The following is a 72089-nucleotide window of genomic DNA, read 5'->3' as shown; positions in this document are numbered from 1 at the left end:
TAATATTGGTAACAAATTTTTTCAAGCATTCAATTGCAGTGGACGTACCAATGCACACATAATCATCAACTGCATCCGTTCCAATTCCATATGCCAACATGCGTATGGCCGCCGTGAATTTTGTAAAGGTGATAGGCCCTTTCTTTCCAATGCATCAACCTTCTGCTGAAAATATGGATCAAAATTTGAAAGAGCATCCACAATTCGAAGGACCACGTGTCTTCCCATTCGAAACCGTCGTCGGAATGTATCTAGAGGGTATACTGGATTTTGAGCAAAATAATCTCTCTCCAATCGTTCATGACCCGCTTCACGGTCTTTGCATATCACTGGTTTAGTCGTGGTTGACGAGCCTTCTTCAATAAATTCTTTAGACAAATCAGAGTTCTCATCCGTAGTATATATTTTGATTGCACTGTGAATGAAAAAAATGAGTTGCAGACTATCACAAAGAACATACATGTTTTATAGGAGATACAAATAATAAAAGAAAACGGCTAGTTTGAACTAAAAATAAACAAGAACTAAATTACAACGGCTAGTTCCAAATAGAAACAAACAAAAACTAACTTCCAAGAACTTATTCCAAACAGAATCAAACGAACAACTAGTTTCCAACAACTAATTCCAAATAAAAATAAACAAGCAACTAGATTCCAATGGCTAGTTCCACCTGCGTCTTGATTTGACTTCCTCAATAATTTTGGCATAAATCTCTCGTTGAGCCTCTTTCATTATACTAGTATCAAGCGTAAGAAGTTGCATATCTGATTCATTCTCTTTCCTAGCCTCCTCTTTTTCTTAAGTTCATTGAACTCTGCCATTAGATCTAATCTCCTGCATAAACTAGCTTTTATTTCTTCATAATCTTTTTTTTAAGATCATTAAACTCTGCCTTTTTTTCCCCTCCCTCTTAGCTGCTTTTGTACCTTTAGGACGAACCGGTGATTCAACAACATTCTCATCTGTTGGTGTTTCATTCATCAATGATGAGTAGTTCCCAAAATCACTAAATTTAGTTCTCTTTGCACTTCCATTATTTGTCTCTTTAGGCTGTCTCCATTTAGGATGTCTCTTTAGATCATTCCAATGCTTGTCAAAATTAAACTTCTTATTGTATTTAGTTTTATGGAAACCATGAGCTACCGCAATTATGTTGTCCAAATTTGTACCACTCCCCATTTTTGAGACAGCTTCCTTATAACATGTTCTATATTGCTAAGCCCCTTCATTTATTCGTTGCCACCTTTTTTTGATAGATATTACCCCTCTTTTGATAATACCGTGATTACTTTATTCACAATAGTTACAAATTTGATCCCAAAATTCACCCTTTTTATTCGCCCCGATCAAGGGATCAATCGACACATTCAACCATGCGCTAATTAAGAGTTTATCTTCAGGAGGTCATTTCACTTGTTAGGGGAATGACAAGGGTTTGGAAGGTGGTATTGGGTTAACGATATATGAAACTAATATCATATGACGTATGTTTAGTTGATTGCTATAATTGATATTGATAGTATATTAATATCATGTTTGGTTGATTGTTGCAATTTATATGAGTAATTTTAAATATTTTTAAGGTTATAATTTTAAATAATTTAAATAATAAAACATTTAATATTTTTTTTTATATTTTTTAATTGCTAACTTAATTTTGTATTATAAAATTACACGTAGTATATAAATTATTATAATTATTATTTTAAATTTCTTATTGTGTGCTATTTTTCGGCTGTAAATATCATTTAATATTATTTTTTCAATAGTCATTTTTAAATTAATATTTATAAACTTAGGGGTGTATCCTTATTTAATAAATTTTTTAGGTTCAATAATTCACTTTGGATATTAGAAATATTTAAAAACTAGTTGCCCTCCTATCTCTCTCTTTCGCAAAATCTTAATTCTTATTTTTTCGATTGGTTAATGATAAACACTGTTTTGATAATTTTTCCTAATTTTTATTTACTTCAAATAAATCTATCTCTTCATTAAGAGTTTTAGTTCTATGTATAGGTTTTCTTAACTATATATTGTGTTTTGTTCTCTCTCATTGTGAGAGTTTAGTTTGTTTGTTTTGTTCTCTGGAATCGTACATCTACAAAATTTCGTATATTGGTTCATTGATAGGGGTCCTATCAGATTACGACTATTATTAATTGTTCGAATGCGTTTCGACACGTCAAATTTCTGTGTTCTCACAATTTCAACAGATTGTTGGATTGTCTTTATAAAATGATGTATATGTCAACAATGCGAGCGAGAAATATACAACAGTGAAAGATCCGATCAACGATCGTAGTTTTGTTCAAAAAGACTATGATTTGATTTATCTTGATACGTATTTATTCAGTTTTAATTATTATTATAATTTTTTTTGGATTTTAATTAATAAACTAATTGAATATCCAATTTTTTTTAATAAATGACAGCTAATTTAACAATCTTGAACAATTTTTTTTAACGTAGGTAACCGGCGGCCGCTACCCATCGGGTGCGCACTAGATAAACCTTACGGGCTCCTAAAGTTCAACAACTTCCATTTAGATTTTTGAAATATTAAAATAATAAATTAATAATTGGTACATTGATATTGAATTCAGGATTTTAGAAATCAAACTCCAATTAAAATTCTAATATCTAATTTAGCAGTTTTTAATTTTGTAGGGTTCAAAATGCCCCGTTAAAATTTTAAAAATATTAAAACTTAGTAAAATGCACAACAATCCAATTAGAAAAAATTGGGGAAAGCGTTACTTAAAGCGATCTAACTTAAGTAATGTTTAGCATAACAAAAAAAAATTAAAAACCTCAACCACAAGTTCATCTAGCGTCATGGACAAAAAAAGGAAAAAAATAGTATTAATAACAACCAACACGCTAAGCAATTTAGTGTTTTAGCTAAACATTACCATTTTCTGCGTTTCTACATACTATTTTGGGCTGTTTTTACATGCGTGCCATTTTAGACATTTTTCTACGCATGTACCATATAGGGCTAACAACAAATATACTTGGTGTTATTATTATCTTTACATTATGAGAAGCAATTTGTACTTTAGGAATGTGAAAGAAAACATTATACTTGAACAAGGTACATAATCTGACTGCAGGTTGGGTTTTTAAATCTTGTTAACTTTCTTGACTTTTAATTGTCAATAGGATTGTTGATTAGTGAGTTGAAGACTTTTACTTGGTCAGGTAAAACGCCGTTCATGTAAGAATAAATTCTACGAACTTCAGCAGAATTGGAATTTGACGTAGGTTCAGAAGGAATATCGTCTATGTCAAAATCTCTACGAATCCGCAAAATAATATTTAGTTCAATCTCTAAGAATTCTAGCAGAATTAGAATTGATGACTGCTTTGGAATAATACATAAACCGGTCCCAAAAGTCCCCCGCCTAGTATGTCGACATCATCGTCAATATTCACGTCTTCAACTACCTTTCCTTCGATTGCACTTCTAAGCTTTCCATGACAACGTCGAAACATTCCCCACAAAAAATAGGGATTATACCACTCTGTAGTAAAAAAGAAAAGATCATTATAATCAAGCACATGCTATAATCAGGTGGTGTATATATGATCCAATACTTCATCAAATGAGTTTTCACTTTATCTTCCCTCATCACAGAGACCAACTAAAACTAATATGGCAATACAAGTAATCCTATAACCAAGCGAAATGAAAGACGACCTTGCTCCCTTTTATTACGTTTAACATACTTGTGTTCATTTAATATGCATATACATATGCAGTTTGGACATATATCATGGATAAGCACTTTTTTCTTTAAGCCAGGCATTAATCCCTATTTAATTTATGGCGCTATTAGTTTAATTTCATATTAAACAAATACTCTCTAAGTCCATATTCGACAAGAAAGTTTACTCTGAAAATACTGTACGGCCATTATCAGGGGATAGAATAGCGTCTATATCTGCTATAAGAAGTTAAGAGAAAAAAGAAGTTAAGGCTTATGAGAATATGTGGTCACATGGAATAACATAAGTTTTGCTACAGAAACTTATGAGACCAGTTTTGTACCCAATGGGAACGTTAACCTTTTACAATGGAAGAAAGTGAGAACTAGGCCCAGTACACTGGAAAACTGCAATCTTACTATCTGTTGTTCAGATAAAATTAAATGAACTTTAGTCATGGTATCTGGACTAGGAAAATGAAGGAGCCTGTACACATTTAATATTTCTTTGGCTACAACAGAAGACCTCACATATCCAGTAAAGTAAATTCTTTCAACAGTTGTGAAAAAGTAAGACTTTATATATCTACAAATTCTATGCCAATTTGGAATCTGAACAATCTCCAAAGCGGTATTCAATTGGGAATACGAACAATTACCGCAGAGGAAAGGAAGGAATACCAAGTATTTATCAACTATATACGCAAAAAGATAATAAACGGGGACTTTGAAAAAAATGAAGAGACTAAAGTATTATCTGCACCTTTTACTTTCTGCACCCATGTTTCTGGGCATTACCGCATCTAGTAGGTTGCAGCTGCTCTAAATAATTGGATGGACATTGAAGAAGAATCCGCAGGAATAATATTTTGAGGCTTCATCTGAGCCAATCACGGTCAGATGCTATGGCTTTAGATGGCCTGCAACAGCTTCCTCAAGCAACGGCTGAAAACCAGGACACTGGTTCAGAAAATTATAAGAAACAAGTATATAACAAGATCAATAATATTAACCTTAAGGAACTTATTACTAGACCTTCTCATGTTACAGTCATGCACACCACTTCAATGAATAAGTAAAATATGTATGATTTAATATTGTCGGTAAAAGATCTAACAAACATTAACTATGTAAACCATTCAGAATGAGTTGTGACCGGTCTCCAATGGAGTAATTTGGAATACGTACCCAAAAAAATTGATACCTCAAAGGTACAAATGACAAAATGATAAATATGGTATTCAGAGTATCCATATGAGATTTATAACTCCAAATGTGAATACTTAAAAGGTAAAAATTAACTACTTTTGCATCAACCAAATGTGATTTATGTGTTTCTTAACCTCTCAATATGGTTGCACTGATCACATAGGTATTATGTTGGGTAGTATTTCAATTCTAGTGGGACTTATCTATTTTTTTTTGCAAAAAATCTATTGATTTTAGTTGCATGATATTCAATAATAAAAATAAAATAATAGCAAATAATAATATCTAAAAAAATAACAACAAATATTACAAATCTTGCATTAATTTAAAAAGAATGGATAATTACCTGGAAACTATATGTCAACGGGGGAGGGGATTCATGGAGCATTTTCTTCATTAGTATTTCAGAAATTTATGAAGTAGAAGTAGCAGTTCGATAATAAAATTAAAAAAAATCACAGAACAAACTTAAAGATAGTAAAATAATTCAGTCAAATGGTCTAACTGTGCCACAATCATATGTATACACACACAGTATACACACACACATAGATAATCAAGATTGTATAAGTGAATAGAGTCCGGAAATTTCATATTCCTCCCTTCTATATATCTAAAATTGATATACGTTTTATGAGGAGGTTTACTGCACATATTCTCCTCCACTAATCTTAGTTCATAATTAAGTTTTTACATCCCTTAATTCGAAGAAGAGTGTCGCTAAACGGGAGATGATGACAGCTATGCTCATTTATTGTGCACTATTGAAGTAAAAAACTAAGTACTAGGGAACCACACATAAGACTATACCTCAGATTCAAAAGTAATTGCATCTCCTTGTTCAGTGAAGCATTTTCGATCAGACAGGTTGTCTAGATAATCCAATGTTTCCAAACCTTCTATCCTCACTTCACTGTAAAACCATATGAATTTAGCAGAAACAAAAGAGGACGAGCTAAATACTGTAAATTTCACTTCGGCAAGCCTTCATATATCAAGAAATCTAATTAAGCAACAAGATCGCAAAGTCTACATTCCTTCTCCTTTATTATTATGTGGCAAATGATCAAAATAACATTGAGAAGGAGAAGTGTCTAAATGGCACATCTGAAAAGCCTTCAAGTGTCACTTATGTAAAACATAACGCACACATGTGTTTCAACTATAACTTAAATGTATTGTGCATGTACTAAAATGTGGCAGTAATTTACACGTGTCAGTATGATCATTTTTCTCTCATATTGTGTTGATAAAAGGTAAACGCACTTAACTTTATTTCACCTACTTAAAACAAATGAAATGCTTTCAAAGAATATTAAAGCAGCGTTTAGCATAAGCCTCTTCTACTTTTAAGTAAGTAATATATTCCCTTAGAAACTAACAGTGAGAGGGAGTTGAAAATGTAGCATTGTACTCAGTAGCACCATTTTGGTGATATGCAAAAGATTACTAAATGAAATACATACATAGCACGAAAACGTCAACCATTTACAAATAGCAGAGGTTTTAATAGGTACTTAAATGTCACTGCCAACTTAGCCCAGTCCTGTTTCTATGATCTTTGTTTTATTTCATGTCACAACACATTACAACCAGTGACAGAGTATTTAGGTTCAAAAATGTCAGTGCATACCAGATATCCGAAACAGACAAATATGTATGGTAGCCAAATGAGAAACTAAAGGCTGCTGTCAATGTTCCGGATGTGCGATATCATGTTGAGATTCCCACAAGATGAAAGAGAAACCCTAAGTCGAAACTCATAACTATGGAAGACAAAGAAAGAAAGCTGTCAACAAATTCATATTAATATATGTGGATTGATAATAATCACCAACATTCATGTACCCAAGAAACCATTTGCCTACAATTTTTACTGTCCTGCCATTTCTATACCTACAAATATGATCTTAGATGTGAAAACATATACACAGGCAAACTACAAAAGAGATAATACAACTTCACCAAGTACGAAATGTTTCTATAACCATAGGTTCGTATCATCTCAAAGTTATCAAACATGTGGAGGCGTCCATGGATCCAATCAGCATATAGCATTTGGAAACTTGCAACACAATCACTATCTTTTGCTGTCATATAATTTATTTATTTTTAAATACCGATTAAGGCCGTGTTGGTAAAGGGAAAAAAACAATATATCTGCAAAAAAGTACTTTTAAATAAACCGTGCGTAACTAGGATATACTTGTCATGTAAATTAATAGGAAAATACATCAAAAGTTAACCTGTAGGGCCACTGCTTTAAATCTTCCTCTGAAGTCTTTCGCGGTAATCCTTCTGTTTCTTGGGAGGAGGATTATGATCAACTCTCCATCCTTCGTTTCTTGCATGACCATTTGCTTCAACTGAAGCGGAGGAGCAAAACTAGAGAAAATTTTAAAACCTGCATCAAGTTATCGGTACTATGATTTCAAATAAAAAGACTGCAACGTGAATATAACGATAATTGGTATATACCTTGGGAAAACAAACAGAGATTCCTCCTCGCTTGCATTATAAGGCCTGGGAACCTTCAGAAAACATTTAGGAATATAATTAAGATTACGCCCGGTATTGTATATTAAGCAGCATAACTTGATTACTCAATCACTCACTCAACAAATACATTAACAAATACATAAGGCACATTTTAAACTTAAAACTATTCTCCGCCCTTTTGTTTATAGTTTTAAAGTACATTTTTTGGTCATTCTGTAATGCACCACAACCCAGAAATTATATTCTCAAGAAAATTCTATCATGGATCACTTACAGAGAGATATTTCAAAGAGCAAGTTGTCAATAGAAGCACTTAAACAGCAAGCCAAAAAAACAACTTAAGACTACAACCTAATTAACTACATAGATTGCAATTACCAGCAAGAAAGTCTGCACATAACCATTATACACTTCAATGCCAGAGGGCACAAGAGGCAGTAGTAGTGCAAGAAAGTCTACATGTTGTACACTTTAATTGTTGTACCACACAACAGGGAGAAGTGGTGTATGTTTTGAGAAACATAATTGTGGAAAAGTTTCAATATAATTTGTCATCCAAAGTTAGATGAGTCAAATTAGTTTGCCTAAACTCTTGATCGGAACATCGAATATTGGGTATTATTCTCTTAAAAGATTTTTATGTATGTTCTGCGTTTTACCGAAAGAAAATAGTGATTCATGTATTTGTGTAATGAGAAATATAAATCTTTTGCGATGCTGGTGTATTGTGTCAGAAATCGGATTACAGCTTATGAGTCGAATCCAAAAACATCTAATATAAGCAGAAGTGGAGCTCTGAGGTTGGTAAGAATAAGGTACTAAGATTTATAGAAGGGGAAGAAATAAAGGAGCCTGTACACATCTAATAATTCCTTGTTCTCTACAACAGAAGACTAGAAGGTCAAAATGAAGACCCTGATTAGAAGTTATCAAGACATTATATTTGAGACCTCATTCATCCACCAAGGTAAATTTCATCAACAGTCGTGGACAAATAACTAAATAAGACTATATATCTACAAATCATTACAAATCATACGGGCCAATAAGGAATTGAACAATTACTGAAGCGGAAAGTATTCAATTGGGAACATGAACAATTACCGAAGAGGAAAGAACTAAGTTCTCTACTATATATGCAAAAAGATTAATAGGGGCTTTAGAGAGATATTAAAGGGACTAGAGTAATTATCTTTATATTTGCTTTCTGCACTTATATATTATTCTGGGAATTACCGGATCCAGTAGGTGCAGCTGCTTTAAATAATTGGACTCGGGTACGGAGATTCAAACATATCCAAGTATCAGATTTGGCACTTTGAAAGATTTAGAACCTGGCGACACCATTTGGCAGTTGGCACAAATACGGGGACACGACATTTTTTTAATTTAAATTCATTGAATATAATAGGTAGAGTTTGGGGGCCAGAAACTGAGCTAAAATTTTTATTAGGTTATATATGCTCCTATCATGTTTCAATGTTCTATTTCCTGTAATATTTTCCTTATTGACATTTATTTCCAAGTATTACTTATAACCAAAAATGAATGTGGACGGTATCCACTGTAGATTTCTTCTTTATACACTACACGCATATTCATATTCATATTTAAAGCACCGGTAGATCTGCAATTATTACAGGAGGGATGCTTTTTACGGCAAACTTCGAATATTTTTTGGCGAGCTACAAATAATACTCATCTCAAATAATGCAGTACAAATAATGCAGTATAAATAATGCAGTTTCAAGACCATATATCAAGTAATGCAGTACTAATGATGGAGTACAAAGTTCAAACACTATACTCGCTCTCAACAAAAATCAAATTGTAAACTGAAATTATAAACTGTTAATTAAAAACTCCTTTTTTTGAATTTGATTTTCTACTCTCAATTTATTTATACTGTTTTATTTTGCAGTTGATTAGATTTAAGTTTCCATTTTAGGGCTTTCATTTTAGGACTTTCAGTTAGGTATACATCTCTAACTGGTCTAACAAATTACGGCTTCAATTTATCTTTCTTCCATTTAGTCATAGGTTTAGCATTAAAGGGCAAGTGTATCCTGCGATTCTACCTGTTGAAGATAAGAAAGTTACTGGTAAGGTTTGTTTAATAATGATAATCCATCTTGACTTTCAGCCTGTATAACATTAATGATATATAGCCCTCTATAGTATTAATAATTTCCATTCTTTATGTAGTTATGAACATTTAGATATAATCTTCAAATTACTTACTTCCATGTGTTGATTCTCTTACTATTATCATAGAACTTTTGAGCAATTTGCATCAGGTTACATAGGTTTCCATAGCTTATCCAATGTAAAAATTCACATAACCCGTTGTTCTAATAACTGAATCTTCAAAAGCAATAATATTTTTCATATGCATATCATCACTATGTACTAATCTGCAAGTTGTAATTATATTTAGGAATTTCAAGTTGCCTCACTTTCTGATGGGGATTATAAGAAAAAAAAATGAAAGAAATTATTTATGAACTTGATTCGGGAAAATTCCATTGTCTGCAAAATTACAGAGTATGTGCGTATTGCATTGATATATGAAATCATTAGTACGTGGTCAACATGCCTGCTGCTTTATCCTCTTTGTTGCTTCTTGTTTATGTATGCACTAGTCAAAAAGAGAACTAATACTAAACATACAGATTGGTTTTACAAAAACAAAGTTGTAGCCAGTGTCCTACTTACCAAAGCTTGTTGCAGACGTGCATTCTATTCTTGTAACACGTTCAGTTTCGCTTCCAAGTCATGAGTATAAGCCTAGCCAATCAGAATATATGAAAACAAACTTTAGAAACAGACTTGGTGTGGCCCTTTTAAAGACCATGATTCGTACTTATTTTTTGTGAATATTTCTTCTTAAATAGAAATTATAACAAAATATTTTTTTTCTGCAACCACTTAACAAAGCACTAAGTATCACCACTGTGCATCTTCCATATTAGGCTCAATCGATTATTAATCATCATCCCAGATGATCCAGTACAATTGAAAATATGATACATGAGAAAATTTATCATTTATAGAGGTGGATCGCCCCTGAAGAATATATGAGTTTCGGCCATAATCATATACAAAAATGGTAATATATCTTAATAAAACTAAGCGGACTTGATACTTATGGCTTATATAATGGTTAACTAGACACCTCAGAGTTCCCCTAATTCTATTCTCTTTTCGAATAAGGTTTCTCAAGCTCTAGGCTAAATATTCTACTTGACTCATTAATTTATTCAACTACAGATTCGACTCATTAATATTCAATTGAACTAAATAAAGTAAAAATGTTCGAGCCCATAAAACATAAATTGCTCCCACCATAACATTCAATTAATTACAAAATCACGCTGTGTGTATAAATAAAAAATAGCAGTTAAACCAATAGAACAATATCAGATCAAACACAAATTTATATTAATATATATATTTATATGACTGTATTTATATATTTTTATATATATATATATATTAATGTATTACTTGGGTTTTAAGTAGTATAAGTTTGTAGATCTCTAAATACAGGAAAGAGTTTCAGTGGCAAAAACAGTAATTACCCATGGCTAATGCAATCGATATCTAGTCTATATTCTAGAAAGATAAGTATGCTGGAGGAAGTGTCACCTGAAATAACATTTACAATATATGTAGTTAGATCGCCATTGAACAAAATCAATTTGTTAACACTGAGTTTATAGTTTATACGTATCATTTCAGTGGCAAAAACAGTAATTACCCATGGCTAATGCAATCGATATCTATTCTATATTCTTGAGCATAATAGAAAGATAAATATGCTGGAGGAAGTGTCGCCTGAAATAACATTCACAATATATGTAGTTAGATCGCCATTGAACAAAATCAATTCGTTAACACTGAGTTTATAGTTTCTACGTATCATTACGAAATAGTCAGTACCTGGATTATTGTTGCCTTTAACACTTCACCATCTAATCCTAAATAAAGACAGGCAAGGCCCCAACAAATTGGTCCCATGATAAACCTCCAAAGGATGCCGGTAATAGGGACTCCAATCGACCAATTTTCATCTATCTTTTTATTAATTGCCATGAATAAACCTGAAATATGCATAGCAGTAAGCAAAGCATATATATGAAGAGAATCTGGCTATATGTAAGGATGTCTACAACAAATTCAGATATTATATCTAATCAGGAAGAGTCACAGATTAGATTATAATGTGTAATAAATCCGTCCTAAATAACCTTAATTATTTTTTTAATGAAGGCTTGCAGACTTGCAACTGCTATCATCAGGTAACTAAACCACTTTCCTTATTAGGCACTGATCTGTTTTTTTACTTGGCCTAATGTCCAGATAATGTGTGTGTATGTGGAATTGTATGTAGCTATGAAGAAGTTACACGATGGACTCGGGAATTAGTGCTTTGAACTTACCCAAGCAGAACATGTAAGTGCCCACAGCTGCTTTCGACACAATCAAAATACATTCCTCCATAATGCTTGGCATCTCAAAATGCAACCTGAAGCATAATTTCCATCCAGAAGTTAGCATGATGATAACATAAAAAAACCGATTAATAATATCTAATTTTAATTGTCAAAGGTTCACTGGTTGGCATAATTCACCAAAAGTGTCTATATTTGAGTGTACGCATGTGTATAAGGTATGGGGATTATAGGAAAATCTCTATACACAACTAACAACGATAATTAGAGCTACTATTATCATAGAACTTTTGAGCAATTTGCATCAGGTTACATAGGTTTCCATAGCATATCCAATGTAAAATTCACATTACCCGTTGTTCTAATAACTGAATCTTCAAAAGCAATAATGTTTTTCATATGCAAATCATCACTATGTACTAATCTGCAAATTGTAATTTTATTTAGGAATTTCAAGTTGCCTCACTTTCTGTTGGGGATTATAAGAAATAAAAATATGAAAGAAATTATTTATGAACTTGATTCGTGAAAATTCCATTGTCTGCAAAATTACAGTGTCTGTGTGCATTGCATTGTTATATGAAATGATTAGTATGTGGTCAACATGCCTGCTGCTTTATCCTCTTTGTTGCTTCTTGTATATGTATGCACTAGTCAAAAAGAGAACTAATAATAAACATGCAGATTGGTTTTACAGAAACAAAGTTGTAGCCAGTGTCCTGCTTACCAAAGCATGTTGCAGGAGTGCATTCTCTTCTAGTAACACGTGCAGTTCCGCTTCCAGATAGCGAGTATAAGCCTAACCAATCAGAATATATGAAAACAAACATTAGAAACAGACCTGGCGTGGCCCTTTAAAGACATGGTTTTAATCTAACAAATTTACAGTCATACTTATTTTTTGTGAAATTTCTTCTTGATAGAAAGTAAAACAAAATTATTTTTTCTGCACCCACTTGACAAAGCACTACCCACTTGACAAAGCACTAAGTATCACTTTGCATCTTCCATATTAGGCTCAATCGATCATTAATCCTCATCGCAAATAATCATACAAATGAAAATATGATCATGAAGAAATTTACCATTAATAAGGGTCGCTCGCTCCTTAAAAATATATGAGTTTCCACCAGAATAGTCTACAAAAAAAAGGTAATATATCCTAATAAAACTAAGCGGACTCGATCCCTATGGCTTATATAATGGTTAACTAGACACCTCAAGAGAGGTCCCCAAATTATATTCTCTTTTCGAATAAGGTTTCTCAAGCTCTAGTCTAAATATTCTACTTGACTCATTAATTAATCAAGTCTAGATTCGACTCATAAATATTCAATTGAACTAAATAAAGTAAAAATGTTCATAAATTGCTCCCACCATAACATTCTATTAATTACAAAATCACACTATACGTATAAATAAACAATAGCAGTTATACCAATAGAACAATATCAAATCAAACACTAAATTCTTCGAGTACAACTAACAACGATAAATAGAGCAATAAATCCATGTCGAATGAACATACTCAAGCGCAACAAAACAACACAGTAAGATCGCAGTCAATAAAACAAACAACGTACATGTATATATGATGATCGCATTCAATTAATTAAATCGCAATAAAATGAAGAATTACCTGGAAACTACACATGGACGGGGTGAGCACTTTCTTCATTGTTTCTGCAAGTAATTTCAGAAATTCAAATAAAAATGAAGAATTAAATTAAATAAAAAAACATAAATTATACTCAGAAAAGATTGTATAAGTGAATAGAAATTCGAAATTGACACCTTATACTCGATTCTGATAACCTTATAACCTTATAACCTGTTAGAAGTACAAAATGTTACAAGTACAAAATACAAATTAAGATAACAATATAACTTACTTAGGGTTGACAAAATGTCTTCGTCTTGTTAAAGTCCAGGCATATCTCTTACAACATAAAGTATTATTTATATTCATAATAAATGTAAATATATAAAAAAATATATTAGAATAATCAAATTTTAACCGGGTTTTTAATCGGGTCAGGCCGAGTACGTAAATATACATATAATTCTGAAATTATTACTTTATATTTTAGTTGGGCCCTTGATAACTTTCTAATTTTTTTTATCTGATACTCTTAGCGAGAATATTACTTTACGACCGTGCCCCAAATTACGATTGACAAAATTTATACCTAAATAAGGTTATAACTTTATCCGATATTACTTAATACAGGTTTAAGTGTAGATATAACAAAAAGATTGCGGTTTACATGATCAGCCTGTACAAATACTCATGCTGGCCGGTGAGCATTTTTTCTGTTAATTTGCTGCATGTCATAACTAAAAAGTTTTAAAATCAATTACAGAAATACCAATTCACATTTCTAAATCCATAAACTCTTCTCTCTCTGAAATTACAACATTTCTATGGTCTATGTTGTTTCAGCAAACACCAAATAAAATATGTTTTCATCAACTACATCTTTCCGAAATATTGCATGCAAATCAAAAAATGTTGTTGGTAACTAATAATATCCATGACAAAGATCTATGTTGGACAATTATTGTTGAAGTTAATAGTAACCATTAATTAAAATAACTTCTCTCTCTCGCATGAGAGTCGGCCGCCCTAATTTCACCTAACCCTATCCGCCCTACCTTCTTTTTCACCCTTTCTACCTATCTCTATCTCCATATTTATCTTCATCCCCTACTTTTATTCACTTTTTCTTTAATAAAATCGAGATTTGTTTTACAAAACTCGAAAAATTCATTACAGTTATTCACTTTAATTTTCAGATATACTAAGGTAAGAGCTTGGATTTTATAATAAAATTCAGTTTTTGCATTCAAAATCTCTGGTCTAACAACATATTACAATTTGGTGTTATTTTGAGATTTTTGAAGACAACAGTCATTTAAGCCCAATATTGATGCCTAAAGTCTAAATTGGATTCAGTGCCCCACTCCCGCGGCCAAGCCCACTCATTGTCTACTTCAATATTTGTTCCATATGACTATATCACATATATTTTTCAAGTATGTTTTGAAATTTCAAGTCATATTTTTTTTGACAAAAATGTTTAAAGGATTTTAAATATGAGTAACAGTTCATGATTTAATAGTTATGAGATTTTTCTAAATTTATATAGTTTTAATACAACGTTGATTTTGTGGAGTTCGAACTTTGGCGCCCGAAATATGGGTTTATTTCTAATTATCTACTTAAATATCTAAATTAATTATATCGACTATAAAATATTACATACAGGAGCACCCACGTGTAATTTACATGTCATTCTTATTATATAGGAGTTAAAAACTAACAGGACGGAACCAGAAATAAAATTTACGGGGGACCGACTAATATTTGAAGAAACCAAATTACATTATTTTATATTTTTTTTCAAAATTTAACACTAAAATTTCTGCCAACTTAAACAGTTGACAGATACCGAGACTCCCTCCAGTGCCCTCTAGTTCTCCCTCTGAAAACTAGGTCAAGCTTCTTGCACTAACAAATTGCAGAAGATAAATAAGAATATTAACCAGGTCAAGCTCAATGCAATGAGTGACAGATAAGAATATCTACTTTTTATCGATATTGCATGTTAGTTAATATTTAGAAAAAATTTGGTTAGTGCGTAATTTCGTATCACACTTTAAAATTTTAGATAGACTCGTAATATGGCGACCCTTTTTGATATAATTGGCGAAGGATGGGTTTTGGGATTGTCTGACACACATGTTAAAAAATTATTTTACGATATAATAATTAAACTGAAACAAATAAACATTATTATCTAAGTTTGAAAAAGAAAACATTACAATCTATAATGTTAACTAGAGAAATAACCTTTAGGTCAATCTCTAAGAATTCTAGCAGAATTATAAGATGACTGGTTTGGTGGTTTGGAATCACGCATCAACCATATTCACGTTTCATCAATATTCACGTCTTCAACTATATTTCCTTCCATTACGACGTTGAAGCATTCCCCACAAAAAAATATGCTTGTACTTGTACCACTCTGTAGTTAAAAAGAAAAAATCATTATAATCAAGCACATGCTATAATTAGGTGCTGCATACATGATCCAATACTTCATCAAATGAATTTTTACTTTATCTTCCCAGATGATGTTTGAAGCGGCCGTGCAACTACAACCAATATGACAATACAAGTAATACTATAAGCATAGCAAAATGAAAGATGACCTTGCACCCTTTTATTACGTTCAATATACTTCTGTTCATTTCATATGCATATACATAGGCAATTGGGACAGCATATCTCATGGATAATCACTTCTTTCATTAAGCCGGACCACTGGGCCCTTAAGTTTTTGGCTGAGCAGAAAGTGAGAAAGTGGTTGCAGCATAAATGGATAACAAATTGATGAAGTACAATTATACAAATCTTTACAGAAAAGTTCAAGAATATACTGTGCGCAACAGAAGGCCTTGGATTCCTGTTTTAAAGAATAGTTTTGAAGGAGGGGTTAAGGACAGAAAAGCTAGAGTAGTATAGCAAGGGTGTTGTAATCTATTACTGTAAGTAGAGGTTTAGTATAAAAAGATCATCAATATTTTAATTACGTTCATGTTTGAACTATTATTCAGAAAATAGAAGTTATTATTCCACCAGCGCCTCTCTCTCTCTCTCTAACTGAATCCTATCAGATTCTCTTGCATTTCAAGCTTAAAATATCTATTCCTTAACTTGTTTTACTGTTCTAAGAAATCAAGCACACACAAAAACATCAGAAAAACAGAAAACTACATGTCAAAGCATAACACCAAATTTAATAGTGTCGTCATAGATTTAGTAATTTTATAGCATAAAATGACAAATTATAGCATTTAAAAAAAACTCGCATAAATATTTAGCCAAAGGAATACTTGATTGGCATATAATAGAATTACTTCATCCAAGATGCAACTCGAGAAGTTTTAGTGGGAAAAGTTTCCTCAACTGTATGCACATCAAAATCAGCATACAAATTCTTCCGTTCAGTATCTCTAGTAAGCTTAAGACCTTAATAATAGACATCGACTCCAAATTACAATTAAGCTGAAATTAATAGAAGCACTTTATGGACTCAAATCATCATTTTAACAAATCACACCATGGAAAACTTTTGTCTGCTGTAAATTTATACGTTTTACATCTACGTTTTACAAATTCAAATTCCAACATTGTCAATTACTCTATGAATTAAAAGGTGTTTATTCAAATACCAAGTATAACAAGAAGAAGGAAATTCCTATTTAAATTATGGCGCTGTTAGTTTATTTTAACATTAAACAAATACTATCAGTCCATATTCGACAAGAAAGTTTATTCTAAAAATACTGTACGGCCATCATCAGGGAATAGAGTAGCGTCTAGATCTGGTACAGGAAGTTACGAAAAAGGTACACAAACCAATCAGAGAAGCACATTAATTTAGTGAACATTGTTAAAAAGAGCCTGTACACATTTAATATTTCGTTGTTGTCTACAACAGAAGACTGGATGGTTAAAATTAAGACCCTGATTACAAGCTAGCAAGGCATTATATTTGTGACCTCATTTATTCACTAAAGTTAATTCCTTCAACAGTTGTGAAAAGGTAAGACTATATATCTAAAGATCATATGCCAATCAGGAATCTGAACAATCGCCTAAGAAGTATTCAATTGGGAATATGAACAATTACCGCAGAGGAACGGAAGGAATACCAAGTATTTATCTACTATATATGCAAAAAGATAATAAATAGGGTCTTTGAAAAAGATGAAGAGACTAAAGTAATTATCTGCACCTTTTGCTTTCTGCACCCATGTACTATTCTGGGCATTACCGCATCTAGTAGGTTGCAGCTGCTCTAAAATAATTGGATGGACATTAAAGAAGAATCCACAGTAATAATATTTTGAGGCTTCATCTGAGCCAATCACGGTCAGATGCTATGGATTTAGATGGCCTACAACAGCTTCCTCAAGCAATTGCAGAAAACCAGGGCAATATGGTTGCACTGATGACATCAGTAATATGTTGGGTAGTATTTCAATTCTGGTGGATTATATTTGTTGCTGTATATATTTTGTTGAGATTGTTTGACGAATTGATTAAAAGAAAGGTCGGAAAATGCTACAAATGCGGACTGAGTTGGCTCATGATCAGGGAGAACCATATTCAAAACTCAATTTTTTTGAGAAGCATCTACAAGAGAGGCGGTGTTACTTATACCAATTTACAGCAACCTGAGCAGCATGTCTTAAGGGATGAAAAGAGTTCACAGCATTCAAGTGATGGAGAGCGCCTTATACAGGAGGCAGAACTCGAACAATTACAGAGTGATACCGACAGGTTGAGGACTGAAATTATGAATATCCAAAAGGAACAGGAGAATGCAGATAATTATCTGTTATCTGTTAAAGAGAGGCTGAGAAGGACTGAACAGAAGCAACAGCAGATGTTCATTAGCATGGCCAAAGCATTTCAGAACCCCTTATTTAGCGAGATTCTTATGCAGCAGCTCAGGCCGAAAGAAGCACTGGAGACTGCTGGAACTTCAAAGAAACAAAAGCTGATTGCTCCACAGTGCAACAAAGGTCCAGCGGAGGCATCCTATTATCCTATATATGCAAAAAGATATAAATAGGGTCTTTGAAAAAGATGAAGAGACTAAAGTAATTATCTGCACCTTTTGCTTTCTGCACCCATGTACTATTCTGGGCATTACCGCATCTAGTAGGTTGCAGGTGCAGCTGCTCTAAATAATTGGATGGACATTAAAGAAGAATCCACAGTAATAATATTTTGAGGCTTCATCTGAGCAAATCACGGTCAGATGCTATGGATTTAGATGGCCTGCAACAGCTTCCTCAAACAATTGCTGAAAACCAGGGCACTTGTTAAGAAAATTATAAGAATAAGTTTATAACAAGATCAATAATATTAATCTAAAGGAACTTATTACTAGACCTTCTCATGTAAAAGTAATGCACATGAATGATTACTGAACATGAAAATATGCAAGATATAAAATGATGGTCAACATGTCTGCTGCTTAATCCTCTTTATTGCTTCTAGTTTATGTTTGCACTAGCCAAAAAGATAACTAATAATAAACATGCAGATTCGTTTTACAGAAACAAAGTCGTAGCCAGTGTCTTACTTACACTTTACACACAAAGCTAGATCAACCAAAAATGAACGTGAACGTATCCATTCTAGATTTCTTCTTCATACACTTTACACACAATCATTGTTTCTGCAAGTAATTCAGAAATTCAAATAAAAATGAAGAATTAAATATAAAAAAAAATTATACTCATAAAAGATTGTACAAGAAGAGGACCTTAAGAATCTCTGCACTCCATGAAATGGTGAGCAGTGAGCCCAACAATTGCTTGCAGGAAACATAAAAACATTTTCAAACTTGAGTTGAAACTGTACGGGGACGGGGACGAGATTCGTGGAGCACTTTCTTCATTGTTTCTACAAGTAATTCAGAAATTCGAATAAAAATGAAGAATTAAACTAAAAAAAAAACATAAATTATACTCATAAAAGATTGTACAAGTGAATTGAGTCTTGAAATTGACACCTTATAATTAATAAAAAGGGGCGATTGAGAGATTGAATATGATGAGACAGCTTCGTGTAGAAAAAGAAATCAATCGGCTGCAACTCGATTTCACCTCCAAAACCATGATTACATGAAATTGATTACAATAAACGGGTGCTAATCCCTAACCCTAAGCCGTATTATATAGGCCGAGCAAGTGCCATTTCCTTATTTTTGAAGCAAAACATGGGCTTGGTAAATCAAGTGACCCAAGTCCACTGCCATCTCCTTCTTCATGGGCTCGGTAAATCAAGTGACCCACTCCGATTAAACGTGTTTAAAATTTAAAATTTAAAAATTAAATATTAATAAGATTAAAAATAAAAATATTACTTATTATTAAAATACATTACATAATTAAAAAATAAAATATTACAAGAACATGACAATTTAAAATATTACATCTGAAACAAATCTATCTATTATATATCTAATACAGCAACAAGGGTTCGCTGAGCAAATTTAATCATAAATACAATAATTAATGTTCATATAATATTTGTTTTAACCATTAATGTTCATTCATTATTTAATCATAGATACGGTAATTAATGAGCAAATTTAATCATGAATATAATAGTTAATATCCATACAATATTTATTTTAACCATTAATACTCATTCATTATTTAATCATAAATACATTAATTAATATCCAAACATTATTTGTTTTAATCATTAATACTCATTCATTATTATATAATTAATACAGATTCATTCATGTAATTTTTATTACCTCAATTAAAACATCATTAATATGTAAGTCATTAAAAATAATTTCTTCATAAAATTTACATACTCTATTAAAAATTAGTATAAAAATTTAAATGATAACCATTGCATAAGAATTCATATAATACATAAGTTATCACATCATTAACTTATTAATATCGATTAGTTGTTGCATACTTAATATATATATATATATATATTTATAACTAATTATTATAGAGATATATGCATGGATCATATAATACCTAAGTTATGACTTACTAATATAGATTAATAATTGCATACTTAATATATACATATTCATTTATAACTAATTATTATAGAAATACATGCACGCATGTATACATACATATGTACGTATGTATGTATATATGTATATATATAATAATTTAGTTAGAGATGTTATATTTTCAGAGCAGGTTCTTAATTATCAGAGCAAGACAATAAAAAATATTATATTACCCTCAGTTTATTTTTCTATTTGGCATGGCGTAGTATTGTCTTATCCTTTTTATTTGCTCCGAAAATTAAAAACCCTCATTTCAAATGAAATTTCCCTTAAATTTCCCTTTTAGTTAATGATTCAAATTTTTTTGTCTACAAAAATTGTCCTTATTTTTAACGTAAGTTAAATTCTAAAAACGAGAATACATACATTATTAATTATCAAATTAATAATATAAATAAGTGAATTTTAAATATAAAGTAAAATTAAATATTAATATTAATAGTAATAATTTTAAATTTCATTAAAAAGAAAAAATATTTCATTTTAATAGCAGGTTTATAAAACATATATATTAAAAATTCTAATAATAATAATAATTATTATTTATATTATATTAATAATAATTATAATAATAATAATAATAATAATAATAATAATAATATTATAACAAAATAAATAATATTAATACATGAGAAACTTGAGTACAAAATCATGTTATTTATAAAAAGTGGTAGTACATTTAAATTATAATAAATTTTATTTGTACAAAATATTATTGTTCGTCATTAATTTTAATGATATTATCACAGCCTACCAGTGACCTTTAATAACACAGTTGACTGACATATACCATATTTATCACATTAACACTAATATTTAGATCTATTATAAACATTTGCGAATTAAATATTACAAACAAATGAACTAGATAAACTTATATATTAAATATGATTATGTGGATCAGAACCATTGATACCTCTAACTGAATATATATTTATATCTAACCATGTCATACTTTAAGTATTATATTTTTGTATTTACACAAAAATAAATAAATTATGGGCTTTCATATATATATATATATATATATATATACATACATATATATATATAAATACACACACATATATATATATATGTATATATAATATATACACACACATATATATATGTATATGTATGTGTGAATTTATGTAAAAAAAACCTTTAACTTATGGTCTTCATAATTCATAAAATATATGATAATGTTGGTTTATATTGGTATTTTACTCCGTCATTATGGCATGAACGGATAATATTAACTAAAATAAATAATCTTGGTAAAGTTTACATATTAAAATACAACCCGAAAGCGCTTAGTATGCCGTGAGATGTGGATTTATTAATATTTTTTGAGAGAGGGGAAAGAGTTACTGAGGTCGGAAATTAAAATTGAAGAATACTAAAATTCAAATAACAATTATAAAATAAAATCTTATGTAAACAAACAACTATATTATGTAATATTACTAAAATTTCTAAAAAATTTCCATGGATCGTCCTTAACAGTAAAAAACAAGAAATGTCACTACAAGTCTCTACGTTAATTGTAGATAAACACTATTGCACCAATGTCATCAAAATAAAAATCTACTCATATACAAAAATAAATCCATCATCATTAGGAGGGGGGACAACATGAAATATTATCAACAAGAAAAACTAAAATAATATCGATTCGCCCAATATAGAGCATGTCCGTGCATTGCACGGGCTACAGAGCTAGTTAATCATTATTATGGAACATTGTGATATGCTCAACCAGATCGAATTGTAGTTGACGATGTTTCTGCCTGTTACAAAGTTGGATAGTCCTTCCGATATACATTTCATTAGAGGCTAAAGATTCTTCGCCTAAGTTTGGAGGCGGTAAGCCATATGTTGCATCATCGTAAGATGGTAAAGCGCCAAAGGGAGTGACGTATGTGTCTCTCTCATCCTCAACGATCATATTATGTAGTATAATACACGCTCTCATTATTTTAGCGAGATCTTCTTTATCCCAAAATTGTGTTGGATCATGTACAATTGCAAATTGAGATTGCAACACGCCAAATGTCATTTCTACGTTTTTTCGATGACCTTCTTGATATTTGGAGAACAATTTTCTCTTTTCACCCTATGGGCGTGGAATTGTTTCACGAACGTAGCCCATTCAGGATAGATTCCATCTGTTAGATAGTACCCCATGTTATAGTTGTTACCATTAATATTGTAATTTACCTCAGGAGCACGACCTTCATGTACATCATCAAATATCGGTTATCGGTCTAACACATTCATGTCGTTATTAGAACCAGCAACTCCGAAAAATGCATGTCATATCCATAGGTCCGATGAGGCAACAACATTAAGCAATATTGTTGGAACTCCTTTATGACCCCTCATGAACATCCCTTTCCATGCTTTAGGGCAATTTTTCCACTGCAAATGCATGTAGTCAATACTCCCCATCATTCCGGGAAAACCGCGAGCCTTTCCCATTTTTATGAGACGTTGTACATCATTTGAGTTTGGCTTTCGCAAATATTCACTCTCAAAAATTAAAATAATATTGGTAACAAATTTTTTCAAGCATTCAATTGCAGTGGACGTACCAATGCACACATAAACATCAACTGCATCCGTTCCAATTCCATATGCCAACATGCGTATGGCCGCCGTGAATTTTGTAAAGGTGATAGGCCCTTTCTTTCCAATGCATCAACCTTCTGCTGAAAATATGGATCAAAATTTGAAAGAGCATCCACAATTCGAAGGAACACGTGTCTTCCCATTCGAAACCGTCGTCGGAATGTATCTAGAGGGTATACTGGATTTTGAGCAAAATAATCTCTCTCCAATCGTTCATGACGCGCTTCGCGGTCTTTGCATATCACTCGTTTAGTCGTGGTTGACGAGCCTTCTTCAATAAATTCTTTAGACATATCAGAGTTCTCATCCGTAGTATATATTTTGATTGCACTGTGAATGAAAAAAATGAGTTGCAGACTATCACAAAGAACAGACATGTTTTATAGGAGATAAAAATAATAAAAGAAAACGGCTAGTTCGAACTAAAAATAAACAAGAACTAAATTACAACGGCTAGTTCCAAATAGAAACAAACAAAAACTAGCTTCCAAGAACTTATTCCAAACAGAATCAAACGAACAACTAGTTTCCAACAACTAATTCCAAATAAAAATAAACAAGCAACTAGATTCCAATGGCTAGTTCCACCTGCGTCTTGATTTGACTTCCTCAATAATTTTGGCATAAATCTCTCGTTGAGCCTCTTTCATTATACTAGTATCAAGCGTAAGAAGTTGCATATCTGATTCATTCTCTTTCCTAGCCTCCTCTTTTTCTTAAGTTCATTGAACTCTGCCATTAGATCTAATCTCCTGCATAAACTAGCTTTTATTTTTTCATAATCTTTTTTTTAAGATCATTAAACTCTGCCTTTTTTTCCCGTCCCTCTTAGCTGCTTTTGTACCTTTAGGACGAACCGGTGATTCAACAACATTCTCATCTGTTGGTGTTTCATTCATCAATGATGAGTAGTTCCCAAAATCACTAAATTTAGTTCTCTTTGCACTTCCATTATTTTAAGATAGAATAATTAAGCCGAAACAAATAAACATTACTATCTAAGTTTAAAAAAAAAACTTTACAATCTATAATGTTAACTGACGAAATAATCTTTAGGTCAATCTCTAAGAATTCTAGCCGAATTAGAATCTGATGACTGCTTCAGAATAACGCATCAACCATATTCACGTCATCATCAATATTTACATCTTTAACTATATTTCCTTCCATTGCACTTCTAAGCTTTTCATGACGACGTTGAAGCATTCCCCACGAAAATTAGTGCTTGTACCACTCTGTAGTTAAAAGGAAAAAATCATTATAATCAAAGCACATGCTATAATCAGATGTGTATACATGATCCAATACTTCATCAAATGAATTTTTACTTTATCTTCCCAGATGATGTTTGAAGCGGCCGTACAACTACAACTAATTTGACGATACAAGTAATACTATACACATAGCGAAAGAAAAGATGGAAAATGACCTTGCACCCTTTTATTACGTTCAATATACTTCTGTTCATTTCATATGCATATACATAGGCAACTTCAGCAACATATCTCATGGATAATCACTTTTTTCATTAAGACAGACCATGGGGCCCTTAAGTTTTTGGCCGAGCAGAAAGTGAATTGGATTCCTGTTTTAAAGAAGATCCCAAGGGCATGATAGTTTTGAAGGAGGGGTTAAGGACAAAAAAGCTAAAGTATAGCAAGGGTGTTGTAATCTTTTACTTGAAGTAGAGGTTTAGTATAAACAGACCATCAATATTTTAATTACGTTCATGTTTGAACTATTATTCAGAAAATAGAAGTTATTATTCCACCAACGTCTCTCTCTATAACTGAATCCTATCTGATTCTCTTGCATTTCTAGCCTAAACTTTCTATTCCTTAACTTGTATACTATTCTAAGAAATCAAACACAAACAAAAACATCAGAAAAACAGAAAACTACATGTCAAGGCATGACACTGAAGTTAATAGTGTTGTCATAGATTTAGTATTTCTATAGCATTTAAAAAAGAGCTCGCACAAATATTTAGCCAGAGGAATATTTGGTTGGTATATAATAGAATTACTTCATCCGAGATGCAACTCGAGAAGTTTTGGTTGCAAAAGTTTCCTCAATGCACATCAATATCAGCATACAAATTCTTCGGTTTAGTATCTCTAGTAAGCTTAAGACCTGAATAATAGACATCGACTCCAAATTACAATTAAGCTGAAATTAATAGAAGCACTTTATGGACTCAAATCATCATTTTAACAAATCACACCATGGAAAACTTTTGTCTGCTGTAAATTTATACGTTTTACATCTACGTTTTACAAATTCAAATTCCAACATTGTCAATTACTCTATGAATTAAAAGGTGTTTATTCAAATACCAAGTATAACAAGAAGAAGGAAATTCCTATTTAAATTATGGCGCTGTTAGTTTATTTTTACATTAAACAAATACTATCAATCCATATTCGACAAGAAAGTTTATTCTAAAAATACTGTACGGCCATCATCAGGGAATAGAGTAGCGTCTAGATCTGGTACAGGAAGTTACGAAAAAGGTACACAAACCAATCAGAGAAGCACATTAATTTAGTGAACATTGTTAAAAAGAGCCTGTACACATTTAATATTTCGTTGTTGTCTACAACAGAAGACTGGATGGTTAAAATTAAGACCCTGATTACAAGCTAGCAAGGCATTATATTTGTGACCTCATTTATTCACTAAAGTTAATTCCTTCAACAGTTGTGAAAAGGTAAGACTATATATCTAAAGATCATATGCCAATCAGGAATCTGAACAATCGCCTAAGAAGTATTCAATTGGGAATATGAACAATTACCGCAGAGGAACGGAAGTATATATGCAAAAAGATAATAAATAGGGTCTTTGAAAAAGATGAAGAGACTAAAGTAATTATCTGCACCTTTTGCTTTCTGCACCCATGTACTATTCTGGGCATTACCGCATCTAGTAGGTTGCAGCTGCTCTAAAATAATTGGATGGACATTAAAGAAGAATCCACAGTAATAATATTTTGAGGCTTCATCTGAGCCAATCACGGTCAGATGCTATGGATTTAGATGGCCTACAACAGCTTCCTCAAGCAATTGCAGAAAACCAGGGCAATATGGTTGCACTGATGACATCAGTAATATGTTGGGTAGTATTTCAATTCTGGTGGATTATATTTGTTGCTGTATATATTTTGTTGAGATTGTTTGACGAATTGATTAAAAGAAAGGTCGGAAAATGCTACAAATGCGGACTGAGTTGGCTCATGATCAGGGAGAACCATATTCAAAACTCAATTTTTTTGAGAAGCATCTACAAGAGAGGCGGTGTTACTTATACCAATTTACAGCAACCTGAGCAGCATGTCTTAAGGGATGAAAAGAGTTCACAGCATTCAAGTGATGGAGAGCGCCTTATACAGGAGGCAGAACTCGAACAATTAGAGAGTGATACCGACAGGTTGAGGACTGAAATTATGAATATCCAAAAGGAACAGAAGAATGCAGATAATTATCTGTTATCTGTTAAAGAGAGGCTGAGAAGGACTGAACAGAAGCAACAGCAGATGTTCATTAGCATGGCCAAAGCATTTCAGAACCCCTTATTTAGCGAGATTCTTATGCAGCAGCTCAGGCCGAAAGAAGCACTGGAGACTGCTGGAACTTCAAAGAAACAAAAGCTGATTGCTCCACAGTGCAACAAAAGTCCAGCGGAGGCATCCTATTATCCTATATATGCAAAAAGATATAAATAGGGTCTTTGAAAAAGATGAAGAGACTAAAGTAATTATCTGCACCTTTTGCTTTCTGCACCCATGTACTATTCTGGGCATTACCGCATCTAGTAGGTTGCAGGTGCAGCTGCTCTAAATAATTGGATGGACATTAAAGAAGAATCCACAGTAATAATATTTTGAGGCTTCATCTGAGCAAATCACGGTCAGATGCTATGGATTTAGATGGCCTGCAACAGCTTCCTCAAACAATTGCTGAAAACCAGGGCACTTGTTAAGAAAATTATAAGAATAAGTTTATAACAAGATCAATAATATTAATCTAAAGGAACTTATTACTAGACCTTCTCATGTAAAAGTAATGCACATGAATGATTACTGAACATGAAAATATGCAAGATATAAAATGATGGTCAACATGTCTGCTGCTTAATCCTCTTTGTTGCTTCTAGTTTATGTTTGCACTAGCCAAAAAGATAACTAATAATAAACATGCAGATTTGTTTTAAAGAAACAAAGTCGTAGCCAGTGTCTTACTTACCGAAGCATGTTGCAGACGTGCATTCTCTTCTTTTATCACGTGCAGTTCCGCTTCCAGATCACGAGTATAAGGCTAGCCAATTAGAATACATGAAAACAAACTTTAGAAACAGACTTGGTGAGGCCCTCTCAAAGACCACGGTTTTAATCTACCGTATTTACATAGTCATGCCTATTTTTTGTGAATATTTCTTCATAAATAGAAATTAAAACAAATTTATTTATTCTGCAACCACTTAACAATGCATCTTCCATATTAATCCTTTACGATATAATCATTTCACTGTAAATAAACCGTAAATGTTGCCCTAGGATAAAGTTAAGTATTAACAATAAATTTTCAAATTATATGGGTTTGAGGCTGGAAATTTCGATAGTTTTAATGGATCGGGATCCATTTAAATAGAAAAAACAACCAAAAATGAACGTGTAACGTATCCATTCTAGATTTCTTCTTCATAAACTTTACACACACACACACACAATTACACAAATCTAGATCAACTTGTTGTATTTAACAAAAATAAAAATATAATAGAATTACCTGGAAACTACACGTGAACAGGAACGAAAATCATAGAGCACTTTCTTCATTGTTTCTGCAAGTAATTCAGAAAATCAAATAAAAATGAAGAATTAAATATAAAAAAAAAAATTATACTCATAAAAGATTGTACAAGAAGAGGACCTTAAGAATCTCTGCACTCCATGAAATGGTGAGCAGTGAGCCCAACAATTGCTTGCAGGAAACATAAAAACATTTTCAAACTTGAGTTGAAACTGTACGGGGACGGTGACGAGATTCGTGGAGCACTTTCTTCATTGTTTCTACAAGTAATTCAGGAAATTCGAATAAAAATGAAGAATTAAACTAAAAAAAAACATAAATTATACTCATAAAAGATTGTACAAGTGAATTGAGTCTTGAAATTGACACCTTATAATTAATAAAAAGGGGCGATTGAGAGATTGAATATGATGAGACAGCTTCGTGTACTAATCAATCGGCTGCAACTCGATTTCACCTCCAAAACCATGATTACATGAAATTGATTATAATAAACGGGTGCTAATCCCTAACCCTAAGCCGTATTATATAGGCCGAGCAAGTGCCATTTCCTTACTTTTGAAGCCCAGTAAGCAAAACATGGGCTTGGTAAATTAGGGGGTCAACTTAGGGGGTCAACTAGCTCCTATTCAAAGCCCAAGTCCAACTTTAAAAAATAATTTTTAATATGTAAGTCATTAAAAATAATTTCTTCATAAAATTTACATACTCTATTAAAAAATTAGTATAAAAAATTTAAATGATAACCATTGCATAAGAATTCATATAATACATAAGTTATCACATCATTAACTTATTAATATCGATTAGTTGTTGCATACTTAATATATATATATATATATATATATATATATATATATATTTATAACTAATTATTATAGAGATATATGCATGGATCATATAATACCTAAGTTATGACTTACTAATATAGATTAATAATTGCATACTTAATATATACATATTCATTTATAACTAATTATTATAGAAATACATGCACGCATGTATACATACATACATCCAAACATATGTACGTATGTACGTATATATGTATATATATAATAATTTAGTTAGAGATGTTATATTTTCAGAGCAGGTTCTTAATTATCAGAGCAAGACAATAAAAAATATTATATTACCCTCAATTTATTTTTCTATTTGGCATGACGTAGTATTGTCTTATCCTTTTTATTTGCTCCGAAAATTAAAAACCCTCATCTTCAAATGAAATTTCCCTTAAATTTCCCTTTTAGTTAATGATTCAAATTTTTTTGTCTACAAAAATTGTCCTTATTTTTAACGTAAGTTAAATTCTAAAAACGAGAATACATACATTATTAATTATCAAATTAATAATATAAATAAGTGAATTTTAAATATAAAGTAAAATTAAATATTAATATTAATAGTAATAATTTTAAATTTCATTAAAAAGAAAAAATATTTCATTTTAATAGCAGGTTTATAAAACATATATATTAAAAATTCTAATAATAATAATTATTATTATTTATATTATATTAATAATAATTATAATAATAATAATAATAATAATAATAATAATATTATAACAAAATAAATAATATTAATACATGAGAAACTTGAGTACAAAATCATGTTATTTATAAAAAGTGGTAGTACATTTAAATTATAATAAATTTTATTTGTACCAAATATTATTGTTCGTCATTAATTTTAATGATATTATCACAGCCTACCAGTGACCTTTAATAACACAGTTGACTGACATATACCATATTTATCACATTAACACTAATATTTAGATCTATTATAAACATTTGCGAATTAAATATTACAAACAAATGAACTAGATAAACTTATATATTAAATATGATTATGTGGATCAGAACCATTGATACCTCTAACTGAATATATATTTATATCTAACCATGTCATACTTTAAGTATTATATTTTTGTATTTACACAAAAATAAATAAATTATGGGCTTTCATATATATATATATATATATATATATATATATACATATATATATATATATATAAATACACACACATATATATATATATGTATATATAATATATACACACACATATATATATGTATATGTATGTGTGAATTTATGTAAAAAAAAACTTTAACTTATGGTCTTCATAATTCATAAAATATATGATAATGTTGGTTTATATTGGTATTTTACTCCGTCATTATGGCATGAACATATAATATTAACTAAAATAAATAATCTTGGTAAAGTTTACATATTAAAATACAACCCGAAAGCGCCTAGTATGCCGTGAGATGTGGATTTATTAATATTTTTTGAGAGAGGGGAAAGAGTTACTGAGGTCGGAAATTAAAATTGAAGAATACTAAAATTCAAATAACAATTATAAAATAAAATATTATGTAAACAAACAACTATATTATGTAAAATTACTAAAATTTCTAAAAAATTTCCATGGATCGTCCTTAACAGTAAAAAACAAGAAATGTCACTACAAGTCTCTACGTTAATTGTAGATAAACACTATTGCACCAATGTCATTAAAATAAAAATCTACTCATATACAAAAATAAATCCATCATCATTAGGAGGGGGGACAACATGAAATATTATCAACAAGAAAAACTAAAATAATATCGATTCGCCCAATATAGAGCATGTCCGTGCATTGCACGGGCTACAGAGCTAGTTAATCATTATTATGGAACATTGTGATATGCTCAACCAGATCGAATTGTAGTTGACGGTGTTTCTGCCTGTTACAAAGTTGGATAGTCCTTCCGATATACATTTCATTAGAGGCTAAAGATTCTTCGCCTAAGTTTGGAGGCGTTAAGTCATATGTTGCATCATCGTAAGATGGTAAAGCGCCAAAGGGAGTGGCGTATGTGTCTCTCTCATCCTCAACGATCATATTATGTAGTATAATACACGCTCTCATTATTTTAGCGAGATCTTCTTTATCCCAAAATTGTGTTGGATCATGTACAATTGCAAATTGAGATTGCAACACGCCAAATGTCATTTCTACGTTTTTTCGATGACCTTCTTGATATTTGGAGAACAATTTTCTCTTTTCACCCTGTGGGCGTGGAATTGTTTCACGAACGTAGCCCATTCAGGATAGATTCCATCTGTTAGATAGTACCCCATGTTATAGTTGTTACCATTAATATTGTAATTTACCTCAGGAGCACGACCTTCTAGTACATCATCAAATATCGGTTATCGGTCTAACACATTCATGTCGTTATTAGAACCAGCAACTCCGAAAAATGCATGTCATATCCATAGGTCCGATGAGGTAACAACATTAAGCAATATTGTTGGAACTCCTTTATGACCCCTCATGAACATCCCTTTCCATGCTTTAGGGCAATTTTTCCACTGCAAATGCATGTAGTCAATACTCCCCATCATTCCGGGAAAACCGCGAGCCTTTCCCATTTTTATGAGACGTTGTACATCATTTGAGTTTGGCTTTCGCAAATATTCACTCTCAAAAATTAAAATAATATTGGTAACAAATTTTTTCAAGCATTCAATTGCAGTGGACGTACCAATGCACACATAATCATCAACTGCATCCGTTCCAATTCCATATGCCAACATGCGTATGGCCGCGGTGAATTTTGTAAAGGTGATAGGCCCTTTCTTTCCAATGCATCAACCTTCTGCTGAAAATATGGATCAAAATTTGAAAGAGCATCCACAATTCGAAGGAACACGTGTCTTCCCATTCGAAACCGTCGTCGGAATGTATCTAGAGGGTATACTGGATTTTGAGCAAAATAATCTCTCTCCAATCGTTCATGACCCGCTTCACGGTCTTTGCATATCACTCGTTTAGTCGTGGTTGACGAGCCTTCTTCAATAAATTCTTTAGACATATCAGAGTTCTCATCCGTAGTATATATTTTGATTGCACTGTGAATGAAAAAAATGAGTTGCAGACTATCACAAAGAACAGACATGTTTTATAGGAGATAAAAATAATAAAAGAAAACGGCTAGTTCGAACTAAAAATAAACAAGAACTAAATTACAACGGCTAGTTCCAAATAGAAACAAACAAAAACTAGCTTCCAAGAACTTATTCCAAACAGAATCAAACGAACAACTAGTTTCCAACAACTAATTCCAAATAAAAATAAACAAGCAACTAGATTCCAATGGCTAGTTCCACCTGCGTCTTGATTTGACTTCCTCAATAATTTTGGCATAAATCTCTCGTTGAGCCTCATTCATTATACTATTATCAAGCGTAAGAATTTGCATATCTGATTCATTCTCTTTCCTAGCCTCCTCTTTTTCTTAAGTTCATTGAACTCTGCCATTAGATCTAATCTCCTGCATAAACTAGCTTTTATTTCTTCATAATCTTTTTTTTAAGATCATTAAACTCTGCCTTTTTTTCCCGTCCCTTTTAGCTGCTTTTGTACCTTTAGGACGAACCGGTGATTCAACAACATTCTCATCTGTTGGTGTTTCATTCATCAATGATGAGTAGTTCCCAAAATCACTAAATTTAGTTCTCTTTGCACTTCCATTATTTGTCTCTTTAGGCTGCCTCCATTTAGGATGTCTCTTTAGATCATTCCAATACTTGTCAAAATTAAACTTCTTATTGTATTTAGTTTTATGGAAACCATGAGCTGCCGCAATTATGTTGTCCAAATTTGTACCACTCCCCATTTTTGAGACAGCTTCCTCATAACATGTTCTATATTGCTAAGCCCCTTCATTTATTCGTTGCCACCTTTTTTTGATAGATATTACCCCTCTTTTGATAATATCGTGATTACTTTATTCACAATAGTTACAAATTTGATCCCAAAATTCACCTTTTTTATTCGCCCCGATCAAGGGATCAATCGACACATTCAACCATGCGCTAATTAAGAGTTTATCTTCAGGAGGTCATTTCACTTGTTAGGGGAATCACAAGGGTTTGGAAGGTGGTATTGGGTTAACGATATATGAAACTAATATCATATGACGTATGTTTAGTTGATTGCTATAATTGATATTGATAGTATATTAATATCATGTTTGGTTGATTGTTGCAATTTATATGAGTAATTTTAAATATTTTTAAGGTTATAATTTTAAATAATTTAAATAATAAAATATTTAATATTTTTTTTATATTTTTTAATTGCTAACTTAATTTTGTATTATAAAATTACACGTAGTATATAAATTATTATAATTATTATTTTAAATTTCTTATTGTGTGCTATTTTTCGGCTGTAAATATTATTTAATATTATTTTTTCAATAGTCATTTTTAAATTAATATTTATAAACTTAGGGGTGTATCCTTATTTAATAAATTTTTTAGGTTCAATAATTCACTTTGGATATTAGAAATATTTAAAAACTAGTTGCCCTCCTATCTCTCTCTTTCGCAAAATCTTAATTCTTATTTTTTCGATTGGTTAATGATAAACACTGTTTCGATAATTTTTCCTAATTTTTATTTACTTCAAATAAATCTATCTCTTCATTAAGAGTTTTAGTTCTATGTATAGGTTTTCTTAACTATATATTGTGTTTTGTTCTCTCTCATTGTGAGAGTTTAGTTTGTTTGTTTTGTTCTCTGGAATCGTACATCTACAAAATTTCGTATATTGGTTCATTGATAGGGGTCCTATCAGATTACGACTATTATTAATTGTTCGAATGCGTTTCGACACGTCAAATTTCTGTGTTCTCACAATTTCAACAGATTGTTGGATTGTCTTTATAAAATGATGTATATGTCAACTATGCGAGCGAGAAATATACAACAGTGAAAGATCCGATCAACGATCGTAGTTTTGTTCAAAAAGACTATGATTTGATTTATCTTGATACGTATTTATTCAGTTTTAATTATTATTATAATTTTTTTTTGGATTTTAATTAATAAACTAATTGAATATCCAATTTTTTTTAATAAATGACAGCTAATTTAACAATCTTGAACAATTTTTTTTTAACGTAGGTAACCGGCGGCCGCTAACCATCGGGTGCGCACTAGATAAACCTTACGGGCTCCTAAAGTTCAACAACTTCCATTTAGATTTTTGAAATATTAAAATAATAAATTAATAATTGGTACACTGATATAGAATTCAACCGGTCCCAAAAGTTCCCCGCCTAGCATGTCGACATCATCATCAATATTCACGTCTTCAACTACCTTTCCTTCGATTGCACTTCTAAGCTTTCCATGACAAGGTCGAAACATTCCCCACAAAAAATCATGCTTATACCACTCTGTAGTAAAAAAGAAAAGATCATTATAATCAAGCACATGCTATAATCAGGTGGTGTATATATGATCCAATACTTCATCAAATGAGTTTTCACTTTATCTTCCCTCATCACAGAGACCAACTAAAACTAATATGGCAATACAAGTAATACTATAACCAAGCGAAATGAAAGACGACCTTGCTCCCTTTTATTACGTTTAACATACTTGTGTTCATTTAATATGCATATACATATGCAGTTTGGACATATATCATGGATAAGCACTTTTTTCTTTAAGCCAGGCATTAATCCCTATTTAATTTATGGCGCTATTAGTTTAATTTCATATTAAACAAATACTCTCTAAGTCCATATTCGACAAGAAAGTTTACTCTGAAAATACTGTACGGCCATTATCAGGGGATAGAATAGCGTCTATATCTGCTATAAGAAGTTAAGAGAAAAAAGAAGTTAAGGCTTATGAGAATATGTGGTCACATGGAATAACATAAGTTTTGCTACAGAAACTTATGAGACCAGTTTTGTACCCAATGGGAACGTTAACCTTTTACAATGGAAGAAAGTGAGAACTAGGCCCAGTACACTGGAAAACTGCAATCTTACTATCTGTTGTTCAGATAAAATTAAATGAACTTTAGTCATGGTATCTGGACTAGGAAAATGAAGGAGTTGTAGAAGACCTCACATATCCAGTAAAGTAAATTCTTTCAACAGTTGTGAAAAAGTAAGACTTTATATATCTACAAATTCTATGCCAATTTGGAATCTGAACAATCTCCAAAGCGGTATTCAATTGGGAATACGAACAATTACCGCAGAGGAAAGGAAGGAATACCAAGTATTTATCAACTATATACGCAAAAAGATAATAAACGGGGACTTTGAAAAAAATGAAGAGACTAAAGTATTATCTGCACCTTTTACTTTCTGCACCCATGTTTCTGGGCATTACCGCATCTAGTAGGTTGCAGCTGCTCTAAATAATTGGATGGACATTGAAGAAGAATCCGCAGGAATAATATTTTGAGGCTTCATCTGAGCCAATCACGGTCAGATGCTATGGCTTTAGATGGCCTGCAACAGCTTCCTCAAGCAACAGCTGAAAACCAGGACACTGGTTCAGAAAATTATAAGAAACAAGTATATAACAAGATCAATAATATTAACCTTAAGGAACTTATTACTAGACCTTCTCATGTTACAGTCATGCACACCACTTCCATGAATAAGTAAAATATGTATGATTTAATATTGTCGGTAAAAGATCTAACAAACATTAACTATGTAAACCATTCAGGATGAGTTGTGACCGGTCTCCAATGGAGTAATTTTTGCGATCTTAAACAGTTGACAGATAACCCGAGACTCCCTCCAGTGCCCTCTAGTTCTCCCTCTGAAAACTAGGTCAAGCTTCTTGCAGTAACAAATTGCAGAAGATAAATAAGAATAGTTCAGGGACGTATGAATTTATTTTCCCTAAAATATATAAATAGCATTGTTAATCACGAATATGTAAATATTATGTGTTTAAAGTATTATTTAGATTAATAGTAAATGTAAATACATAAATATATAAAAAAATATATTAGAATAATCAAATTTTAATCGGATTTTTAATCGGGTCGAGCCGAGTATGTAAATATATATATAATTCTGAAATTATTATTTTATATATTAGTTGGACCCTTAATAATTTTCTAATTTTTTTATCTTACTTTTAACGATAGTCTTACTTTACGACCTTGCCCCAAGTTGAGACCAACGAAATTTATACTTAAGCGGGTTATTACTTACCGAATATTACTTAATCGAGATTTAACCGTCGATATAACATAAAGATTGCGGTTTACATGATCAGTGAAAGCTTTAAAATCAATTACGGAAATACCAATTCACATTTCAAAATCCACCAACTCAGCTCTCTCAGTGAAATGACAACATTTCTATCTTTTATGTTGTTTCAGCAAACACCAAATCAAATTTATTTTCTTCACCCAGATCTTTCTGAAATATTGCATGCAAATCCAAAAATGCAGTTGGTAATAATATCAATGACCATAGTAAATCCAATTCATTTACTAAAAGATATATGTTGGACAAAAGTTGTTTAAGTTCAATATTGATGCCTAAAGTTTAAGTTGCACTCAGTGCCCCACTTCCCCGACCCAAGCCCCCTCATTATCTATTTCAATATTTGTTCCATATGACTATTAGAGTATCTTCAACCCGTTAGGCAAAAAATCTGCGTGTGTCAGTCTATTATACATAATATGTGAAAAATGGTACACTCCAACGAGAAGACTGTTAGCTTTAATTTTAGACAACGAAATAGACGCACATTGTTGATTCTCCTGCATCATCTATAATACTCCATGTCACCTCCCGCCTAAAAATCTTCTAACTTTAACCCTAATTTAGGCCAAATCTTAATCAATTTTTTTTAATAACGTGGAACAAAATATCTGAAATCATTTTTTCAATATTTAATTTAAAATATTTAAGATATTTTTTAAATATATAATATTATAATATATAAATTATGTATATATCTTCATCATTAATATATATACATATAGATATATATATTTTTTTACTTATATTTTAATTATAAAAAAATAATTTTGTGTAATATTAAGTGTAAAAAAATTATTTTCTTGTTAACTAAATTTTAAAAAATGTAATATAATAAGATATATTTTAGTCATATATTTGTATTTTATATGTAAGTAATGGTCATAATAATTATTCATTTTTATTTTATAATGTTTACTTAAAAATATTGACATAAATATAAAACTATTATAATATTATAATTAAATATTTTTTATTGAATATCTTATTTTATTTTCAGTAATGTATAATAGAATAATTAAATTTATTTTAATTTTATATTTAAAATTAATAAAAATAATAATATTATAAATACAGCTATTGAGTATAGCAAATGTTACTGGAGTAAAAGTGCTTACATTGTTTTTGACAAAAATGTTTACGGGATTTTAAATTTGAGTAACAGTTCATGATTTAATAGTTCTGAGATTTTTTAAGTAATTTATATAGTTTTAATACAATGTTAATTTTGTGGAGTTTGAACTTCGGTGCCCGAAAATATGGGTTTATTTATAATAATCTTCTTAAATATCTAAATTAATTATATCAACTATAAAATATTACATACATGAGCACCCACCTATAATTTACATGTCATTTCTTATTATAATGGTAGTTAAATACTAACAGGACGGAACCAGAAATAAAATTTACGGGGGACCGACTAATATTTATAGGAACCAAACTATATTTTATATTTTTTTTTTCAAAATTTTACACTAAAAGTTCCGCCTAGGTCTATCGTCTTGTACTAACAAATAGTAGAAGATAAAGATAAGAATATAAACTAGGTCATGATCAATGCAATGAGTGATGACATAAGAATATTTACTTTTTATCGATGTTGCATGTTAGTATATAGAAAAAAAATTCTGGTTAGTGCATATCTTCCAATCACACTTTAAAATTTTAGATAGACTCTTTCCATGGCGGCCCTCGAGCTTGTCCGAAACATGTTAAAAAATTATTTTAAGATAGAATAATTAAGCTAAAACAAATAAACATTACTATGTGCCTGTTTGAAAAATCTTAAATAAGTAACTTATAACTTAAAATAAATATGTGACTTATAAGTGATAAGTAAATAAATACTTTTATGTAAGTGTTTGAATAATTTTATTTATAAGTTAGATTATTTTTTTTACTTAAATGAACTAAAATAAATAATTTTTAAATATAATTATCTTAAAATGTGAATTTTATATTAGATTAATATTTACAAATATATTTTTTAAAACTAAAATTAATAAAAAAACAAAAAAACATAATAAGCCGAGAAAAAGTAGGTCGTTACTAACATTCAACTTATCAGATTTTAAGTTGTAAAGTCAACTTATAAGTCAACTTACGGGCTTATAAGTCAACTTACGGGCTTATAAGTCAACTTTGTAGACAAACAGGTTTTATCTAAGTTCGAAAAAGGAAACATTACAATCTATAAAGTTAACTGGCGAAATAACCTTTAAATCAATCTCTAAGAATTCTAGCAGAATTATAATCTTATAATCTGATGACTGCTTATTCACGTTTCATCAATCTTCACGTCTTGAACTATATTTCCTTCCATTGCGACGTTGAAGCATTCCCCACAAAAAAACGTGCTTGTACTTGTACCACTCTGTAGTTAAAAAGAAAAAATCATTATAATCAAGCATATGCTATAATCAGGTGGTGTATACATGATCCAATACTTCATCAAATGAATTTTTACTTTATCTTCCCCTATGATGTTTGAAGCGGCCGGACAACTAACACCAATATGACGATACAAGTAATACTATACACATAGCGAAATGAAAGATGAAAGATGACCTTGCACCCTTTTATTACGTTCAATATACTTCTGTTCATTTCATATGCATATACATAGGCAATTTGGACAGCATATCTCATGGATAATCACTTTTTTCATCAAGCCTGACAACTGGACCCTTAAGTTTTTGGCTGAGCAGAAAGTGAGCAATTGGTTGCAGTGTAATTGGATAAGAAATTGATGACGAGGTTCAATTATACTAATCTTTACAGAAAAGTTCAAGAATAAACTGTTGCTGATGCGCAACAGGGACATGATAGTTTTGAAGGAGGGGTTAAGGACAGAAAATCTAGAGGAGAGGGACATGATATTTAATTCCAACACTGTCAATTACTTTATGAATTAAAAGGTGTTTATTCAAATACCAAGTATAACAAGATGGAAATTCCTGGGGATAGAGTAGCTTTTAGATCTGGTACAGGAAGTTAAGAAAAAGGTAGACAAACCAATCACAGAAGCACATTTATTTAGTGAACATTTTTAAAAAGGAGCCTGTACACATTTAATATTTCTTTGTTGTCTACAACAGAAGACTAGATGGTTAAAATTAAGACCCTAATTACAAGCATGCAAGGCATTATATCTGTGACCTCATTTATCCACTAAAGTTAATTCCTTCAACAGTTGTGAAAACTGAAAAGGTAAGACTATATATATAAAGATCATATGCCAATTAGGAATTTGAACAACCGCCAAAGCGGTATTCAATTGGGAATATGAACGATTACTGCAGAGGAAAGGAAGGAATACCAAGTATTTATGTACTATATTGCCGGTAAAATATATAGCAGACACTGACTATGTACACCATTCAGAATGAGCTGTGACCAATCTCCAGTGGAGTAATTTGGAATATGTAACCAAAAAAATTTGATAATATGTTATTCTGAGTCTTCATATGAGATTTATAACTCCAAATGTGAATACTTAAAAGTAAAAATTGACTACTTTTGCATTCACCAAATGACGTTTCATTGCGAAAATTCTATCGATTTTAGTAAAGCATGAATTTCTATAATAAATTTAAAATAATAGCAAAAAAATAAAATCTAAAAAATAACAACTGCAACAAATATTACAAATCTTGCATTAATTAGAAAAATGAAAAAATTACCTGGAAACTAGATGTCAACGACTCAACGGGGGAGGGGATTCACGGAGCATTTTCTTCATTGATTCTGCAAGTATTTCAGAAATTTATGAAGTAAAAGTAGAAGTATTAGTTCGATAATAAAACTAAAAAAAATCACAGATAAAGATAGTAAAATAATTTGGTCAAATTGTCTAACTGTGCCACAAGCCCACAATCATATGTATACACACACATGAATAATCAAGATTGTACAAGTGAATAGAGTCTGGAAATTGACACCTTCTAGATAACGAATTACAACTTCAAATCAAAATGAATTGTGGAAATCCTAGGCAATAGAGATACATTTATATTCAACTGTTGTAGGAAAGTCATGACTAATTAGGCTACTTATCTGACTAATCTTGTGCATCTGTTTTACGTTTAATATATATATATATATATAACATGCATTCTACTTGTATTGATTTAATAATATAGTTTATTATTTTCATTCCAACAAAATACGGCAAAATCTTACCAGCATATGGTAACCCTTTTTTTATCTCAAACTTCTTTCCATGATCGAGGACTGCAATAAAATCTTCTGTAGAAAGATAAGCCCCCTTTTTTTATCTCAAACTTCTTTCCATGATCGAGGACTGCAATACAATCTTCTGTAGAAAGATAAGCCCGATCCACCTGAAAAACAGGTAAGATGTCAAATTCTGAGGCAGAGCCTTCATCTACAAGGCAGTAGATTCAAGTTCTTAAAAAATTGACATGATATCATTCCACTTGAAGCTGCTCCATAAGCAATCTATTTTCAGAATTGTCACACAACCAATAGAACTCAAAGTAAAAAAGAAATGATAGTTAATGTGATTTTACGTCAGCCAAAACAAGTTTTTGCATATTTGGCACTTAAAAAAAAGATGTTTAGTTCGGGTTAAGAGACACTTGCATATATGTTATCTACCTTAAAGGTTTCTATATATCTAAAATTGTTATACGTTTTATAAGGAGATTTACTGCACATATTTTCCTCCACTTATCTTAGTTCATAATTAAGTTTTTACATCCCTTATTTCGAAGAAGAGTGTCAACAAACAGGAGATGATGACAGCTATGCTCATTTATTGTGCACTATTGAAGTACAAAACTAAGGGAACCCACACATAAGACTGTATACCTCAGATTCAAAAGTAATTGCATCTCCTTGTTCAGTGAAGCATTTTCGATCAGACAGGTTGACTAGATAATCCAATGTTTCCAAACCTTCTATCCTCACTTCACTGTAAACCACATGAATTTTGGTCAGTCCAGGTAGCAGAAACAAAAGAGGAAGAGCTAAATACTGTAAATTTCACTACGGAAAAGCTTTCATGGTATCAAGAAATCTAATTAACCAACAAGATCGCAAACTCTACATTCTTTCTCCTTTATAATTATGTGGCAAATGATCAAAATAACAGTGAAAAGGGGGAAGTGTCTAAATGGCACATCTGAAAAGGCTCCCAGCGTCACTTTCAACTATATAAAGCTATGTTAACAAATTCATATTATTATATGTGGATTGATAATAATCACTATCATTCATGTACCCAAGAAACTCTTAGCCTACAGTTTTTACTGTCCTGCCATTTCTCTACTTACAAATATGATCTTAGATGTGAAAACATATACACAGGTAAACTACAAAAAAAAGTAATACATCAACTTCACCAAGTACAAAATGTTTCTATAACTAAAGGTTTGTATCATCTCAAAGTTATCAAACATGTGGAAGCTTCCAGGGATCCAATCAGCATATAGCATATGGGAACTTGCAACATGATCACTATCTTCTGCGGTTATATAAAATTATTATTTTTTTTAAATACCGGTTAGGCCTAGTTTGTAAAGGAAAAAACAATATATCTGCATAGAAGTACTTTTAAAAAACCTGGCGTAACTAGAATATACTTGTCAAGTAAATTAGTAGGAAAATACATCAAAAGTCAACCTGTAGGGCCACTGCTTTAAATCTTCCTCTGAAGGACTGAGCAGCAAGTCAAATAAGTCTTTCCCGCTAAGCCTTCTGTTTTATGGGAGGAGGATCATTATCAATTCTCCATCCTTTGTTTCTTGCATGACCTTTTTCTTAAAATGAAGCGGAGGAGCGAAACTACAGAATATTTTAAAACATGCATCAAGTTATCGGTACAATGATTTCAAATAACAAGACTGCAACGTGCATATAACGATAATTGGTATATACCTTGGGAAAACAAACAGAGATTCCTCCTCGCTTGCATTATAAGGCCTGGGAATCTACAGAAAACATTTAGGAATATATTTAAAATTACGCCCGGTATTGTATATTAAGCAGCATAACTTGATTACTCATCACTCGCTCAACAAATACATAACGCACATTTTAAACTTACAACTATTCTCCTCCCTTTTTTCTAGTTTCTAAAGTACAAATTTGGTCATTCTGTAATGCGCCACAACCCAGAATTTATTTTCTTAAGGAAATTCCATCATGGATCACTTACAGAGAGATAATTCAAACAACAAGTTGTCGCTAGAAGCACTTAAATAGCAAGCCAAAAGAACAACTTAAGATTACAACCTAAATAACAACATAGATTGCAATTACCAGCAAGAAAGCCTGCACATAATCATTATACACTTCAATGCCAGGGGGCACAAGAGGCAGTAGTAGTGCAAGAAAGTCTGCTCATTATACACTTTAATTGTAGTACCACACAACAGGGAGAAGTGGTGTTTTTTTAGAAACATTATTATGGAAAATTTCAATATAATTTGTCATCCAAAGTTAGATGGGTCAAATTAGTTTGCCTAAGCTCTTGAACGGAACATCGAATATTGGGTATTATTCTCTTAAAAGATTTTGTGTGTTCTGCGTTTTACCGAAAGGAAATGGTGATACATGTATTTGTGTAATGAGAAATATAAATCTTTTGCGATGTTGGTGTAGTGCGTCAGAAATCGGATTACAGCTTTTGAGTCGAATCCGAAACATCACAAAAAGTGGAGCTCTGAGGTTGGTAAGAATAAGATACTAAGATTCATAGACGGAGAAGAAATAAAGGAGCCTGTACACATCTAACTATCCTTTGTTGTCTACAACAGAAGACTAGAAGGTTAAATGAAGACCCTGATTAAAAGTTAGCAAGAAATTATATTTGAGACCTCATACATCCGCTAAGGTAAATTTCATCAACAGTCGTTGACAAATAACTAAATAAGACTATATATCTACAAATCATATGGGCCAATTAGGAATCTGAACAATTACTAAAGCGGAAAGTATTCAATTGGGAATATGAACAATTGTCGAAAAGGAAAGAAAGGTATACTTAGTTCTCTAATATATTCGCGAAAAGGTAATAAATAGGGGCTTTAGACAGAAATTAAAGGGACTAGGGTAATAATCTTTATCTTTTGCTTTCTACAACCATGTATTATTCTGGGAATTACCAGATCCAGTAGGTGCAGCTGCTCTATAATATTTGGACTCGGGTACACAGAGTCATACATATCCAAGTATCCATCATTTACCCACATCTGCAAACATATACAAAGTCACCTTCAAAGCACCGGTAGATCTGCGATTATTACCGGAGGGATGATTTTTACGGCAAACTTTGAATATTTTTTGGTGAGGTACAATTATTTTCCAGTAATGACAAAGAAAGAAGGATTCGGTTTCAAGACCATGAATCTGGCACGGATTCCGCGCCGACACAGGTACCGCCTATTGAATAGCCGAGTCGGAGCAACACAGCCAGCAATGGGTATGAACCCTTATCAAAGGATTAGAAGAGGCTCAATCTATCATTAATCCTCATCCCAAATAATGGAGTACAAACACTATACTCGCTCTCAACAAAATGTTTTGATTTTACAGGTGATTAGATTTAGGTTTCCATTTTAGGGCTTTCATTTTAGGACTTTCAGTTAGGTATACATCACTAACTGATCTAACTGATTACGGCTTCAATTTAACTTTCTTCCATTTAGTCATAGGTTTTGCATTAAAGGGCGAGTGTATCCTGTGATTCTACCTGTTGAAGATAAAAAAGTTACCGGAAAGGTTTGTTTAATAATCCATCTTGACTTTCAGCCTGAATAGCATTAATGATATATAGCCCGCTATAGTATTAATAATTTCCATTCTTTATCTAGTCATGAACTTTTAGATATAATCTTCAAATTACTTACTTCCATGTGATGATTCTCTTACTATTATCATCATAGAACTTTTGAGCAATTTGCATGTGTGCTTTGTGACATCGGGTAACATAGGTTTCTATAGCTTATCCAATGTAAAAAATCACATACCCGTTGTTTTAATAACTGAATCATCAAAAGCAATAATGCTTTTCATATGCATAGCATCACTATATACTAATCTGTAAGTTGTAATTATATTTAGGAATTTCAAGTTGCCTCACTTTCTGATGCGGATTAAAAGAAAAGAAAATGAAAGAAATCATTTATGAACTTGATTCGTGAAAATTCCATTATCTGCAAATTTACAGTGAATGTGTGCATTGCAATTTGTTATATGAAGTGATTAGTACATGGTCAACATGTCTGCTTCTTTATTCTCTTTGTTGCTTCTAGTTAATGTATGCACTAGCCAAAAAGAAGTAACTAATAATAAACATGCAGATTCATTTTACACAAACAAAGTTGTAGCCAATGTCCTACTTACCAAAGCATGTTGCAGACGGGCATTCTCTTCTTGCAACACGTGCAGTTCCGCTTCCAGATCACGACTATAAGCCTAGCCAATCATAATACATAAAAACAAACTTTAGAAACAGACTTGGTGCGGCCCTCTCAAAGACCACGGTTTTAATCCAACATATTTACATAGTCATACTTATTTTTTGTGATTATTTCTTCGTAAATAGAAATTATTAACAAAATTATTTTTCTGCAACCACTTAACAAAGCACTAGGTATCACTTTGCACCTATCATATTAATCCTTCACTATATAATCATTTCACTGTAAATATACCGTAAATGCCTCATTGCCCTCCGATAAAGTTAAGTATTAACATTAATTTTTCAAATTATACGGGTTTACGCCTGGAAATTTCGACATTTCAACGTGATCCGTTTAAATAGAAAGAACAACCAAAAATGAATGTGGCCGGATCCATTCTAGATTTCTTCTTCATACACTTTACACACACACACAATTACACAAAACTAGATCAACTTGTTGTATGTAACAAAAATAAATACTATTATATATCTCGCATTAATTTCGAAAAATACGAAGAATTACCTGGAAACTACACGTGAACAGGAGCGGAATTCGTGGAGCACTTTCTTCATTGTTTCTGCAAGTAATTCAGAAATTCAAACAAGAATGAAGAATTAAATAATAATAATAAAAAATTATCCTCATAAAAGATTGTATAAGTGAATAGAGTCTCGAAATTGACACCTTATAAATAATAAAAAGGGGCGATTGAGAGATTGAATATGTTGAGACAGCTTCGTGTACAAAGAGAGATCGATCGGATGCAACTCGATTTCACCTCTAAAACCATGCTTCTATGAAATTGCTTGTATATGTAAAAGATATAATCCCTAAGCCGTATTATATAGGCCATGCCGGGGACGAGCCCAAGTCCACTGCCCATTTCCTTATTTTTGAAGCCTGTTAAGCAAAATATGGGCTTAGTAAATTAAGTGGCCCAACTAGCCCAAGTCCAACTTTAGTATGTCCTACTTAATTATTATTTAATCAGTTTTATGTAATTTTTAATTTGTAATATAATTAAGATATATATATATATATATTAATAATGAAATGATTAAAAAAAGATTTCAAAAGAAATGAAAATATTAAAAAAATGAAAAAAAAATGAAAATTTTAAAATTTAAATAATAATAGGATTGAAAATAAAAATTGAATACACTCGGATTTTGAAAAACTTTTTCTAATCTCTATTAAATACCATCAGATTTTAAAATATTTTTTTAAATTCAAATTCAATGCCTCTTTATTTCAATTATCTAAAAAAATCCTTTAAAATCTTGATCGAATACATTCCCGGATTCGGTGCCCCACTCCCCCGGCCCCAGCCCACTCATTGTCTACTTCAATATTTCTTGCATATGGCTATATCACAGACTTTTTTCAAGTATGTTTTGACATTTAAAGTCATATTCTTTAACAAAAATATTTAAAGAATTTTAAATCTGAGTGACAGTTCATGATTTAATAGTTCTGAAATTTTTCTAAAGTAATTTACATAGTTTTAATACAACGTTGATTTTATGGAGTTCGAATTTCGGTGACCGAAAATATGGGTTAATCTGTAATAATCTACTTAAATATCTAAAATAATTATATCAACTATTAAATATTACATACATGATTGCATGTCATTTCTTATTATAATAGGAGTTAAAAACCTAACAAGACGGAACCAGAAATAAAATTTATGGGGACCGACTAATATTTGGAGAAACCAAACTAAATTATTTTATATTTTTTTCAACATTTTACACTAAATTTTTTGTGAACTTAGACAGTCGGCGGATATCAAGACTTTCTCCCGGTGCCCTCTAATTCCGCCTCCTGAGGTCAGATAACAAATAAGAATATCTACTTTTTATCGATGTTCCATGTTAGTTATATATAAAAAATCTGGTTAGTGCGTATCTTCCAATCAAACTTTAAAATTTTAGATTGATCCGTTACTCGTTATTATGGCAGCATTTTCTGACATAATTGGTGGGGGAGGGGGTTTTGAGCTTGTCCGAAACACATGTTAAAAAATTATTTTAAGATAGAATAATTAAGCCGAAACAAATAAACATTACTATCTAAGTTTAAATAAAAAACTTTACAATCTATAATGTTAACTGAGGATATAACCTTTAGGTCAATCTCTAAGAATTCTAGCAGAATTAGAATCTGATGACTGCTTCGGAATAACGCATCAACCATATTCACGTCATCATCAATACTTACATCTTTAACTATATTTCCTTCCATTGCACTTCTAAGCTTTTCATGACGACGTTGAAGCATTCTTCACGAAAATTAGTGCTTGTACCACTCTGTAGTTAAAAGGAAAAAATCATTATAATCAAAGCACATGCTATAATCAGGTGTGTATACATGATCCAATACTTCATCAAATGAATTTTTACTTTATCTTCCCGGATGATGTTTGAAGCGGCCGTACAACTACAACTAATTTTGACGATACAAGTAATACTATACACATAGCGAAAGAAAAGATGAAAAATGACCTTGCACCCTTTTATTACGTTCAATATACTTCTGTTCATTTCATATGCATATACATAGGCAACTTCAGCAACATATCTCATGGATAATCACTTTTTTCATTAAGACAGACCATGGGGCCCTTAAGTTTTTGGCCGAGCAGAAAGTGAGTAATTGGTTGCAGCATAAATGGATAACAAATTGATGAAGTACCATTATACTAATCTTTACAGAAAAGTTCTGTTGCGCAACATAAGGCCTTGGATTCCTGTTTTAAAGAAGATCCCAAGGGCATGATAGTTTTGAAGGAGGGGCTAAGGACAAAAAAGCTAAAGTATAGCAAGGGTGTTGTAATCTTTTACTTGAAGTAGAGGTTTAGTATAAACTGACCATCAATATTTTAATTACGTTCATGTTTGAACTATTATTCAGAAAATAGAAGTTATTATTCCACCAACGTCTCTCTCTATAACTGAATCCTATCTGATTCTCTTGCATTTCTAGCCTAAACTTTCTATTCCTTAACTTGTATACTATTCTAAGAAATCAAACACAAACAAAAACATCAGAAAAACAGAAAACTACATGTCAAGGCATGTCACTGAATTTAATAGTGTTGTCATTGATTTAGTATTTTTATAGCAGAAAATATTTAGCCAGAGGAATATTTGGTTGGCATATAATAGAATTACTTCATCCAAGGTGAAACTCGATAAGTTGTAGTGGGAAAAGTTTCCTCAACTGTATGCACATCAATATCAGCATACAAATTCTTCAGTTTAGTAAGCTTAAGACCTCCAAATTACAATTGTAGGCTGAAATTAATATAAGCACTTTATGGACTCAAATCATCATTTTAACAAATCATACCTTGGCAAACTTTTGTCTGTTGTAAATTAAAATGTTTTACATCTACATTTTACAAATTCAAATTCCAACATTGTCAATTACTCTATGAATTGAAAGGTGTTTATTCAAATACCAAGTATAACAAGAAGATGGAAATTTCTATTTAATTTATTGCATTGTTAGTTTAATTTTACATTAAACAAATACTCCAAGTCCATATTCGACATGAAAGTTTATTCTAAAAATATTGTACGGCCATCATCAGGGGATAGAGTAGCATCTAGATCTGGTACAGGAAGTTAAGAAAACGGTAGAGAAACCAATCAGAGAAGCACATTTATTTAGTGAACATTGTTCAAAAGGAGCCTGTACACATTTAATATTTCTTTGTTGTCTACAACAGAAGACTAGATGGTTAAAATTAAGACCCTGATTACAAGCTAGCAAGGCATTATATTTGAGACCTCATTTATCCACCAAAGTAAATTCCTTCAAAAGTTGTGAAAAGGTTAGACTATATATCTACAGATCATATGCCAATTAGGAATCTGAACAATCGCAAGCGGTATTCAATTAGGAATATGAACAATTACCGCAGAGGAAAGGAAGGAATATCAAGTATTTATATACTATATATGCAAAAAGATAATAAATAGGTCTTTGAAAAAGATTAAGAGACACCTTTTGTTGTCTGCACCCATGCATGTACTATTCCGGGCATTACCGCATCTAGTAGGTTGCAGCAGCTCTAAATAATTGGATGGACATTAATGAAGAATCCACAGTAATAATATTTTGAGACTTCATCTGAGCCAATCATGGTCAGATGCTATGGATTTAGATGGCCTGCAACAGCTTCCTCAAGCAATTGCTGAAAACCAGGGCACTTGTTAAGAAAATTATAAGAAAAAGTTTATAACATGATCAATAATATGATTCTAAAGTAACTTATTATTAGACCTTCCCGTGTTACAGTAAAGCACACCACTTCCATGAATAAGTAAAATATCTATGATTTGATATTGCCGGTAAAAGATATAGCAGACACTAACTATGTACAGCATTCAGAATGAGCTGTGACCAGTCTCCAGTGGAGTAATCTGGAATATGTAACAAAAAAAATTGATACCTCAGAGAAGCAAATGACTAAATATGGTATTCTGAGTCTCCATATGAGATTTATGAATCCAAATGTGAATATTTAAAAGGTAAAAATTGACTACTTTTGCATCTACCAAATGACGTTTCTTAACCTCCCAATATGGTTGCACCGATGACATCAGTAATATGTTGGGTAGTATTTCAATTCTAGTGGATTTTTTTTTGCGAAAATTCTATTGATTTTAGTAGAGCATGAATTTCTATAACAAATTTAAAATAATAGCAAAAAAATAAAATCTAAAAAATAACAACTGCAACAAATATTACAAATCTTGCATTAATTAAAAAAAATGAAAAAATTACCTGGAAGCAAGATGTCAATGACTCAACAGGGGAAGGGGAGGGGATTCATGGAGCATTTTCTTCATTGATTCTGCAAGTATTTCAGAAATTTATGAAGTAGAAGTTGAAGTTCAATAAAAAATCTAAAAAAAATCACAGATAAAGATAGTAAAATAATTCAGTCAAATTGTCTAACTATGCCACAATATAATCAAGATTGTATAAGTGAATAGAGTCTGGAAATTGACACCTTCTAGTTCTAGATAACAAATTACAACTTCAAATCAAAATGAATTGTGGAAATCGTAGGCAATAGATATACATTTATATTTAACTGTTGTAGGAAAGTCATGACTAATTAGGCTACTTATATGACTAATCTTGTGCATCTGTTTTACGTTTAACATATATATAACATGCATTCTACTTGTATTGATTTGAAAATATAGTTTATTATTTTCATTCCAACAAAATACGGCCAAAATCTTACCAGCATCTTGTAACCCTTTTATTTATCTCAAATTTCTTTCCGTGATCGATGACTGCAATACAATCTTCTGTAGAAAGATAAGCCCGATCCACCTGAAAAATAGATAAGATGTCAACTTCTAAGTCAGAGCCTTCATCTACAAGGCAGTAGATTCAAGTTTTTAAAAAATTGACATGATATCATTCCACTTGAAGCTGCTCCATAAGCAATCTATCTTCAGAATTGTCACACAACAGATAGAACTCAAAGTAAAAAAGAAATGATAGTTAATGCGACTTTACATCAGTCAAAACAAGTTTTTGCATATTTGGCACTTAAAAAAAAAGATGTTTAGTTTGGGCTAAGAGACACTTGCATATATATTATCTACCTTAAAGGTTTCTATATATCTGAAATTGTTATATGTTTTATGAGGAGATTTACTGCACATATTTTCCTCCACTTATCTTAGTTCATAATTAAGTTTTTACATCCCTTATTTCGAAGAAGAGTGTCAATAAACGGCAGATGATGACAGCTATGCTCATTTATTGTGCACTATTGTAGTACAAAACTCAAGGAACCCACCCATAAGACTGTATACCTCATAATCAAAAGTAATTGCATCTCCTTGTTCACTGAAGCATTTTCGATCAGACAAATTGTCTAGATAATTCAATGTTTCCAAATCTTCTATCCTCACTTCACTGTAAACCACATGAATTTTGGTCAGTCCAGGTAGCAGAAACAAAAGAGGAGGAGCTAAATACTGTAAATTTCACTACGGAAAAGCTTTCATAGTATCAAGAAATCTAATTAACTAACAAGATCGCAAAGTATACATTCTTTCTCTTTTATTATTATGTGGCAAATGATCAAAATAACAGTGAAAAGGGGGAAGTGTCTAAATGGCACATCTGAAAAGGCTCCAAGTTTTTGGACGGTATATCTCATGGATAATCGCTTTTTTCATTAAGACGGACCACTGGGCCTTTAAGTTTTTGGCTGAGCAGAAAGTGAGTAATTGGTTGCAGCATAAATGGATAAAAATTGGTGAAGTACAATTATACTAATCTTTACAGAAAAGTTCAAGAATATATTGTTGCTGATGCGCAACACAAGGCCTTGGATTCCTGTTTTAAAGAAGATCCCAAGGACATGATGGTTTTGAAGGAGGGGTTAAGGACAGAAAAGCTATAGTAGCAGGGGTGCCAACCCAGTTTGTTACATTGTTTGATGCTGTTAACGTGCCCTGGTGCAGCTTCCTTGTCAAGTATAATATCAAATTTGATGATATTCCATAGTAGCCCATCCTTTCAAATATCTCATACACTGTTACATTAATATTTTCATTGTCAATTAGTATTAATTGTTGTACTATTAAACTTTATACTCATGAAATTACTATTTTTAAAATGTAATCCCCTGCTCATTTTCTGGCTTCTCTGCAAAACTGGCTATATTTACTACTATATAATATTTTTTATTTAAATACAAAAGGGCACAAATTAGTTGGTGCATGATATTGTAGTTGCTACAACATGAAGATAAATGAGGGTAAAAACTCTATACGAACTATATTTTTATATTACACAAAAATTCTTTTACTGTAAGTAGAGGTTTAGTATAAATAGACCATCAAAGCCTTTTGCACAAAAATTCTTTTACCGTAAGTAGAGCTTTACTCTCTCTCTCTATCTCTCTCTCTATATATATATGTATATGTATCTATGTATATGATAATTCCTACAGCCTGTTTTGAATAGTATCTTCACCCCCTTCCTAGCCTTTTACCCTGAAAGTTGCAAAGAATTACATCTCTTGCCATCATGCTTTCCTGTGCTGCAGAGCTAAATGTACTTCTTTGAACTCTCACATGTAAACAAGCTTCCGCCGGAAGCTTTAACTTTGAATAAGGTTTCTCAAGCTCTAGGCTAAATATTCTACTTGACTCATTAATTTATTCAACTACAGATTCGACTCATTAATATTCAATTGAACTAAATAAAGTAAAAATGTTCAAGCCCATAAAACATAAATTGCTCCCACCATAACATTCAATTAATTACAAAATCACGCTGTGTGTATAAATAAAAAATAGCAGTTAAACCAATAGAACAATATCAGATCAAACACAAATTTATATTAATATATATATTTATATGACTGTATTTATATATTTTTATATATATATATATTAATGTATTACTTGGGTTTTAAGTAGTATAAGTTTGTAGATCTCTAAATACAGGAAAGAGTGAAAGAGTTTCAGTGGCAAAAACAGTAATTACCCATGGCTAATGCAATCGATATCTAGTCTATATTCTTGAGCATAATAGAAAGATAAGTATGCTGGAGGAAGTGTCACCTGAAATAACATTTACAATATATGTAGTTAGATCGCCATTGAACAAAATCAATTTGTTAACACTGAGTTTATAGTTTATACGTATCATTTCAGTGGCAAAAACAGTAATTACCCATGGCTAATGCAATCGATATCTATTCTATATTCTTGAGCATAATAGAAAGATAAATATGCTGGAGGAAGTGTCGCCTGAAATAACATCCACAATATATGTAGTTAGATCGCCATTGAACAAAATCAATTCGATAACACTGAGTTTATAGTTTCTACGTATCATTACGAAATAGTCAGTACCTGGATTATTGTTGCCTTTAACACTTCACCATCTAATCCTAAATAAAGACAGGCAAGGCCCCAACAAATTGGTCCCATGATAAACCTCCAAAGGATGCCGGTAATAGGGACTCCAATCGACCAATTTTCATCTATCTTTTTATTAATTGCCATGAATAAACCTGAAATATGCATAGCAGTAAGCAAAGCATATATATGAAGAGAATCTGGCTATATGTAAGGATGTCTACAACAAATTCAGATATTATATCTAATCAGGAAGAGTCACAGATTAGATTATAATGTGTAATAAATCCGTCCTAAATAACCTTAATTATTTTTTTAATGAAGGCTTGCAGACTTGCAACTGCTATCATCAGGTAATAAACCACTTTCCTTATTAGGCACTGATCTGTTTTTTTACTTGGCCTAATGTCCAGATAATGTGTGTGTGTATGTGGAATTGTATGTAGCTATGAAGAAGTTACACGATGGACTCGGGAATTAGTGCTTTGAACTTACCCAAGCAGAACATGTAAGTGCCCACAGCTGCTTTCGACACAATCAAAATACATTCCTCCATAATGCTTGGCATCTCAAAATGCAACCTGAAGCATAATTTCCATCCAGAAGTTAGCATGATGATAACATAAAAAAACCCATTAATAATATCTAATTTTAATTGTCAAAGGTTCACTGGTTGGCATAATTCACGAAAAGTGTCTATATTTGAGTGTACGCATGTGTATAAGGTATGGGGATTATAGGAAAATCTCTATACACAACTAACAACGATAATTAGAGCTACTATTATCATAGAACTTTTGAGCAATTTGCATCAGGTTACATAGGTTTCCATAGCATATCCAATGTAAAATTCACATTACCCGTTGTTCTAATAACTGAATCTTCAAAAGCAATAATGTTTTTCATATGCAAATCATCACTATGTACTAATCTGCAAATTGTAATTTTATTTAGAAATTTCAAGTTGCCTCACTTTCTGTTGGGGATTATAAGAAATAAAAATATGAAAGAAATTATTTATGAACTTGATTCGTGAAAATTCCATTGTCTGCAAAATTACAGTGTCTGTGTGTATTGCATTGTTATATGAAATGATTAGTATGTGGTCAACATGCCTGCTGCTTTATCCTCTTTGTTGCTTCTTGTATATGTATGCACTAGTCAAAAAGAGAACTAATAATAAACATGCAGATTGGTTTTACAGAAACAAAGTTGTAGCCAGTGTCCTGCTTACCAAAGCATGTTGCAGGAGTGCATTCTCTTCTAGTAACACGTGCAGTTCCGCTTCCAGATAGCGAGTATAAGCCTAACCAATCAGAATATATGAAAACAAACATTAGAAACAGACCTGGCCTGGCCCTTTAAAGACATGGTTTTAATCTAACAAATTTACAGTCATACTTATTTTTTGTGAAATTTCTTCTTGATAGAAAGTACAACAAATTATTTTTTCTGCACCCACTTGACAAAGCACTAAGTATCACTTTGCATCTTCCATATTAGGCTCAATCGATCATTAATCCTCATCGCAAATAATCATACAAATGAAAATATGATCATGAAGAAATTTACCATTAATAAGGGTCGCTCGCTCCTTAAAAATATATGAGTTTCCACCAGAATAGTCTACAAAAAAAAGGTAATATATCCTAATAAAACTAAGCGGACTCGATCCCTATGGCTTATATAATGGTTAACTAGACACCTCAAGAGAGGTCCCCAAATTCTATTCTCTTTTCGAATAAGGTTTCTCAAGCTCTAGTCTAAATATTCTACTTGACTCATTAATTAATCAAGTCTAGATTCGACTCATAAATATTCAATTGAACTAAATAAAGTAAAAATGTTCATAAATTGCTCCCACCATAACATTCTATTAATTACAAAATCACACTATACGTATAAATAAACAATAGCAGTTATACCAATAGAACAATATCAAATCAAACACTAAATTCTTCGAGTACAACTAACAACGATAAATAGAGCAATAAATCCATGTCGAATGAACATACTCAAGCGCAACAAAACAACACAGTAAGATCGCAGTCAATAAAACAAACAACGTACATGTATATATGATGATCGCATTCAATTAATTAAATCGCAATAAAATGAAGAATTACCTGGAAACTACACATGGACGGGGTGAACACTTTCTTCATTGTTTCTGCAAGTAATTTCAGAAATTCAAATAAAAATGAAGAATTAAATTAAATAAAAAAACATAAATTATACTCAGAAAAGATTGTATAAGTGAATAGAAATTCGAAATTGACACCTTATACTCGATTTCACCTCCAAAACCATGGTTCGATGTTTGGTGAACCTGATAACCTTATAACCTTATAACCTGTTAGAAGTACAAAATGTTACAAGTACAAAATACAAATTAAGATAACAATATAACTTACTTAGGGTTGACAAAATGTCTTCGTCTTGTTAAAGTACAGGCATATCTCTTACAACATAAAGTATTATTTATATTCATAATAAATGTAAATATATAAAAAAATATATTAGAATAATCAAATTTTAACCGGGTTTTTAATCGGGTCAGGCCGAGTACGTCAATATACATATAATTCTGAAATTATTACTTTATATTTTAGTTGGGCCCTTGATAACTTTCTAATTTTTTTTATCTGATACTCTTAGCGAGAATATTACTTTACGACCGTGCCCCAAATTACGATTGACAAATTTATACCTAAATAAGGTTATAACTTTATCCGATATTACTTAATACAGGTTTAAGTGTAGATATAACAAAAAGATTGCGGTTTACATGATCAGCCTGTACAAATACTCATGCTGGCCGGTGAGCATTTTTCTGTTAATTAGCTGCATGTCATAACTAAAAAGTTTTAAATCAATTACAGAAATACCAATTCACATTTCTAAATCCATAAACTCTTCTCTCTCTGAAATTACAACATTTCTATGGTCTATGTTGTTTCAGCAAACACCAAACAAATATGTTTTCATCAACTACATCTTTCCGAAATATTGCATGCAAATCAAAAATGTGTTGGTAACTAATAATATCCATGACAAAGATCTATGTTGGACAATTATTGTTGAAGTTAATAGTAACCAATAATTAAAATAACTTCTCTCTCTCGCATGAGAGTCGGCCGCCCTAATTTCACCTAACCCTATCCGCCCTACCTTCTTTTTCACCCTTTCTACCTATCTCTATCTCCATATTTATCTTCATCCCCTACTTTTATTCACTTTTTCTTTAATAAAATCGAGATTTGTTTTACAAACTCGAAAAATTCATTACAGTTATTCACTTTAATTTTCAGATATACTAAGGTAAGAGCTTGGATTTTATAATAAAATTCAGTTTTTGCATTCAAAATCTCTGGTCTAACAACATATTACAATTTGGTGTTATTCTGAGATTTTTGAAGACAACAGTCATTTAAGCCCAATATTGATGCCTAAAGTCTAAATTGGATTCAGTGCCCCACTCCCGCGGCCCAAGCCCACTCATTGTCTACTTCATTATTTGTTCCATATGACTATATCACATATATTTTTCAAGTATGTTTTGAAATTTCAAGTCATATTTTTTTTGACAAAAATGTTTAAAGGATTTTAAATATGAGTAACAGTTCATGATTTAATAGTTATGAGATTTTTCTAAATTTATATAGTTTTAATACAACGTTGATTTTGTGGAGTTCGAACTTTGGCGCCCGAAATATGGGTTTATTTCTAATTATCTACTTAAATATCTAAATTAATTATATCAACTATAAAATATTACATACAGGAGCACCCACGTGTAATTTACATGTCATTCTTATTATATAGGAGTTAAAAAACTAACGGGACGGAACCAGAAATAAAATTTTCGGGGGACCGACTAATATTTGAAGAAACCAAATTACATTATTTTATATTTTTTTTCAAAATTTAACACTAAAATTTCTGCGAACTTAAACAGTTGACAGATACCGAGACTCCCTCCAGTGCCCTCTAGTTCTCCCTCTCAAAACTAGGTCAAGCTTCTTGCACTAACAAATTGCAGAAGATAAATAAGAATATTAACCAGGTCAAGCTCAATGCAATGAGTGACAGATAAGAATATCTACTTTTTATCGATATTGCATGTTAGTTAATTATTTAGAAAAAATCTGGTTAGTGCGTAATTTCGTATCACACTTTAAAATTTTAGATAGACTCGTAATATGGCGACCCTTTTTGATATAATTGGCGAAGGATGGGTTTTGGGATTGTCTGACACACATGTTTATTTTACGCTATAATAATTAAACTGAAACAAATAAACATTACTATCTAAGTTTGAAAAAGAAACATTACAATCTATAATGTTAACTAGAGAAATAACCTTTAGGTCAATCTCTAAGAATTCTAGCACAATTATAATCTGACTGGTTTGGTGGTTTGGAATCACGCATCAACCATATTCACGTTTCATCAATATTCACGTCTTCAACTATATTTCCTTCCATTGCGACGTTGAAGCATTCCCCACAAAAAACCGTGCTTGTACTTGTACCACTCTGTAGTTAAAAAGAAAAAATCATTATAATCAAGCACATGCTATAATTAGGTGCAGTATACATGATCCAATACTTCATCAAATGAATTTTTACTTTATCTTCCCAGATGATGTTTGAAGCGGCCGTGCAACTACAACCAATATGACAATACAAGTAATACTATACGCATAGCAAAATGAAAGATGACCTTGCACCCTTTTATTACGTTCAATATACTTCTGTTCATTTCATATGCATATACATAGGCAATTGGGACAGCATATCTCATGGATAATCACTTCTTTCATTAAGCCGGACCACTGGGCCCTTAAGTTTTGGCTGAGCAGAAAGTGAGAAAGTGGTTGCAGCATAAATGGATAACAAATTGATAAAGTACAATTATACAAATCTTTACAGAAAAGTTCAAGAATATACTGTGCGCAACAGAAGGCCTTGGATTCCTGTTTTAAAGAATAGTTTTGAAGGAGGGGTTAAGGACAGAAAAGCTAGAGTAGTATAGCAAGGGTGTTGTAATCTATTACTGTAAGTAGAGGTTTAGTTATAAAAAGATCATCAATATTTTAATTACGTTCATGTTTGAACTATTATTCAGAAAATAGAAGTTATTATTCCACCAGCGTCTCTCTCTCTCTAACTGAATCCTATCAGATTCTCTTGCATTTCTAGCTTAAAATTTCTATTCCTTAACTTGTTTTACTGTTCTAAGAAATCAAGCACACACAAAACATCAGAAAAACAGAAAACTACATGTCAAAGCATAACACCAAATTTAATAGTGTCGTCATAGATTTAGTAATTTTATAGCATAAAATGACAAATTATAGCATTTAAAAAGAACTCGCATAAATATTTAGCCAAAGGAATACTTGATTGGCATATAATAGAATTACTTCATCCAAGATGCAACTCGAGAAGTTTAGTGGGAAAAGTTTCCTCAACTGTATGCACATCAAAATCAGCATACAAATTCTTCCGTTCAGTATCTCTAGTAAGCTTAAGACCTGAATAATAGACATCGACTCCAAATTACAATTAAGCTGAAATTAATAGAAGCACTTTATGGACTCAAATCATCATTTTAAACAAATCAACACCATGGAAAACTTTTGTCTGCTGTAAATTATACGTTTTACATCTACGTTTTACAAATTCAAATTCCAACATTGTCAATTACTCTATGAATTAAAGGTGTTTATTCAAATACCAAGTATAACAAGAAGAAGGAAATTCCTATTTAAATTATGGCGCTGTTAGTTTATTTTTACATTAAACAAATACTATCAGTCCATATTCGACAAGAAAGTTTATTCTAAAAATACTGTACGGCCATCATCAGGGAATAGAGTAGCGTCTAGATCTGGTACAGGAAGTTACGAAAAAGGTACACAAACCAATCAGAGAAGCACATTAATTTAGTGAACATTGTTAAAAAGAGCCTGTACACATTTAATATTTCGTTGTTGTCTACAACAGAAGACTGGATGGTTAAAATTAAGACCCTGATTACAAGCTAGCAAGGCATTATATTTGTGACCTCATTTATTCACTAAAGTTAATTCCTTCAACAGTTGTGAAAAGGTAAGACTATATATCTAAAGATCATATGCCAATCAGGAATCTGAACAATCGCCTAAGAAGTATTCAATTGGGAATATGAACAATTACCGCAGAGGAACGGAAGGAAAACCAAGTATTTATCTACTATATATGCAAAAGATAATAAATAGGGTCTTTGAAAAAGATGAAGAGACTAAAGTAATTATGTGCACCTTTTGCTTTCTGCACCCATGTACTATTTTGGGCATTACCGCATCTAGTAGGTTGCAGCTGCTCTAAAATAATTGGATGGATATTAAAGAAGAATCCACAGTAATAATATTTTGAGGCTTCATCTGAGCAATCACGGTCAGATGCTATGGATTTAGATGGCCTACAACAGCTTCCTCAAGCAATTGCAGAAAACCAGGGCAATATGGTTGCACTGATGACATCAGTAATATGTTGGGTAGTATTTCAATTCTGGTGGATTGTATTTGTTGCTGTATATATTTTGTTGAGATTGTTTGACGAATTGATTAAAAGAAAGGTCGGAAAATGCTACAAATGCGGACTGAGTTGGCTCATGATCAGGGAGAACCATATTCAAAACTCAATTTTTTTGAGAAGCATCTACAAGAGAGGCGGTGTTACTTATACCAATTTACAGCAACCTGAGCAGCATGTCTTAAGGGATGAAAAGAGTTCACAGCATTCAAGTGATGGAGAGCGCCTTATACAGGAGGCAGAACTCGAACAATTAGAGAGTGATACCGACAGGTTGAGGACTGAAATTATGAATATCCAAAAGGAACAGGAGAATGCAGATAATTATCTGTTATCTGTTAAAGAGAGGCTGAGAAGGACTGAACAGAAGCAACAGCAGATGTTCATTAGCATGGCCAAAGCATTTCAGAACCCCTTATTTAGCGAGATTCTTATGCAGCAGCTCAGGCCGAAAGAAGCACTGGAGACTGCTGGAACTTCAAAGAAACAAAAGCTGATTGCTCCACAGTGCAACAAAGGTCCAGCGGAGGCATCCTATTATCCTATATATGCAAAAAGATATAAATAGGGTCTTTGAAAAAGATGAAGAGACTAAAGTAATTATCTGCACCTTTTGCTTTCTGCACCCATGTACTATTCTGGGCATTACCGCATCTAGTAGGTTGCAGGTGCAGCTGCTCTAATAATTGGATGGACATTAAAGAAGAATCCACAGTAATAATATTTTGAGGCTTCATCTGAGCAAATCACGGTCAGATGCTATGGATTTAGATGGCCTGCAACAGCTTCCTCAAACAATTGCTGAAAACCAGGGCACTTGTTAAGAAAATTATAAGAATAAGTTTATAACAAGATCAATAATATTAATCTAAAGGAACTTATTACTAGACCTTCTCATGTAAAAGTAATGCACATGAATGATTACTGAACATGAAAATATGCAAGATATAAAATGATGGTCAACATGTCTGCTGCTTAATCCTCTTTGTTGCTTCTAGTTTATGTTTGCACTAGCCAAAAAGATAACTAATAATAAACTGCAGATTTGTTTTAAAGAAACAAAGTCGTAGCCAGTGTCTTACTTACCGAAGCATGTTGCAGACGTGCATTCTCTTCTTTTATCACGTGCAGTTCCGCTTCCAGATTCACGAGTATAAGGTAGCCAATTAGAATACATGAAAACAAACTTTAGAAACAGGACTTGGTGAGGCCCTCTCAAAGACCACGGTTTTAATCTACCGTATTTACATAGTCATGCCTATTTTTGTATATATTTCTTCATAAATAGAAATTAAAACAAATTTATTATTCTGCAACCACTTAACAATGCATCTTCCATATTAATCCTTTCCGATATAATCATTTCACTGTAAATAAACCGTAAATGTTGCCCTAGGATAACGTTAAGTATTAACAATAAATTTTCAAATTATATGGGTTTGAGGCTGGAAATTTCGATAGTTTTTAACGGATCGGGATCCATTAAATAGAAAAAATAACCAAAAATGAACGTGTAACGTATCCATTCTAGATTTCTTCTTCATAAACTTTACACACACACAACAATTACACAAATCTAGATCAACTTGTTGTATTTAACAAAAATAAAAATATAATAGAATTACCTGGAAATTACACCGTGAAACAGGAACGAAAATCATGGAGCACTTTCTCATTGTTTCTGCAAGTAATTCAGAAAATCAAATTAAAATGAAGAATTAAATATAAAAAAAAAAAATTATACTCATAAAAGATGGTACAAGAAGAGGACCTAAGAATCTCTGCACTCCATGAAATGGTGAGCAGTGAGCCCAACAATTGCTTGCAGGAAACATAAAAACATTTTCAAACTTGAGTTGAAACTGTACGGGACGGGGACGAGATTCGTGGAGCACTTTCTTCATTGTTTCTACAAGTAATTCAGAAATTCGAATAAAAATGAAGAATTAAACTAAAAAAAACATAAATTATACTCATAAAAGATTGTACAAGTGAATTGAGTCTTGAAATTGACACCTTATAATTAATAAAAAGGGGCAATTGAGAGATTGAATATGATGAGACAGCTTCGTGTAGAAAAGAAATCAATCGGCTGCAACTCGATTTCACCTCCAAAACCATGATACATGAAATGATTACAATCAACGGGTGCTAATCCCTAACCCTAAGCCGTATTATATTAGGCCGAGCAAGTGCCATTTCCTTATTTTGAAGCCCAGTAAGCAAAACATAGGCTTGGTAAATTAGGTGGTCAACCAGCTCCTATTCAAAGCCCAAGTCCAACTTTTAGTAAATCAAGTGACCCAAGTCCACTGCCATTTCCTTCTTCATGGGCTTGGTAAATCAAGTGACCCACTCCGACTAAACGTGTTTAAAATTTAAAATTTAAAAATTAAATATTAATAAGATTAAAAATAAAAATATTACTTATTATTAAAATACATTACATAATTAAAAAATAAAATATTACAAGAACATGACAATTTAAAATATTACATCTGAAACAAATCTATCTATTATATATCTAATACAGCAACAGGGGTTCGCTGAGCAAATTTAATCATAAATACAATAATTAATGTTCATATAATATTTGTTTTAACCATTAATGTTCATTCATTATTTAATCATAGATACGGTAATTAATGAGCAAATTTAATCATGAATATAATAGTTAATATCCATACAATATTGTTTTAGCCATTAATACTCATTCATTATATAATAAATACATTAATTAATATCCAAACATTATTTGTTTTAATCATTAATACTCATTCATTATTATATAATTAATACAGATTCATTCATGTAATTTTTATTACCTCAATTAAAACATCATTAATATGTAAGTCATTAAAAATAATTTCTTCATAAAATTTACATACTCTATTAAAAAATTAGTATAAAAAATTTAAATGATAACCATTGCATAAGAATTCATATAATACATAAGTTATCACATCATTAACTTATTAATATCGATTAGTTGTTGCATACTTAATATATATATATTATATTTATAACTAATTATTATAGAGATATATGCATGGATCATATAATACCTAAGTTATGACTTACTAATATAGATTAATAATTGCATACTTAATATATACATATTCATTTATAACTAATTATTATAGAAATACATGCACGCATGTATACATACATACATCCAAACATATGTACGTATGTACGTATATATGTATATATAATAATTTAGTTAGAGATGTTATATTTTCAGAGCAGGTTCTTAATTATCAGAGCAAGACAATAAAAAATATTATATTACCCTCAGTTTATTTTTCTATTTGGCATGGCGTAGTATTGTCTTATCCTTTTTATTTGCTCCGAAAATTAAAAACCCTCGTCTTCAAATGAAATTTCCCTTAAATTTCCCTTTTAGTTAATGATTCAAATTTTTTTGTCTACAAAAATTGTCCTTATTTTTAACGTAAGTTAAATTCTAAAAACGAGAATACATACATTATTAATTATCAAATTAATAATATAAATAAGTGAATTTTAAATATAAAGTAAAATTAAATATTAATATTAATAGTAATAATTTTAAATTTCATTAAAAAGAAAAAATATTCATTTTAATAGCAGGTTTATAAAACATATATATTAAAAATTCTAATAATAATAATAATTATTTATATTATATTAATAATAATTATAATAATAATAATAATTATTATTATAACAAAATAAATAATATTAATACATGAGAAACTTGAGTACAAAATCATGTTATTTATAAAAAGTGGTAGTACATTTAAATATAATAAATTTTATTTGTACAAAATATTATTGTTCGTCATTAATTTTAATGATATTATCACAGCCTACCAGTGACCTTTAATAACACAGTTGACTGACATATACCATATTTATCACATTAACACTAATATTTAGATCTATTATAAACATTTGCGAATTAAATATTACAAACAAATGAACTAGATAAACTATATATTAAATATGATTATGTGGATCAGAACCATTGATACCTCTAACTGAATATATATTTATATCTAACCATGTCATACTTTAAGTATTATATTTTTGTATTTACACAAAAATAAATAAATTATGGGCTTTCATATATATATATATACATACATATATATATAATAAAACACACACATATATATATAGTATATATAATATATACACACACATATATATATTATATGTATGTGTGAATTTATGTAAAAAAAACCTTTAACTTATGGTCTTCATAATTCATAAAATATATGATAATGTTGGTTTATATTGGTATTTTACTGCGTCATTATGGCATGAACGGATAATATTAACTAAAATAAATAATCTTGGTAAAGTTTACATATTAAAATACAACCCGAAAGCGCCTAGTATGCCGTGAGATGTGGATTTATTAATATTTTTTGAGAGAGGGGAAAGAGTTACTGAGGTCGGAAATTAAAATTGAAGAATACTAAAATTCAAATAACAATTATAAAATAAAATCTTATGTAAACAAACAACTATATTATGTAAAATTACTAAAATTTCTAAAAAAAATTCATGGATCGTCCTTAACAGTAAAAAACAAGAAATGTCACTACAAGTCTCTACGTTAATTGTAGATAAACACTATTGCACCAATGTCATCAAAATAAAAATCTATATACAAAATAAATCCATCATCATTAGGAGGGGGGACAACATGAAATATTATCAACAAGAATAACTAAAATAATATCGATTCGCCCAATATAGAGCATGTCCGTGCATTGCACGGGCTATAGAGCTAGTTAATCATTATTATGGAACATTGTGATATGCTCAACCAGATCGAATTGTAGTTGACAATGTTTCTGCCTGTCACAAAGTTGGATAGTCCTTCCGATATACATTTCATTAGAGGCTAAAGATTCTTCGCCTAAGTTTGGAGGCGGTAAGCCATATGTTGCATCATCGTAAGATGGTAAAGCGCCAAAGGGAGTGGCGTATGTGTCTCTCTCATCCTCAACGATCATATTATGTAGTATAATACACGCTCTCATTATTTTAGCGAGATCTTCTTTATCCCAAAATTGTGTTGGATCATGTACAATTGCAAATTGAGATTGCAACACGCCAAATGTCATTTCTACGTTTTTTCGATGACCTTCTTGATATTTGGAGAACAATTTTCTCTTTTCACCCTGGGCGTGGAATTGTTTCACGAACGTAGCCCATTCAGGATAGATTCCATCTGTTAGATAGTACCCCATGTTATAGTTGTTACCATTAATATTGTAATTTACCTCAGGAGCACGACCTTCTAGTACATCATCAAATATCGGTTATCGGTCTAACACATTCATGTCGTTATTAGAACCAGCAACTCCGAAAAATGCATGTCATATCCATAGGTCCGATGAGGCAACAACATTAACAATATTGTTGGAACTCCTTTATGACCCCTCATGAACATCCCTTTCCATGCTTTAGGGCAATTTTTCCACTGCAAATGCATGTAGTCAATACTCCCCATCATTCCGGGAAAACCGCGAGCCTTTCCCATTTTTATGAGACGTTGTACATCATTTGAGTTTGGCTTTCGCAAATATTCACTCTCAAAAATTAAAATAATATTGGTAACAAATTTTTTCAAGCATTCAATTGCAGTGGACGTACCAATGCACACATAATCATCAACTGCATCCGTTCCAATTCCATATGCCAACATGCGTATGGCCGCCGTGAATTTTGTAAAGGTGATAGGCCCTTTCTTTCCAATGCATCAACCTTCTGCTGAAAATATGGATCAAAATTTGAAAGAGCATCCACAATTCGAAGGAACACGTGTCTTCCCATTCGAAACCGTCGTCGGAATGTATCTAGAGGGTATACTGGATTTTGAGCAAAATAATCTCTCTCCAATCGTTCATGACCCGCTTCACGGTCTTTGCATATCACTCGTTTAGTCGTGGTTGACGAGCCTTCTTCAATAAATTCTTTAGACAATCAGAGTTCTCATCCGTAGTATATTTTGATTGCACTGTGAATGAAAAAAATGAGTTGCAGACTATCACAAAAACAGACATGTTTTATAGGAGATAAAATAATAAAAGAAAACGGCTAGTTCGAACTAAAAATAAACAAGAACTAAATTACAACGGCTAGTTCCAAATAGAAACAAACAAAAACTAACTTCCAAGAACTTATTCCAAACAGAATCAAACGAACAACTAGTTTCCAACAACTAATTCCAAATAAAAATAAACAAGCAACTAGATTCCAATGGCTAGTTCCACCTGCGTCTTGATTTGACTTCCTCAATAATTTTGGCATAAATCTCTCGTTGAGCCTCTTTCATTATACTAGTATCAAGCGTAAGAAGTTGCATATCTGATTCATTCTCTTTCCTAGCCTCTTTTTCTTAAGTTCATTGAACTCTGCCATTAGATCTAATCTCCTGCATAAACTAGCTTTTATTTCTTCATAATCTTTTTTTTAAGATCATTAAACTCTGCCTTTTTTTCCCCTCCCTCTTAGCTGCTTTTGTACCTTTAGGACGAACCGGTGATTCAACAACATTCTCATCTGTTGGTGTTTCATTCATCAATGATGAGTAGTTCCCAAAATCACTAAATTTAGTTCTCTTTGCACTTCCATTATTTGTCTCTTTAGGCTGTCTCCATTTAGGATGTCTCTTTAGATCATTCCAATGCTTGTCAAAATTAAACTTCTTATTGTATTTAGTTTTATGGAAACCATGAGCTGCCGCAATTATGTTGTCCAAATTTGTACCACTCCCCATTTTTGAGACAGCTTCCTCATAACATGTTCTATATTGCTAAGCCCCTTCATTTATTCGTTGCCACCTTTTTTTGATAGATATTACCCCTCTTTTGATAATACCGTGATTACTTTATTCACAATAGTTACAAATTTGATCCCAAAATTCACCTTTTTATTCGCCCCGATCAAGGGATCAATCGACACATTCAACCATGCGCTAATTAAGAGTTTATCTTCAGGAGGTCATTTCACTTGTTAGGGGAATGACAAGGGTTTGGAAGGTGGTATTGGGTTAACGATATATGAAACTAATATCATATGACGTATGTTTAGTTGATTGCTATAATTGATATTGATAGTATATTAATATCATGTTTGGTTGATTGTTGCAATTTATATGAGTAATTTTAAATATTTTTAAGGTTATAATTTTAAATAATTTAAATAATAAAACATTTAATATTTTTTTTATATTTTTTAATTGCTAACTTAATTTTGTATTATAAAATTACACGTAGTATATAAATTATTATAATTATTATTTTAAATTTCTTATTGTGTGCTATTTTTCGGCTGTAAATATCATTTAATATTATTTTTTCAATAGTCATTTTTAAATTAATATTTATAAACTTAGGGGTGTATCCTTATTTAATAAATTTTTTAGGTTCAATAATTCACTTTGGATATTAGAAATATTTAAAAACTAGTTGCCCTCCTATCTCTCTCTTTCGCAAAATCTTAATTCTTATTTTTTCGATTGGTTAATGATAAACACTGTTTTGATAATTTTTCCTAATTTTTATTTACTTCAAATAAATCTATCTCTTCATTAAGAGTTTTAGTTCTATGTATAGGTTTTCTTAACTATATTGTGTTTGTTCTCTCTCATTGTGAGAGTTTAGTTTGTTTGTTTTGTTCTCTGGAATCGTACATCTACAAAATTTCGTATATTGGTTCATTGATAGGGGTCCTATCAGATTACGACTATTATTAATTGTTCGAATGCGTTTCGACACGTCAAATTTCTGTGTTCTCACAATTTCAACAGATTGTTGGATTGTCTTTATAAAATGATGTATATGTCAACAATGCGAGCGAGAAATATACAACAGTGAAAGATCCGATCAACGATCGTAGTTTTGTTCAAAAAGACTATGATTTGATTTATCTTGATACGTATTTATTCAGTTTTAATTATTATTATTTTTTTTTGGATTTTAATTAATAAACTAATTGAATATCCAATTTTTTTTAATAAATGACAGCTAATTTAACAATCTTGAACATTTTTTTTAACGTAGGTAACCGGCGGCCGCTACCCATCGGGTGCGCACTAGATAAACCTTACGGGCTCCTAAAGTTCAACAACTTCCATTTAGATTTTTGAAATATTAAAATAATAAATTAATAATTGGTACACTGATATGAATTCAGGATTTTAGAAATCAAACTCCAATTAAAATTCTAATATCTAATTTAGCAGTTTTTAATTTTGTAGGGTTCAAAATGCCCCGTTAAAATTTTAAAAATATTAAAACTTAGTAAAATGCACAACAATCCAATTAGAAAAAATTGGGGAAAGCGTTACTTAAAGCGATCTAACTTAAGTAACGTTTAGCATAACAAAAAAAAATTAAAAACCTCAAACACAAGTTCATCTAGCGTCATGGACAAAAAAAGGAAAAAAATAGTATTAATAACAACCAACACGCTAAGCAATTTAGTGTTTTAGCTAAACATTACCATTTTCTGCGTTTCTACATACTATTTTGGGCTGTTTTTACATGCGTGCCATTTTAGACATTTTTCTACGCATGTACCATATAGGGCTAACAACAAATATACTTGGTGTTATTATTATCTTTACATTATGAGAAGCAATTTGTACTTTAGGAATGTGAAAGAAAACATTATACTTGAACAAGGTACATAATCTGACTGCAGGTTGGGTTTTTAAATCTTGTTAACTTTCTTGACTTTTAATTGTCAATAGGATTGTTGATTAGTGAGTTGAAGACTTTTACTTGGTCAGGTAAAACGCCGTTCAGGTAAGAATAAATTCTACGAACTTCAGCAGAATTGGAATTTGACGTAGGTTCAGAAGGAATATCGTCTATGTCAAAATCTCTACGAATCCGCAAAATAACATTTAGTTCAATCTCTAAGAATTCTAGCAGAATTAGAATTGATGACTGCTTTGGAATAATACATAAACCGGTCCCAAAAGTCCCCCGCCTAGTATGTCGACATCATCGTCAATATTCACGTCTTCAACTACCTTTCCTTCGATTGCACTTCTAAGCTTTCCATGACAACGTCGAAACATTCCCCACAAAAAATAGGGATTATACCACTCTGTAGTAAAAAAGAAAAGATCATTATAATCAAGCACATGCTATAATCAGGTGGTGTATATATGATCCAATACTTCATCAAATGAGTTTTCACTTTATCTTCCCTCATCACAGAGACCAACTAAAACTAATATGGCAATACAAGTAATACTATAACCAAGCGAAATGAAAGACGACCTTGCTCCCTTTTATTACGTTTAACATACTTGTGTTCATTTAATATGCATATACATATGCAGTTTGGACATATATCATGGATAAGCACTTTTTTCTTTAAGCCAGGCATTAATCCCTATTTAATTTATGGCGCTATTAGTTTAATTTCATATTAAACAAATACTCTCTAAGTCCATATTCGACAAGAAAGTTTACTCTGAAAATACTGTACGGCCATTATCAGGGGATAGAATAGCGTCTATATCTGCTATAAGAAGTTAAGAGAAAAAAGAAGTTAAGGCTTATGAGAATATGTGGTCACATGGAATAACATAAGTTTTGCTACAGAAACTTATGAGACCAGTTTTGTACCCAATGGGAACGTTAACCTTTTACAATGGAAGAAAGTGAGAACTAGGCCCAGTACACTGGAAAACTGCAATCTTACTATCTGTTGTTCAGATAAAATTAAATGAACTTTAGTCATGGTATCTGGACTAGGAAAATGAAGGAGCCTGTACACATTTAATATTTCTTTGGCTACAACAGAAGACCTCACATATCCAGTAAAGTAAATTCTTTCAACAGTTGTGAAAAAGTAAGACTTTATATATCTACAAATTCTATGCCAATTTGGAATCTGAACAATCTCCAAAGCGGTATTCAATTGGGAATACGAACAATTACCGCAGAGGAAAGGAAGGAATACCAAGTATTTATCAACTATATACGCAAAAAGATAATAAACGGGGACTTTGAAAAAAATGAAGAGACTAAAGTATTATCTGCACCTTTTACTTTCTGCACCCATGTTTCTGGGCATTACCGCATCTAGTAGGTTGCAGCTGCTCTAAATAATTGGATGGACATTGAAGAAGAATCCGCAGGAATAATATTTTGAGGCTTCATCTGAGCCAATCACGGTCAGATGCTATGGCTTTAGATGGCCTGCAACAGCTTCCTCAAGCAACAGCTGAAAACCAGGACACTGGTTCAGAAAATTATAAGAAACAAGTATATAACAAGATCAATAATATTAACCTTAAGGAACTTATTACTAGACCTTCTCATGTTACAGTCATGCACACCACTTCAATGAATAAGTAAAATATGTATGATTTAATATTGTCGGTAAAAGATCTAACAAACATTAACTATGTAAACCATTCAGAATGAGTTGTGACCGGTCTCCAATGGAGTAATTTGGAATACGTACCCAAAAAAATTGATACCTCAAAGGTACAAATGACAAAATGATAAATATGGTATTCAGAGTATCCATATGAGATTTATAACTCCAAATGTGAATACTTAAAAGGTAAAAATTAACTACTTTTGCATCAACCAAATGTGATTTATGCGTCTCGATGATGGGTAAGACACTATGTTTCTTAACCTCTCAATATGGTTGCACTGATCACATAGGTATTATGTTGGGTAGTATTTCAATTCTAGTGGGACTTATCTATTTTTTTTTGCAAAAAATCTATTGATTTTAGTTGCATGAATTTCTATAATAAAAATAAAATAATAGCAAATAATAATATCTAAAAAAATAACAACAAATATTACAAATCTTGCATTAATTTAAAAAGAATGGACAATTACCTGGAAACTATATGTCAACGGGGGAGGGGATTCATGGAGCATTTTCTTCATTATTTCTGCAAATTTCAGAAATTTATGAAGTAGAAGTAGCAGTTCGATAATAAAATTAAAAAAAATCACAGAACAAACTTAAAGATAGTAAAATAATTCAGTCAAATGGTCTAACTGTGCCACAATCATATGTATACACACACAGTATACACACACACATAGATAATCAAGATTGTATAAGTGAATAGAGTGGAAATTTCATATTCCTCCCTTCTATATATCTAAAATTGATATACGTTTTATGAGGAGGTTTACTGCACATATTCTCCTCCACTAATCTTAGTTCATAATTAAGTTTTTACATCCCTTAATTCGAAGAAGAGTGTCGCTAAACGGGAGATGATGACAGCTATGCTCATTTATTGTGCACTATTGAAGTAAAAAACTAAGTACTAGGGAACCACACATAAGACTATACCTCAGATTCAAAAGTAATTGCATCTCCTTGTTCAGTGAAGCATTTTCGATCAGACAGGTTGTCTAGATAATCCAATGTTTCCAAACCTTCTATCCTCACTTCACTGTAAAACCATATGAATTTAGCAGAAACAAAAGAGGACGAGCTAAATACTGTAAATTTCACTTCGGCAAGCCTTCATATATCAAGAAATCTAATTAAGCAACAAGATCGCAAAGTCTACATCCTTCTCCTTTATTATTATGTGGCAAATGATCAAAATAACATTGAGAAGGAGAAGTGTCTAAATGGCACATCTGAAAAGCCTTCAAGTGTCACTTATGTAAAACATAACGCACACATGTGTTTCAACTATAACTTAAATGTATTGTGCATGTACTAAAATGTGGCAGTAATTTACACGTGTCAGTATGATCATTTTTCTCTCATATTGTGTTGATAAAAGGTAAACGCACTTAACTTTATTTCACCTACTTAAAACAAATGAAATGCTTTCAAAGAATATTAAACAGCGTTTAGCATAAGCCTCTTCTACTTTTAAGTAAGTAATATATTCCCTTAGAAACTAACAGTGAGAGGGAGTTGAAAATGTAGCATTGTACTCAGTAGCACCATTTTGGTGATATGCAAAAGATTACTAAATGACATACATACATAGCACGAAAACGTCAACCATTTACAAATAGCAGAGGTTTTAATAGGTACTTAAATGTCACTGCCAACTTAGCCCAGTCCTGTTTCTATGATCTTTGTTTTATTTCATGTCACAACACATTACAACCAGTGACAGAGTATTTAGGTTCAAAAATGTCAGTGCATACCAGATATCCGAAACAGACAAATATGTATGGTAGCCAAATGAGAAACTAAAGGCTGCTGTCAATGTTCCGGATGTGCGATATCATGTTGAGATTCCCACAAGATGAAAGAGAAACCCTAAGTCGAAACTCATAACTATGGAAGACAAAGAAAGAAAGCTGTCACAAATTCATATTAATATATGTGGATTGATAATAATCACCAACATTCATGTACCCAAGAAACCATTTGCCTACAATTTTTACTGTCCTGCCATTTCTATACCTACAAATATGATCTTAGATGTGAAAACATATACACAGGCAAACTACAAAAGAGATAATACAACTTCACCAAGTACGAAATGTTTCTATAACCATAGGTTCGTATCATCTCAAAGTTATCAAACATGTGGAGGCGTCCATGGATCCAATCAGCATATAGCATTTGGAAACTTGCAACACAATCACTATCTTTTGCTGTCATATAATTTATTTATTTTTAAATACCGATTAAGGCCGTGTTGGTAAAGGGAAAAAAACAATATATCTGCAAAAAAGTACTTTTAAATAAACCGTGCGTAACTAGGATATACTTGTCATGTAAATTAATAGGAAAATACATCAAAAGTTAACCTGTAGGGCCACTGCTTTAAATCTTCCTCTGAAGTCTTTGCGGTAATCCTTCTGTTTCTTGGGAGGAGGATTATGATCAACTCTCCATCCTTCGTTTCTTGCATGACCATTTGCTTCAACTGAAGCGGAGGAGCAAAACTAGAGAAAATTTTAAAACCTGCATCAAGTTATCGGTACTATGATTTCAAATAAAAAGACTGCAACGTGAATATAACGATAATTGGTATATACCTTGGGAAAACAAACAGAGATTCCTCCTCGCTTGCATTATAAGGCCTGGGAACCTTCAGAAAACATTTAGGAATATAATTAAGATTACGCCCGGTATTGTATATTAAGCAGCA

At 31.5% G+C, this 72089-nt stretch overlaps 9 protein-coding genes and 4 long non-coding RNA genes across 14 annotated transcripts in view; all 13 read right to left on the bottom strand.

Annotated features, from left to right (window-relative positions):
* Positions 1 to 1182, bottom strand: part of LOC141704810 (uncharacterized) — a 1412-nt gene extending 230 nt beyond the window's left edge. The window contains exons 1-2 of the mRNA XM_074507979.1: positions 896 to 1182; positions 49 to 415 (exon numbers count right to left, since the gene is read on the bottom strand). Of these exons, the coding sequence (XP_074364080.1) occupies positions 49 to 415; positions 896 to 1182 (654 nt within the window). The remainder of the gene's footprint in view (positions 1 to 48; positions 416 to 895) is intronic.
* Positions 1183 to 5511: 4329 nt separating this feature from the next.
* LOC141704813 (uncharacterized) lies at positions 5512 to 7454 on the bottom strand. The gene is made up of 4 exons (XR_012568087.1): positions 7401 to 7454; positions 7169 to 7326; positions 6556 to 6688; positions 5512 to 5835 (listed from the first exon to the last, which is right to left on the bottom strand). It is a non-coding gene; the product is annotated as an uncharacterized LOC141704813 (long non-coding RNA).
* A 3604-nt stretch (positions 7455 to 11058) lies between these two features.
* On the bottom strand, positions 11059 to 12676 carry LOC141704814 (auxin efflux carrier component 5-like). Its single transcript, XM_074507981.1, has 4 exons — positions 12603 to 12676; positions 11864 to 11949; positions 11364 to 11524; positions 11059 to 11258 (listed from the first exon to the last, which is right to left on the bottom strand). Exons 1-4 carry the CDS (start codon positions 12623 to 12625, stop codon positions 11178 to 11180), a joined length of 351 nt encoding a protein of 116 aa, XP_074364082.1. The 5' UTR covers positions 12626 to 12676; the 3' UTR covers positions 11059 to 11177.
* A 9540-nt stretch (positions 12677 to 22216) lies between these two features.
* Positions 22217 to 22552, bottom strand: LOC141704809 (uncharacterized). Its single transcript, XM_074507978.1, has one exon. It carries the CDS (start codon positions 22550 to 22552, stop codon positions 22217 to 22219), a length of 336 nt encoding a protein of 111 aa, XP_074364079.1.
* A 257-nt stretch (positions 22553 to 22809) lies between these two features.
* Positions 22810 to 23139, bottom strand: LOC141704808 (uncharacterized). The gene has a single exon (XM_074507977.1). The coding sequence runs from the start codon at positions 23137 to 23139 to the stop codon at positions 22810 to 22812; it is 330 nt and encodes a 109-aa protein (XP_074364078.1).
* Positions 23140 to 27040: 3901 nt separating this feature from the next.
* On the bottom strand, positions 27041 to 31038 carry LOC141704807 (uncharacterized). The gene is made up of 3 exons (XM_074507976.1): positions 30646 to 31038; positions 27369 to 27440; positions 27041 to 27082 (listed from the first exon to the last, which is right to left on the bottom strand). Exons 1-3 carry the CDS (start codon positions 31036 to 31038, stop codon positions 27041 to 27043), a joined length of 507 nt encoding a protein of 168 aa, XP_074364077.1.
* Positions 31039 to 31202: 164 nt separating this feature from the next.
* Positions 31203 to 32614, bottom strand: LOC141704806 (uncharacterized). Its single transcript, XM_074507975.1, has 3 exons — positions 32328 to 32614; positions 31481 to 31847; positions 31203 to 31400 (listed from the first exon to the last, which is right to left on the bottom strand). Exons 1-3 carry the CDS (start codon positions 32612 to 32614, stop codon positions 31203 to 31205), a joined length of 852 nt encoding a protein of 283 aa, XP_074364076.1.
* Positions 32615 to 38080: 5466 nt separating this feature from the next.
* On the bottom strand, positions 38081 to 45320 carry LOC141704803 (uncharacterized). Its single transcript, XR_012568085.1, has 9 exons — positions 45154 to 45320; positions 44992 to 45046; positions 44408 to 44479; positions 41939 to 41991; positions 41684 to 41845; positions 40871 to 40973; positions 40220 to 40380; positions 39721 to 39784; positions 38081 to 38411 (listed from the first exon to the last, which is right to left on the bottom strand). It is a non-coding gene; the product is annotated as an uncharacterized LOC141704803 (long non-coding RNA).
* Positions 45321 to 46491: 1171 nt separating this feature from the next.
* On the bottom strand, positions 46492 to 53690 carry LOC141704800 (auxin efflux carrier component 5-like). The gene is made up of 10 exons (XM_074507971.1): positions 53617 to 53690; positions 52878 to 52963; positions 52377 to 52537; positions 52195 to 52271; positions 52006 to 52082; positions 50319 to 50421; positions 49736 to 49827; positions 49267 to 49336; positions 48484 to 48673; positions 46492 to 46781 (listed from the first exon to the last, which is right to left on the bottom strand). Exons 1-5 carry the CDS (start codon positions 53637 to 53639, stop codon positions 52079 to 52081), a joined length of 351 nt encoding a protein of 116 aa, XP_074364072.1. The 5' UTR covers positions 53640 to 53690; the 3' UTR covers positions 46492 to 46781; positions 48484 to 48673; positions 49267 to 49336; positions 49736 to 49827; positions 50319 to 50421; positions 52006 to 52078.
* An 818-nt stretch (positions 53691 to 54508) lies between these two features.
* On the bottom strand, positions 54509 to 58818 carry LOC141704812 (uncharacterized). Its single transcript, XR_012568086.1, has 4 exons — positions 58690 to 58818; positions 56746 to 56920; positions 54664 to 54735; positions 54509 to 54552 (listed from the first exon to the last, which is right to left on the bottom strand). It is a non-coding gene; the product is annotated as an uncharacterized LOC141704812 (long non-coding RNA).
* A 4929-nt stretch (positions 58819 to 63747) lies between these two features.
* On the bottom strand, positions 63748 to 64209 carry LOC141704805 (uncharacterized). Its single transcript, XM_074507974.1, has one exon. The coding sequence runs from the start codon at positions 64207 to 64209 to the stop codon at positions 63748 to 63750; it is 462 nt and encodes a 153-aa protein (XP_074364075.1).
* Positions 64210 to 64298: 89 nt separating this feature from the next.
* Positions 64299 to 64667, bottom strand: LOC141704804 (uncharacterized). Its single transcript, XM_074507973.1, has one exon. The coding sequence runs from the start codon at positions 64665 to 64667 to the stop codon at positions 64299 to 64301; it is 369 nt and encodes a 122-aa protein (XP_074364074.1).
* Positions 64668 to 67782: 3115 nt separating this feature from the next.
* On the bottom strand, positions 67783 to 70521 carry LOC141704801 (uncharacterized). Of its 2 annotated transcripts, none has more exons than XR_012568084.1 (4): positions 70313 to 70521; positions 69844 to 69899; positions 69027 to 69223; positions 67783 to 68080 (listed from the first exon to the last, which is right to left on the bottom strand). It is a non-coding gene; the product is annotated as an uncharacterized LOC141704801 (long non-coding RNA). The 2 variants fall into 2 exon arrangements; XR_012568083.1 differs by having other exon boundaries at positions 69027 to 69208; positions 70313 to 70519.
* Positions 70522 to 72089: the final 1568 nt, after the last annotated feature.

This window comes from Apium graveolens, unplaced genomic scaffold, assembly GCF_009905375.1.
Source record: "Apium graveolens cultivar Ventura unplaced genomic scaffold, ASM990537v1 ctg8256, whole genome shotgun sequence".
NCBI classification, from domain to species: Eukaryota; Viridiplantae; Streptophyta; class Magnoliopsida; order Apiales; family Apiaceae; genus Apium; species Apium graveolens.
Note: the sequence above shows the minus strand (reverse complement) of the source record. Positions and strands in the feature narration are given on the sequence as shown.

Bases quoted from the DNA above. Each gene is read 5' to 3' on its own strand.
- LOC141704807 (XM_074507976.1), bottom strand. From the start codon at position 31,038: ATGGGCTACGTTCGTGAAACAATTCCACGCCCACAGGGTGAAAAGAGA. The intron at 27,441-30,645 runs GTTGAGCATATC...CTAATTGGCTAG, and splicing joins GTCAACTACAATTCGATCTG to CCTTATACTCGTGATCTGGA. The intron at 27,083-27,368 runs GTAAGTAAGACA...CCTGGTTTTCAG, and splicing joins CACGTCTGCAACATGCTTCG to CAATTGTTTGAGGAAGCTGT.
- LOC141704814 (XM_074507981.1), bottom strand. From the start codon at position 12,625: ATGCACTCCTGCAACATGCTTTG. The intron at 11,950-12,602 runs GTAAGCAGGACA...ATTATGCTTCAG, and splicing joins CACTCCTGCAACATGCTTTG to GTTGCATTTTGAGATGCCAA. The intron at 11,259-11,363 runs GTACTGACTATT...ATGTTATTTCAG, and splicing joins TAAAGGCAACAATAATCCAG to GCGACACTTCCTCCAGCATA.
- LOC141704806 (XM_074507975.1), bottom strand. From the start codon at position 32,614: ATGGGGAGTGGTACAAATTTGGACAACATAATTGCGGCAGCTCATGGT. The intron at 31,848-32,327 runs GCAGAGTTTAAT...TTTCATTCACAG, and splicing joins AAAAGGGACGGGAAAAAAAG to TGCAATCAAAATATATACTA. The intron at 31,401-31,480 runs GTACGTCCACTG...TATTTGCGAAAG, and splicing joins TGATGATTATGTGTGCATTG to CCAAACTCAAATGATGTACA.
- LOC141704800 (XM_074507971.1), bottom strand. From the start codon at position 53,639: ATGCACTCCTGCAACATGCTTTG. The intron at 52,538-52,877 runs GTAAGTTCAAAG...TGCATATTTCAG, and splicing joins CACTTACATGTTCTGCTTGG to GTTTATTCATGGCAATTAAT. The intron at 52,272-52,376 runs GTACTGACTATT...ATGTTATTTCAG, and splicing joins TAAAGGCAACAATAATCCAG to GCGACACTTCCTCCAGCATA.
- LOC141704805 (XM_074507974.1), bottom strand. From the start codon at position 64,209: ATGGGGTACTATCTAACAGATGGAATCTATCCTGAATGGGCTACGTTC.
- LOC141704809 (XM_074507978.1), bottom strand. From the start codon at position 22,552: ATGACATTTGGCGTGTTGCAATCTCAATTTGCAATTGTACATGATCCA.
- LOC141704808 (XM_074507977.1), bottom strand. From the start codon at position 23,139: ATGTTGGCATATGGAATTGGAACGGATGCAGTTGATGTTTATGTGTGC.
- LOC141704804 (XM_074507973.1), bottom strand. From the start codon at position 64,667: ATGTTGGCATATGGAATTGGAACGGATGCAGTTGATGATTATGTGTGC.